This window comes from Sminthopsis crassicaudata, chromosome 3, assembly GCF_048593235.1.
Source record: "Sminthopsis crassicaudata isolate SCR6 chromosome 3, ASM4859323v1, whole genome shotgun sequence".
NCBI lineage: Eukaryota > Metazoa > Chordata > Mammalia > Dasyuromorphia > Dasyuridae > Sminthopsis > Sminthopsis crassicaudata.
In genome coordinates, this window is record NC_133619.1 from 627,409,924 (window position 1) to 627,481,645 (window position 71,722).

Here is a 71,722-nt window from a genome sequence, read left to right on the forward strand (position 1 = left end):
CAAAACTCATCAATTGCTACACTTCCCAACCTCATCATTTTGTGTCAGACTTCAGTCTTATCTTATCGCTAGTACATTCAGATGATGATCATATGATGTGATCTTGAAGTCCTTTAATCTCTTGTTTTTTATCTTTTATTTATTTATTCATTCATTCATCTGTATATTTATGTATTTATGTATTTGTTTGTTTGTTTATCTATCTATTATTATAGCATTTTATCTACAAGATATCTGCATTGACAATTGCAAAACCTTTTATTCCAACATTTCCCCTCCTTTCCCTCTCCCCTCCCCCACATGACAGGTTGACCAATACATGTACAATATATTAAAGTATTATTCAAATATAATGTATCTATCCATGTCCAAACAATTGTTTCCTTCTATATCTTTTTTGACCTATGTTTAATTTGCTCTCTCTCTCTCTCTCTCTCTCTCTCTCTCTCTCTCTCTCTCTCTCTTTTTGTTCATTTGTTCATTCATACTTTCAACAAATATTTAAAGTGTCTACTTTGACTGGAATGAATGCAGATTAATACAGTATACTTAGCATAAAAAAAACTTTATTTCTGGGCATCAGTTTCTATTGGTTTGAGGAAGTATTAGAAACAGCCTCAACTATTGTATGACCCAGATCAGGTGTCCTGAAGAAAAATAGGAGTTACAAAGGAGTAAAAATATAGAGAAGCGTGTTTTTCAGGGAAAAAGAAAATCCTTAACAAATCAGTTGGAGGAGTTGATCAAAGAAAAATCATTTACAAAGATTTTATTTTTTTTTTAAATAAAGAAGACAAGATGCACTCAACAGTAACTAATAAATAGGAGAATTATTGCAGCAGTTGAGAAGAATGATCCTTATAGAGCCATCTAAGGATATATTGTTTGTTTGTGTCTCTTCCAGAAGATAGTACTGTGGAACCTATGCATTATAGCACAGAAGATGTAGATAAGCCAGAAGTATTCTAACTCTGGAAGATGCAAAAATGGTTCCTGAGTTATTAGGGAAATCATTGCATATCCTGTGAGTCCCTTCCAGAGGAGAGAACAGAAAAAAAGACAATGAATTACAATCAAAACAGAACCCCAGAAGGTTGATCACTAATTTAGAAGTAGTGCCAGATACTGAAGTTCCCAGACACTAAGATGGGCTCGAATAATGAGTCACATTAATGGAATATCCTTAAAATATACTCCATCAACTTTTCCAGAAGTTATAGGGCCTCCTTATAGCCTGTTGGATCAACAATTAACTCCTCTTTTTCAATCTCTTCAAAATCTTAATTCTTCTGCCTACTTTTGTAGGCTATACTACACTTCACTCCCAAGCATTTTATGTTCCAGACAAACTGGCCCGCTTTTACATAGAATTATTTTTCTTGTACAGAACTTTTTGATCTCTCACCTCCGTGCCTTTGCATAGGGTGTGCTCTCTACCTGGAATTCATTATCTCTTCTCCTTCAACTCTAGAATCCATAGCTTCCTTCAAGCCATATCTCAGATTCTACAGAAGATTTATCCTGATATTTTCCAGTTCTGTTCTCTACATTAAATTACTTTGTCTATTTCCCCCCTTCACATATCTGGCTACATGTACCACAGAAAATAAAATAAAGAATAAATTCCCTGAGAACAGGGGACTTTACATTAAAAATTGTGTATCTCCAGCATTTAGCATGACTTTCCAATTAATAAGCACTCACTAAATGTATGTGTATTGATTCCATGATTGAATGAGAAAAATCTCCAGGCAAAGATTATATGTAACATAACTCATTTTCAGGAGAGATAGTGGTATGGTCAATAGCATCATTAATCGCTAGCAAGACAATCCAAATCTCAAAATGGTAACCATCAAAACAATCTGGTACAGGATACAAAATAAAGCAGTGGACAAGTGAAATAAATAGAATAGGCACACAATAAATCGTATTAAATGGACGTAGCAATATGTTTGGTAAAACCAAAAAATTTAAGCGATTACATACAAGGGAAAGAACTTCTTTGTAATATGTATATAGATATACACACACAAATAATTAAAATTGAGAGGGTAACGTCAGTTAGAGAATAGTTGAACATATATAATCATGATGTAATACTATTGAAATATATAAAATTACATAAAGCATGCTTTCAGAAATATCTGGGAAGACTTAAATTTACTGATGCAAAGTGAAGCAAGCAGAACCAGAGCAAAATACACAATAACAGCAATATTGCATGATGATCATGAGGGACTTAGCTTGTTTCAGCATTAAAATGATTCAAGATACTTCTGTAGTATTTATGATGAAAAATGCTATACACCCCCAGAGAAAGAACTGATTGTGTCTGAGTCCATTTCTTTTTTTTTTTTTAATTTTATAATTATAATTTTTGATAGTACATATGCATGGGCGATTGGATTCAGAAGGTAAAGGTAACCTGGGTAGAAAGACAATAGTGCAAACAGTTTACACTCAATTCCCAGTGTTCCTTCTCTGGGTGTATCTGATTCTGTCCATCATTGGATATCATGATTTTCTATCTCTGTATGCTTCCCCATGAATAGGGGATCATTGTTTCCTCTTGGAAGGCATAGTCTTCATGTCAGCCGGTTGTGGCAACTGAGAAATAATGTCTAGGAAAACAAGCTGCACGACATAAGTGCTGTCAGGCTTTCTGCCTTCAGAACCTGCTGTTTGCAAGCAATATCAGGGTTGGCCCACATGCATCAAGGCACAAGGCTATCTCCGAAAGAGCACGGAGAGTTCCAAAGACCCAGTTTTTGTCTCTCTTGGCTGAAGTCACCAGACTGCAGTGGTTCCTCTCCCCCAAGAAAACAAAAGCAAGCTACCCAGTCTAAAATTGACTAAATTCTAAATTTTCTAAATTTAAACTCTAATTTCTAAATTTTGACTCAGTAGAAACCTGGGTTTAGATCGTGCTTCCTAATATTTATTAGTTCTATTGGCAAATCAATTTGCCTCTCTGATCTCAGTTTCCTCATGTGTAAGAAAGAAGTTGAACTAAAAGATTTTCCTATTCCCTTCTGGTGCTAAACTGATGGTTCTAATTTATATGTATGTATGTATCATGTTTATAACTGAAGGACAGGTAGGTGGTGCAGTGTATAGATTAGTGGACCTGGAGTCAGCAAGATTTATTTTCCTGAATTCAGATATTCCCTAGCTGTGTGATTCTGGACACATCCCTTCAACCTGTCTGCCTCAGTTTCCTAACATGTAAAATTGCTGGAGAAGGAAAGGCCAAACTATGTGGGTAATTTTTCCAAAAACACCCCAGATGCGGTAACAAAGAGTCAGACATTACAGACTGCACAAGAAGAATACATGTGCCGCTATAGGTACACATTGTTATCTTCCTTTAGAATAATTCCTACTTGTAAGATTGCTGTTCCTAGCACCTAGCACAGTATCTCCAACATAGTAAGTGTTTAATTAATGCACATTGATTGATCAAATCTGTGGAATCTTTTTCCAGCTTTAAATGGAATATTCTAGTGTTTCTAAACCACATTGGACCCTTCAAAGATAATAAGTAACTTTGGAGAGCTATGGCTGGGAGGTTTGGAACAACCTTTCTATTCATTGTCTCCTTTCAACCTCCCAACAACATAGACCTTACAGTTATTAACATTGTCATTTTATAGACAAGAAGCAGTCTTAAAGAGATTGAGGCCCTTGTTCATGGTCGTGTAGACAGGTAGTAGCAGAAGCAGTTTTTTTTAAGTCTTTATTTCATGCCCTGTGCTCAAACACCTGTGGCTGTGCAAATATGGATATCATTGAAAGCACTGGCTCGATGTCAGTGAGAATTATGAGGATGGAGCTCATGGAAACCCACAGAGGGTAGGTACTCTTCTTTCATGGGAAAACTGGCCGCCTGTAACCAAAACTAGCCCCCTCCTCATTTTTTCCTCCCTGCTTTTGGCAGCCTTAGGCTTTCTTGCCAGCCCCTCAACTTTCATCAGCCTCAGTTTCTCTCCCTATTTTCCATGTATCATATCAAATTTACTCATTTAATTAATAGTAACTTTTCTGAGTCTGGGATAAGAGTAAAATATTTTGATTGCCCATTTCACTCAGACTGCATATCATAAATGTAAATATATCACATTTTCATTCTATTTATTTTGGTTTTGTTTGTGTTTGTTTTTTTTTTCTTTTTTGTTTGTTTTTTTGTTTATTTATTTATTTATCTATTTATTCACTTATTTCTTTATTCATTCATTCATTCATTCGTTTGTTTGTTTATTTATTTCCTTGATTTACAGCCCCAGTGGCAGCCACTGGGCAAGCATCGGCAGAGAACATGATTGTGTGCGCGCAGAGACCCTCCCCACTGTCCGGCTTGTCAGATGTCCACCATGTCCAGCAAGTTGGAGAGGTGCCGCTCCCAGACGAGCTCCTCCTGTCGAGTGCGCTCAATCAGGCTTTCTAAGTGTCTCAGCTTGTGGGTCAGAGAGCCGCCCCATGGCCGGGGGCCGGCCCTCCGCCCCTCGGCGGCCTTCTGGTCCCGGGGGCTGCTGGGCGCTGACCCTCGGAGGACGGGCCCCGCAGAGCCTGAGGCGTCGATAGGAGAGCTTGAGGAAGGTAGACGGGGAGGGGGCTGGAGTCCGGGCCCTGCTCGGCGTCTCCCGACAGCCAGTGACGCAGCTGCTGTTCGAACCTCCTGCTCTCCTCCTTCTCCAGCTGCAGGCTGGCGGCCAGGCGCCCCGGGAGCAGCTCCTCGGCCGAGGCGGGGCGGGCCAGCTCCTGGGCGTCGGGCACGCGGCCGGTTTGGCCGCTGTCGGGGGCCCTGGTCCCGCCGTAGGGAACGTGGAGCCACGACGGGGAGAGGCTCTTGGCGGAGCGCCAAGGCTTTAGGCCCAAAGGTCGGCGGGCGGGCCGCTGCACCACCTCCTTGTGGGTCTGCAGCCGGGCGTGTGCCCAGGCCCCGGGGACCTGGTAGCTTTGTAAGTGGCTCTTGAAAAAGTAGACGCAGATGTGCCCATCTTGGCTCAGAGCCTCTGGCGTGACGGGCAGACTGGGAGGCTTCCAGTCCCGCAGCTTGTGATTAATGCACAGAGCGATGATGTCATCCCACGGAATCTCCTCCCCACGGGGCCCCGTGTCGCCCAAGGCCCCCAGGTCTTGGTTCGTCCACTTGGCGTACGTCCGACTCAGGAGGTTGTCCAGCTGAGACTGCAGGATGGGCTGCGTCTGGCCACAGCTCGGGATCTGCGAGACGTAGCGGGAGATGGCGTTGCACGCCAGAGGCCAAGGAGCGCCCGGGGCGGGGAGGTCCACGGGGGGCAGCTGCAAGGAGAGAACGACCTTCTTCAGCCAGGCCAGGTGGCCGGGCGCGTTCCAGCGCAGGGGAGGAAGCAGCTTGTTGCCGCCCGGCTCGGCGAACTCCGTGATGGGCCAGGACAGCTGGCAGAGCTGCTCGGAGGAGGCCACGTCCGCCAGGAAGTGCAGCACGCCGTTGAAGAGCTCGATGATGGCGCCGGGCTCCTGCCAGGCCAGGCCGGCCACACGCCGCTCCTTGCGGTCCTGGAAGAAGCGCTCGCTGAACTCGCGCCTGACGCCGTCCTCGATGTACTGGGGCAGGGTCTGGCAGCAGAGCTCCGGGGAGCTGGGGCAGCGAGACACCAGCCACTGGACGGCCTGCGACACCCTGTTGGTGCCTTGGACATCGTTGACGGCAGCTGGGATCTCCAAGACCGTGTAATCCGAGAGAAGCTGCGAGGAAAGCAAGTCCCGAAGCCTCAGACCCTCCTCCACGTCCCTCACGCTGGCCCCCTCGCGGCCGGGCACCAGAACCACCAGGGGCACCGGGGGCTGCAAGGGCTTGGCCTGCAGCAGCTGTTGGAGCCGCAGCAGGGCCGAGAGCCAGGACGCGTCCTCCTCGGCCGCCACCACACTCTTGCCGCGGGGGGGCAGCACGAAGAGAAGGCCGCTGGTGCCCAGAAGGGCCTTCTGCGTCTCCGTGGCATCCAGGGCCCAGTCGCTCAACAGGCCGTGGGCCACCTTAATGCACACGTTGACCCGGACCGCTCGAGCCCCTTTGGGGCTCCAGGCCTTCAGCAGGGTCAGCGTCTGGATCCCCTGGGAAGCGTGACGGGCCCCCTTTTGGAAATCTTCCCCACCCATGAACTTGACCTTCAGCCAAGTCTCTAGCATCCTGCTGGGATAGCCAGAGGCGGGCTCTTCACTGTCGGCCTCTTCACCGTCCGGCAGCGCCAACACCAGCTTCCAGAACACCTGTTCCCGCTGCCCAGGGTAATGCTCGGCGACGAGGGCCGGCAGGTCCAGAGGGCTCCACACCGCTTCACTGAGCAATTGCTGGTAGAAAGAGTGAACCTTCATTGGATGGATCGTCTTGTTTCTCGTCCACTGTAACCTGGTGCAGGAGAGCCCCAGTTTTCCCGGGTGCCCCAGATCCGGGACTCCTTTGGCCAGGCGCTCTTTAGCAAGGGGACACTGGGCACGGGGGCCCAAGGCCTGCAATCCGTTGCTGAGGTCCACACGGCAGGGGGCCGCGGGGAATGGTCTCCTCTGTCTCTGGAGTTTTTTCCGCGCTGCCAGGGCTTTCCTCCACCTCTGCCAGTATTGACAGAGGCCCTGAAGTTCCTGCAGGGTCTCTCGGGCACTCTGGAAAATCTCCTCTGGCAAGAAGAGATCCATGAGGCGATCGCAGACGTCTTCAGAGCAGCGGGCCACACAGGCCCTCCTCTCGGTCTCCAGGGCGCTCTCCAGCTCCTGGGCCCGTCTTTGTTCTTCAGCTCTCTTCTGTTCTTCTTGAATTCTTGCTCTTTCTTCCTTCAGTTCCTCAGCGGCGGTCTGCCTCAGCATGTCCCCGGTGGTGGTGGCCAGGAGCTCCTCCGTGAGCACTTGGGAAAGCCTCCAGGCCGCAGCGGCGTAGGCAGCTCCGGCCTGGCCGACTTCTTCATAGTAGCCTCTGAGGACGTCCCGGGCAAGGTCTTCCACGACCCCCACGAGGTCCGAGTCGGTGTAGCTCGGCCGAGGCCGGGGAGCAGGCAGCTCGGGCCGCCCCACGGGCTGGAAGCCAGATGACGAGGCAGCCCCTGGCAGGACAGGGCCGGGAGCCCCGAGGGCTGGCGGCAGCCCGGCGCTCTGGGTCAGCAGCGGCTGAGGCAGGGGCGGGCAGGGCTGCGGCGGAACACACAGCGCCAGCGCTTCGGTCCCAGGGCTGCCTTCTTCCAGCTTGCCGCCTCCCCCCCTCTCCACAGCGGGTTTCTGTCCACGCGGAGCAGACTCGGGGGCCGCGCTCTCGCCCACGTATTCGTTGTGGGTGTTGAAGCTACACGCCGGGATGTGACGAGGGACGGGGGGTAACGGCCCCCCATTCACCACTTCTCCAACGGAGACGGTGAGCTTCTCGGTGATCAAAGGGCACTTCTTTGCCTTGGCTGAGCCCCCGGCTTCCAAGAAGGCGGACCGCTTCAGCTCCACGCAGCCATCAGACACCGCGAGGCCACAGGAAGTCAAGAAGTCGCTGGCTTCCTGGGCATCTCGAAACAGTAACATGGGCACCAGGTGATCCACCGGAAAGCGTGTGGATCTCCGAGCGCTCCCCGTGTAGGCCACGAGGAGAGCCCGCAATGCCTCTTTCCGGATCTGATGGAAGTAGCAGTGCAGGAGGCAGGCGTTGAGGTAGGAGGCAGAGCGCACCAGCTTGAAGAACCGGACAAAGTTGTTGCTGTTCACAACCGCCAAAGCCTGCACTGCAAATTTCACCTCGGGGGAGTTTCGCACCTCGGGCCGGAACTGCTGCACCTCTCTCAGAATGTCGCCCTGGTGGAGATGGAGCAGAACTTGGTAGCCTCGGAATTCCGCTTCCCGCGCACAGAGGACGCCCTCATCGGCCAAGTCCTGGTACATCTCCTTAAGGCTCTGCAGGCACTTGGTCATGTTCTCCTGGTTAATCTTGGCGTCGAAGGAGCCCACGGGCTCCTCACACATCGAGTGCGCACAGTGGATGTGGAAGCGGGTGCACTTCTCCATCAGCGACACGGTGAGCGGGTCACCGAGGTGCTGCTGGGTGATGTCCTTCCTGATGGCGCGGGTCCTGTTCCACACAAAGTCGTACCAGTCGCGCGAGCTCCCTTCCCTCCGGTCCAGGACCTGAGTGACCAGGTAGTCCATGGTCATGCCCAGCACCCCGGAAGGACGCAGCTCCTGAGGCAGAGGCTCCTCCTGGTCAGCGGAGGAGCGGCTGTATTCCTTGATTGCCGCCGCGTGGTCCACCTGATCTGTGCCAGGGATCACTTCGAAAGAGCTCAGCTGCTTCCTGCTCTCTCTCATGTAGCGCTCTTTCTCAGGACACATGTCCCGGCACGTGCCCCAAAAGCCTTTGGCTTGGTCCAGAGCCGTTCTCTTCCCGCGAGCTTGCCTCAGGATCTTATCCCTCCGGTCCAGGAGGCGGTACTTGTCCTCCGACGTCTCGGCCACCGCGCCCATCAAGGTGCTCAGGCTGCTCACTGACAGTCCCGGCAGGTCTGAGCTCGGGATCTCAGGCCCACAATCCAAGGGCTCCCCCTCAGACTGCAGAGACTCGGGCTGCCTCGATTTCTTCACTGGACAACTCTTCCCGAGAAGGCTGCTGCTCTGGCCAGTTGCAGGTCTCCAGAGGGCTTTGGGCAGCGGGGAGCGCTGGAAACCAGAGTCTTCCCAGCTCTGACTCGCTATTTTCTCCTTTGGGAAAAAGGTCTTCTTCCTGGGACTTCTGTTGTTCTCGCGCCAAAAGAGGAGGACTCTGTGCAAGCCTTTCCCTTTCCCTTTCTTCCGAGCCCGGGCTCCAGAGGCGTGGTCCCAGAAGGGCACAGAGCCGAGCTTGCCTCGGCGCCGGGGATGGATGCGCCGCACCTTCCTCAATCGGCCAAAGTGCTCCTGCAGGATGGCTCTGTCCTTGAGGTAGTTGGGGATCTTCTTGCACTGAATGGCGGGGAGCTCGCTGGGGGACAGGCTGCTCGAGCTCTCCACGCTCTCCTTCTTCCCTCCGCGGCGGGAAGGGGTAGCCCTGCAGGCGGACACTTCCTGGCTCCTTTTGCCACCCATCTCCTCTTCCTTCAGCCGGGGGGCGAACAACGTGGACCAGGTGGCTCCCGCTCCAGCGCTTTGCTCCGTCTCACTGGATTCTACACTGCCCACTTCCTTTTTCATTCCTGTGCTTCTCAGGTGGCCGCCTCCTTTGTTACTCCTCAGCGTGTCCTGCAGCGTCCCCCCGAACGAGCCGCCAGCCCGTGGGCGAGCCAGGCGAGGAGGGCGCTTCTTTCGAGGATGATCTCCCTGGGACAAGAGCTGCATGTCCTCCACACAGTCGTAATCTCGTCTCCTGGGTGAGCCGTCGTGCTCTTTCTTCCTTTTCGGCCCCTTCACGTGGCCAGAGAGCGACCCTCCGTGGCCAGCAGCATCTCCCCTTCCTAGCTTGCCCTCTGCTTTGCTCCTAGGAAAGGGCTCCCCTCCAGAGCCCGAGGAGGCGAAGCTCGTGAAGCCGCTCCCTGAACTCCCAAATGCTGGTTTAGGGCCCCTCTTTTCCTCCTCCACATTCTGACTTGGAGAGGCAAAAGTGGAGGAGGGAGGCTTGCTAGATGCGTTGGAGAAAGGAAGACTCGGGCTGCTGCCTGAGCTGCTTGAGCCCTGGGAAAACGTGAAGGAACCCAGCGCCTCAGGCCCCCCACTAACTGGGAGGGAGAAGGGGAAAGAGGCCGGACTGATGTCGCTCTCCATCTTCTCCGGCTCCGATTGGGCCCCAAAGATTGGTCTGAAGACTGAGCCTTCAGGAGCCTTAAAGCTGAACTCGGATGCCCCCAAACTACAGCCGGATGCCTTCCGGCTACGGTGTCCAAAGCCCGGGGTGCTGGGGAAAGTTCCGTTGTTGGTGGGCATCTTGAAACTAAATCCCGATGCACTGGGGGTTGCAGAAGGCGCCTCGAAAACAGGAGCCTGGGGGGCTCCGGAGGTGCCCGGGAATCCGAGCTTAGAACCTGAGGAAGATTGGGTCCCCCAAGAAGTCTGGGCCAATCCCGTGCTCTGCCCCGAGCCCACGGCGCTCGGGCTGGTGCCTGAGCTGCTTGAGCCCTGGGATAACGTGAAGCAGCCCAGCGCCTCAGGCCCCCCACTAACTGGGAGGGAGAAAGTGAAAGAGGCCGGACTGATGTCCCTCTCCATCTTCTCCGGCTCCGATTGGGCCCCAAAGATTGGTCTGAAGGTTGTGCTTTCAGGAGCCTTAAAGCTGAACTCGGATGCCCCCAAACTACAGCCGGATGCCTTCCGGCTACGGTGTCCAAAGCCCGGGGTGCTGGGGAAAGTTCCGTTGTTGGTGGGCATCTTGAAACTAAATCCCGATGCACGGGGGGTTCCAGAAGGCGCTGCGAAGACAGGAGCCTGGAGGGCTCCGGAGTTGGCCGGGAATCTCAGCGTAGATCCTGAGGAAGACTGGGTCCCCCAAGAAGTCTGGGCCAATCCCGTGCTCTGCCCCGAGCCCACGGCGCTCGGGCTGGTGCCTGAGCTGCTTGAGCCCTGGGAAAACGTGAAGGAGCCCAGCGTCTCAGGCCCCCCTCTAACTGGGAGGGAGAAAGTGAAAGAGGCCGCACTGATGCGGCTCTGCGTCTTCTCCGGCTCCGATTGGGCCCCAAAGATTGGTCTGAAGACTGAGCTTTCAGGAGCCTTAAAGCTGAAGTCGGATGCCCCCAAACTACAACCCGATGCCTCCCGGCTACGGTGCCCAAAGCCCGGTTTGCTGGGGAAAGCTCCGAGGTTGGTGGGCATCTTGAAACTAAATCCAGACGCACTGGGGGTTCCAGAAGGCGCCGTGCATTCAGGAGCCTGGGGGGCTCGGCAGGTGGCCGGGAATCCGACCGTGGATCCTGAGGAACACTGGGTCCCCCAAGAAGTCTTGGCCAATCCCGTACTCTGCCCCGAGCCCACGGCGCTCTGGCCAAAAAGCCAGGACTGACCGAATCGAAATGGTGGCTGAACCTGGAACGTTCCCAGGGAGCCACTGGTAGAAGAGGAGAGCAAAGAAATCACTTCCTCCTCTAAGTTTGTCTTCATCGCGGCCATCCCAGCAGCTCCTGGAAGCACGCACAGAAGGACAGGCAGACAAAGGTAGACGCCGAAAGGAATCAGACTTACCTGGCTTTCCCGGAAGTCAATCCTACCTGTGAATCTCCACAAGCCGGCTTTTCCTTTAGTCCTTGTGAATCTGCTCTTCTCCAAGTGTCCCCAGTCAGCACCAAAGTGGAATCTCAGATGCTCTTCTTCCTGAATGCTGGCTCCTTAAATCCTCCCAGAGAAGGGGCTTGTGGGAGGGAACTCCTTCTAGACCAATGAGCAAGCCCTTTGAAAGGTGTTAACTCCTTTCAGCATCCTGAAAGTGTCAAGTGCTTTTAAAGGTGCGAACGAAAGGTCTGAATTCTGCCCTACAGAATTGTTAGGTACCTACTTAGCACCCAGGAAGGAACCTAGCTAGCATTCCCCCCTTTCTTTTGATTTAGCACATAGGGTGGTCATGACCTTGAAACAGGTAGACATTGCCCAAAAAGTTATCAAACTGTTCATACCCTTTGATCCAGCAGTGCTACTACTACTGGGCTTATATCCCAAGGAACTACTAAAGAAGGGAAAGGGACCTGTATGGGCCAAAGGGTTTGTGGCAGCCCTTTTTGTAGTGGATTGAAAGTGGAAAATGAATGGATGCCCATCAATTGGAGAATGCTTGGGTAAATGATGGTATATGAATGTTATGGAATGTTATTGTTCTGTAAGAAGTGACCAGCAGGATGAATAAAGAGAGGCTTGGAGAGACTTACATCACCTGATGCTGAGTGACTTGAGCAGAACTAGGAGATCATTATACACTTCAACAATAATACTGTATGAGGATGTATTGTGATGGAAGTGGATATCTTCAACATAGAGAAGATCTAATCCAGTTCCAGTAGATCAATGATGAACACAATCAGCTACACCCTGAGAAGGAACACTGGGAATTGAGTATAAACTCCTTGCATTTTTTGTTTTTCTCCCCAGGTTATTTTTGCCTTCCGTATCCAATTCTTCCTTTGCAACAACAACGACAACAACAACAAGATTCGGTTCTGAACATATATATTGTATCTAGGATATACGATAACATACTGAATATGTATGGGAATGCCTGCCATCCAGGGGAAGGAGTGGAGGGAAAGAGGGGAAAATTCGGAACAGAAGAGTGTACAAAGGGTAATATTGTAAAAAATTACCTATGCATATGTATTGTCAAAAACATTATAATTGTAAAATTAATCAAAAAAATAATCAAAAAAAAAAAGAAAGAAATATATGTACCATATATATGTACCAAAAAGTTTGTGGCAGCCCTTTTTCTAGTGGATAGAAACTGGAAAATGAATGAATGCCCATCAATTGGAGAGTGGTTGGGTAAATTATGGTATATGAACCTTAAGGAATATTATTGTTCTGTAAGAAATGACCAGCAGGATGAATACAGAGAGGCTTGGAGAGACTTACATCAACTGATGCTGAGTGAAACGAGCAGAACCAGGAGATCATTAGACACTTCAACAACAATACTATGTGAGGATGTATTTTGATGGAAGTGGCTATCTTCAACAAAGAGAAGATCTAACTCAGATCCAATTGATCAATGAGGGAGAGATTCAGCTACATTCAGGGAAGGAACACATGCAAATAGTTGTAAACTGTTTGCTTTTTTTTGTTTTTCTTCTCAGGTGATTTGTACCTTCTGAATCTAATTCTTCCTTTGCAACAACAACAACAACAACAACAACAACAACTACAACAAAATTCGGTACTGCACACATATATTGTATCTTGGATATACTAGAACATATTTAATATGTATGGGAATGCCTGCCATCTATGTGACGGGGTGGAGGGAAGGAGGGGAAAACTCAGAACAGAAGGGAGTAAAGGGATAATGTTGAAAAAATTACTTATGCATATCTACTTTCAAAAAAATGTTATAAGTATAAAATTAATTTAAAAAATTAAAAAAAAAGAAACAGGAATACATAAATCCATTACTATGGGAGATATTACACATAATTACATAAATTACACAAATACATAGCATCATAACACATGCTGGAAGTGATGTAACCAATAACATGATGAAATAGTCATAAATTGAGAATTTATACATGTCCATAAGTCTTAGAAATAGTCCAAAGGGAATCCATTCTCCATTAGTTCATGTGCCAATAATCCAATAATTCCTACAAGTTTTGAAACCCTACAATAGACTCATTAACAATTTTTTATCTCAAGGAATCAATGCTCTCTGCTGGTTTTCAAGTACTTTAACAGTTTTATCTTGTATTAAGGAATCTAATGATTCCTGCTGGTTTTAAAGTTCTTTAATAGTCTCTTTATCAGCCATGCTCTTTCAGTGTCAGATGTTTCTTAGATCTTCTCTTTCTTTTAAGTTTTTGCTCATTTTCTTTCTATCTCCAGGCGCTTGTTGCCATCCATCTGTTTCCTTCTCCACCTGTTTCCTCATGTCTGTTAAAATATAAGCAAACCCTCTCTCCCAGGTAGTTAACCTACCTAATTTCCCCTTCTTTTGACCACTTTCTAAATCTCTTCTCATCATCTGGCAATCACATTGGAGCTGTTGGCATTGGACACAGCCCCATTGGTTTAAAAGGCATGTATTCTCCCCAGGTGAATTTCTCTCCATTTCTGATATCTGATTGCTTTTTGGCTGACTGATCAGGTAATCCCTTTCTTCCGTATGATAACTTTTCATCTGATAGATTACAGCAGAGTCCAAGACTATTTGGGTGTAACTTCAGTTGCCATCTTGCCCCATGTATCTTTTCATTGTGTTCTTGGAGCTGGGCCTCACCTCTCATTTCTCTGGGTCAGTGTACATTCTGAGGCCCAGTGGAAGCCCTTGTGACAATTTGGACATGGGGTTTTAGGTCTTCTTTCACCCTGTCTTCTCACTCTATCTTCTTATCTACACTGAGCTCTTAGATGTCCAACTTTTCCACATTGAAAACATCAACGAGTTTCCCTAAAAATCCTTTGCCAGGAAGGACCCTGTCTTTCCATGTTCTTCATAGTCTGAGCATAATGAGAATTGCTGCCCACTGTAGCACAGCTTCTTATGATCTCCTCTAAAGAAGCATCTTTGTCTAGTCCCCATAGAATTCTTTTGCAAATCTCATTGGCATTTTCCATAGCCAAATGTCTAGTCATTATTTCTGTAGCTGCATTTTCTCCAATACTTCTTTTGAGAGCAGTTAGCAGACATCCCACAAAATCCGCAAAAGGTTTATTGGGACCTTGCTCTATTTTAGTGAAAGCCTCCCTTCGATCTTTCTGTCTGGGGAGAGAACCCCAAGCTTTTATTGCAGCCTTAGAAATTTGCTCATACACTCTTATGGGATAATCAATCTGTTCTGAATTTTCTCCATACTGACCTTCACCTGCTAGTTGGTCAAAAGTCAATTGTGTGTTAACTCCTATTTCCCTATTGCCTCTGACTTGAATCCTACATAATTCATGAAATTCTCAAAGCCACAACAAGTTTTGTCCAGGTTCTGAACATGTCCCTGCTATGGATTTCCAATCACTTGGGGTTAGGATTTCATAAGACAAATGAACTATTAACATCTTAACATAAGATGATGTGGCTCCATAAAGGGTGTAACCTTTTTTTTTCAAATCCTTCATTTTATCCAAATTAAAAGGAGTGTCACTTCTCTTTTTTTGATCTGAAGAGTCAATCTCTTCAATTCCAGGCTATGCATCTATAAAATCTCTTACATCCTGTTCTTCTTCTTAGCCTTAATCAATGCTTTTTCTAATCTTGTCAGGCTGCTTAACAGGCAATTCTGCTTGTGTTTCTGCCTCTTCCCCTCCTCCTCCTTCTTCCAACACTGAAGGGTTAATTGAGGGAGGAGATGGGAAATGCTCCTGTTGCTCAAAATTGTATTTAACTCCATTGTTATCTGATTCATCCTTCTCACCTTGTTTAGTTGACCCCTCCCCCTTTTGCTCCTTCTTCTTTTTCCTTTTTCTATAACTTATATAATTTCCTAAAACCAGTTGAATTCTGTTGTATGTTTGAAGTGTGTCTTTCTTTTTATTCATTTAATAATTATAATTTTTTTGACATATGAATAGGTAATTTATAACATTATTCATTGCACTTTTCCGAATTTTATCCTCCTTCCCTCCACCACCTTCCCTAGTTGGCAGGCATGCCCATACATATTAACTATGTTATAATGTATCCTAGATACCATATATGTATGCAGAATCGATTTTTGTTGTTGTTGTTGTTGTTGTTATTGTTGCAATGGAAGAAATGGATTCAGAAAGTAAAAATAAACTGGGAAGAAAAACAAAAAGTGCAAATGGTTTTCACTCATTTACCAGTGATCCTTCTCTTAGTGTAGCTGATTGTGTCAATCTTTGATCAATTGGATGTGAGTTAGATCTTTTCTTGGTGAAGATGTCCACTTCCATCAGAATACATCCTCTTCACACAGTATTGTTCTTGAAGTGTATAATGATCTCCTGGTTCTGATCATTTCACTCAGCATCAGTTGATGTAAGTCTCTCTAAGACTCTCTGTATTCATCCTGCTGATAATTTCTTTTTTTTCTTGTTTCTTTCTTTCTTTTTTTTTTTTAATAGGTGTTGAATTTAGTTTTTATTTTTTTTACTCTTTTAAAATTAATTTTATAATTATAATTTTTGACAGTATATAAGGATGAGTAATTATTTTTTATAGCATTATCATTTGTATTCATTTTTCCAAATTTTCTCCTCCCTTCCTCTACTTCCTCCCCTAGATGACAGGCAGCCCCATACAATATCACATGTGTTAGAGTATGACCTAGATACAATATATGTGTATAAAACCAATTTTCTTGTTGTACATTAAGAATTGGATTCCGAAGGTATAAGTAACCTGGTTAGAAAGGCAGTAGTGCTAACAGTTTACATTCAATTCCCAGTGATCTTTCTCTGGGTGTTGTTGTTTCTGCTTGTCATTGATCAATTGGAAGTGAGTTGGATCTTCTGTATGTTGAAGATATCCACTTCCATCAGAATATATCTTCATACAGTATTGTTGTTGAAGTGTATAGTGATCTTCTGGTTCTGCTCATTTCACTCAGCATCAGTTGATGTAAGTCTCTCCAAACCTCTTTGTATTCATCCTGCTGGTCATTTCGTACAGAACAATAATATTCCAAAACATTCATATGCCATCATTGACCCATCCATTCTACAATTCATTTTCTAGTTTGTAGGCACTACAAAAACGGCTGCCATAAATGTTTTGGCACATACTGGTCCCTTTCCCTTCTTTAGTATTTTCTTTGCGATATAAGTCCTGTAGTAGCACTGTGGGATCAAAGGGCATGCACAGTTTGATAACATTTTCGGCATAATTCCAGATTGCTCTCCAGAATGGTTGGATTCTTTCACAACTCCACAAACAATGCATCAGTGTCCCTGTTTTAGCACATCGCCTCCAACATTCATCATTATTTGTTCCTGTCATCTTAGCCAATCTGACAGGTGTGTAGTGGTATCTTAGAGTTGTCTTCATTTACATTTCTTAGATCGAATCCAGTTCCAAATGATCACTGATGGACAGAATCAGCTGCACCCAGAGCAGGGACACTGGGAAATGAGTGTAAATTGTTTACATTTTTTGTTTTTCTTCCCAGGTTTTTTTTGCCTTCCAAATCCAATTATTCCTTTACAACAAGAACAACAACAAAAAAATCCAGTTCTCCACATATATATTGTATCTAGGATATATTATAACATACTTAATATGTATTGTAATGCCTGTCTTCTAGGGGAGGGAGTGGAGGGAAAGAGGGGAAATTTTGGAACAGAAGAGTGTACAAAGGGTAATGTTGTAAAAAATTACCTATGCATATGTATTGTCAAAAATATTATAATTATAAAATTAATTTAAAAAAATTTTAAAAATTGCATTTCTCTGATCAATAGTGATTTGGAACACTCTTTCATATGAGTGGAAATAGTTTCAATTTCATCATCTGAAAATTGTCTGGTCATATCCTTTGACCACTTTTCAATTGGAGAATGGCTTGGTTTCTTTTAAATTAGAGTCAATTCTCTGTATATTTTGGAGATGACTCCCTTATCAGAACCTATAATTGTAAAAAAAAAAAAATGTTTTCCCAATTTGTTACTTCCCTTCTAATCTTGTTTGCATTAGTTTTGTTTGTACAAAAGCTTTTTAATTTGATGTAATCAAAATTTTCTATTTTGTGATCAATAATGATCTCTAGTTCTCCTTTGGTCACAAATTCCTTCCTCCTCCTTCCTTCCTCAGACACAAGTCTGAGAGGTAAGCTATCCTATGCTCCTCTAATTTATTTATGATCTTGTTCTTTATGCCTAAATCATGGACCCATGTTGATCTCATCTTAGTATGTGGTGTTAAATGTGGGTCCATGCCTAGTTTCTGCCTTACTAATTTCCAGTTTTCCCAGCAGTTTCTGTCAAAAAAAGATTTCTATTCCCCAAATTTTGGATCTTTGGGTTTATCAAACATTAGATTAATATTTTTATTCACTATCATGTCCTGTGAACCTAACCTATTCCACTGATCATCTAGTCTGTTTCTTAGCCAATACCAAATGATTTTAGTGACTGATGCTTTTTAATATAGTTTTAGAACACGTCCAGTTAGGTCACCTTTGTTTGATTATTTTTTTTAATTAATTCCCTTGAAATTTGTGACCTTTTGTTTTTGCATATGCACTTTGTTGTTGTTGTTGTTGTTGTTGTTGTTGTTATTGTTGTTTTACCTAGGTCTTTAAAATAGTTTTTTTGGAGTCTGTTATAGCGCTAAATAAATAGATTAGTTTAGGGAGTATTGTCACCTTTATTATATTTGCTCGGCCCATCCAAGAGCACTTAATATTTTTCCAGTTGTTTAAATCTGACTTTATTTTCGTGGCAAGTGTTTTGTAATTTTGCTCATATAATTCTTGACTTTCCTTTTGGAGATAGATTCCTAAAGATTTTATACTAGCAAATGTTATTTTGAATGGGAATTCTCTTTGTTGCTCTTGCTGTTGGATTGTGTTGTTAATGTATAAAAATGCCGAGGATTTATGTGGATTTATTTTGTATCCTGCAACTTTGCTAACGTTACAAATTATTTCTAATAGCTTTTTAGCAGAACCTTGGGGTTTTCTAAGTATACCATCATATCATCTGCAAAGAGTGATAGTTTGGCTTCCTCACTACCTACTCTACTTCCTTTAATCTCTTTCTGGGGTCTTATTGCCCAGCCTAGCATTTCTAATGCAATATTGAATAGTAAAGTGATAGTGGACACACTTGTTTCAGCCCTGATCTTAATGGGAATGGTTGCAGTGTTTCCCCAATACATATGATTATTGATGATTTTAAATAGATGCTACTGATTATTTTAAGGAAAAGTCCATTTATTCCAATATTCTCAAGTGTTTTCCATAGAAATGGATGTTGGATTTCATCAAATGCCTTTTCTGCATCTATTGAGATGATCATATGATTTTTGTTAATTTGGTTATTAATATGGCCTATTATACTGAACATTTTCCTGATATTGGACCAGCCCTGCATTCCTGGTATAAATCCTACTTGATCATGATGTATTATCCTGGGGAGAGTCTTTTTGCTAATAGCTCATTTAAGATTTTAGCATCAATATTCATTAGGTAGAATGGTCTATAGTTTTCTTTCTCCATTTTCAACCTGCCTGGTTTGGGTATCAGTACCATGTCTGTGTCATAACAGGAATTTGGCAGGACTCCTTCATTCCCTATTTTTTCAAATAGTTTATATAACCTTGGAGCTAATTGTTCTTTGAATGTTTGGTAGAATTCACCTGTAAATCCATCTGGCCCAGGGGATTTTTTCTTAGGGAGTTGATGAATAGCTTGTTGTATTTCTTTTTCTGAAATGGGACTATTTAAGCAATTTACTTCATCCTCTGTTGATCTTGGAAGCCTATATATTTTGGAAGTAGTCATCCAGTTCCCTTAGGTTATCGAATTTTTTGGCATAAAGTTGGGCAAAGTATCTCCTGATTATTGTTCTAATTTCCTCTTTATTAGTGGTGAATTCTCCCTTTTCATTTTTAAGACTAACCCTTTGATCTTCCTCTTTCCTTTTTTAATCAGATTTACTAAGGGCTTGTCTATTTTGTTGTTTTTTTCATACAATCAACTCTTAGTTTTATTGATTTGTGCTATCACTATTGGCATTATCCTGCTACTGGGTTCTGCCTAGTAGTGTTTTCTCATTCCTCCCCATGCCTCATGGTGTCTTTTCCCTTAGGATACTAAACTCCTCCATGGAATATTCCCACTTCATGGTGTATTCTCATTCTTCTGATTAACTGGGAACTCCACTAGGGAACTTGTATTTTCCCTTGTTGATTTTTAAAACCCCTTTCTTTGTGAGCAGTATGCTCTCCAGATACTATTTCATATTTGCCAGTTTTAGTATCTATTTAACTTCTTCATATTGTTCATAATCTCTTCCAATAAACACAATTATCATTTGACAAGGAGAAAACTCTTGTGGATTCATCGTACATGCCTTGCACCTTGTATTTTAAACGAGGAACTGGCACTGAACCCCAACATTTGGTGCCAAAACTCATCAATTGCTACACTTCCCAACCTCATCATTTTGTGTCAGACTTCAGTCTTATCTTATCGCTAGTACATTCAGATGATGATCATATGATGTGATCTTGAAGTCCTTTAATCTCTTGTTTTTTATCTTTTATTTATTTATTCATTCATTCATCTGTATATTTATGTATTTATGTATTTGTTTGTTTGTTTATCTATCTATTATTATAGCATTTTATCTACAAGATATCTGCATTGACAATTGCAAAACCTTTTATTCCAACATTTCCCCTCCTTTCCCTCTCCCCTCCCCCACATGACAGGTTGACCAATACATGTACAATATATTAAAGTATTATTCAAATATAATGTATCTATCCATGTCCAAACAATTGTTTCCTTCTATATCTTTTTTGACCTATGTTTAATTTGCTCTCTCTCTCTCTCTCTCTCTCTCTCTCTCTCTCTCTCTCTCTCTCTCTCTTTTTGTTCATTTGTTCATTCATACTTTCAACAAATATTTAAAGTGTCTACTTTGACTGGAATGAATGCAGATTAATACAGTATACTTAGCATAAAAAAAACTTTATTTCTGGGCATCAGTTTCTATTGGTTTGAGGAAGTATTAGAAACAGCCTCAACTATTGTATGACCCAGATCAGGTGTCCTGAAGAAAAATAGGAGTTACAAAGGAGTAAAAATATAGAGAAGCGTGTTTTTCAGGGAAAAAGAAAATCCTTAACAAATCAGTTGGAGGAGTTGATCAAAGAAAAATCATTTACAAAGATTTTATTTTTTTTTTAAATAAAGAAGACAAGATGCACTCAACAGTAACTAATAAATAGGAGAATTATTGCAGCAGTTGAGAAGAATGATCCTTATAGAGCCATCTAAGGATATATTGTTTGTTTGTGTCTCTTCCAGAAGATAGTACTGTGGAACCTATGCATTATAGCACAGAAGATGTAGATAAGCCAGAAGTATTCTAACTCTGGAAGATGCAAAAATGGTTCCTGAGTTATTAGGGAAATCATTGCATATCCTGTGAGTCCCTTCCAGAGGAGAGAACAGAAAAAAAGACAATGAATTACAATCAAAACAGAACCCCAGAAGGTTGATCACTAATTTAGAAGTAGTGCCAGATACTGAAGTTCCCAGACACTAAGATGGGCTCGAATAATGAGTCACATTAATGGAATATCCTTAAAATATACTCCATCAACTTTTCCAGAAGTTATAGGGCCTCCTTATAGCCTGTTGGATCAACAATTAACTCCTCTTTTTCAATCTCTTCAAAATCTTAATTCTTCTGCCTACTTTTGTAGGCTATACTACACTTCACTCCCAAGCATTTTATGTTCCAGACAAACTGGCCCGCTTTTACATAGAATTATTTTTCTTGTACAGAACTTTTTGATCTCTCACCTCCGTGCCTTTGCATAGGGTGTGCTCTCTACCTGGAATTCATTATCTCTTCTCCTTCAACTCTAGAATCCATAGCTTCCTTCAAGCCATATCTCAGATTCTACAGAAGATTTATCCTGATATTTTCCAGTTCTGTTCTCCTACATTAAATTACTTTGTCTATTTCCCCCCCTTCACATATCTGGCTACATGTACCACAGAAAATAAAATAACAGAATAAATTCCCTGAGAACAGGGGACTTTACATTAAAAATTGTGTATCTCCAGCATTTAGCATGACTTTCCAATTAATAAGCACTCACTAAATGTATGTGTATTGATTCCATGATTGAATGAGAAAAATCTCCAGGCAAAGATTATATGTAACATAACTCATTTTCAGGAGAGATAGTGGTATGGTCAATAGCATCATTAATCGCTAGCAAGACAATCCAAATCTCAAAATGGTAACCATCAAAACAATCTGGTACAGGATACAAAATAAAGCAGTGGACAAGTGAAATAAATAGAATAGGGCACACAATAAATCGTATTAAATGGACGTAGCAATATGTTTGGTAAAACCAAAAAATTTAAGCGATTACATACAAGGGAAAGAACTTCTTTGTAATATGTATATAGATATACACACACAAATAATTAAAATTGAGAGGGTAACGTCAGTTAGAGAATAGTTGAACATATATAATCATGATGTAATACTATTGAAATATATAAAATTACATAAAGCATGCTTTCAGAAATATCTGGGAAGACTTAAATTTACTGATGCAAAGTGAAGCAAGCAGAACTAGAGCAAAATACACAATAACAGCAATATTGCATGATGATCATGAGGGACTTAGCTTGTTTCAGCATTAAAATGATTCAAGATACTTCTGTAGTATTTATGATGAAAAATGCTATACACCCCCAGAGAAAGAACTGATTGTGTCTGAGTCCATTTCTTTTTTTTTTTTTAATTTTATAATTATAATTTTTGATAGTACATATGCATGGGCGATTGGATTCAGAAGGTAAAGGTAACCTGGGTAGAAAGACAATAGTGCAAACAGTTTACACTCAATTCCCAGTGTTCCTTCTCTGGGTGTATCTGATTCTGTCCATCATTGGATATCATGATTTTCTATCTCTGTATGCTTCCCCATGAATAGGGGATCATTGTTTCCTCTTGGAAGGCATAGTCTTCATGTCAGCCGGTTGTGGCAACTGAGAAATAATGTCTAGGAAAACAAGCTGCACGACATAAGTGCTGTCAGGCTTTCTGCCTTCAGAACCTGCTGTTTGCAAGCAATATCAGGGTTGGCCCACATGCATCAAGGCACAAGGCTATCTCCGAAAGAGCACGGAGAGTTCCAAAGACCCAGTTTTTGTCTCTCTTGGCTGAAGTCACCAGACTGCAGTGGTTCCTCTCCCCCCAAGAAAACAAAAGCAAGCTACCCAGTCTAAAATTGACTAAATTCTAAATTTTCTAAATTTAAACTCTAATTTCTAAATTTTGACTCAGTAGAAACCTGGGTTTAGATCGTGCTTCCTAATATTTATTAGTTCTATTGGCAAATCAATTTGCCTCTCTGATCTCAGTTTCCTCATGTGTAAGAAAGAAGTTGAACTAAAAGATTTTCCTATTCCCCTTCTGGTGCTAAACTGATGGTTCTAATTTATATGTATGTATGTATCATGTTTATAACTGAAGGACAGGTAGGTGGTGCAGTGTATAGATTAGTGGACCTGGAGTCAGCAAGATTTATTTTCCTGAATTCAGATATTCCCTAGCTGTGTGATTCTGGACACATCCCTTCAACCTGTCTGCCTCAGTTTCCTAACATGTAAAATTGCTGGAGAAGGAAAGGCCAAACTATGTGGGTAATTTTTCCAAAAACACCCCAGATGCGGTAACAAAGAGTCAGACATTACAGACTGCACAAGAAGAATACATGTGCCCGCTATAGGTACACATTGTTATCTTCCTTTAGAATAATTCCTACTTGTAAGATTGCTGTTGCTAGCACCTAGCACAGTATCTCCAACATAGTAAGTGTTTAATTAATGCACATTGATTGATCAAATCTGTGGAATCTTTTTCCCAGCTTTAAATGGAATATTCTAGTGTTTCTAAACCACATTGGACCCTTCAAAGATAATAAGTAACTTTGGAGAGCTATGGCTGGGAGGTTTGGAACAACCTTTCTATTCATTGTCTCCTTTCAACCTCCCAACAACATAGACCTTACAGTTATTAACATTGTCATTTTATAGACAAGAAAGCAGTCTTAAAGAGATTGAGGCCCTTGTTCATGGTCGTGTAGACAGGTAGTAGCAGAAGCAGTTTTTTTTAAGTCTTTATTTCATGCTCTGTGCTCAAACACCTGTGCTGTGCAAATATGGATATCATTGAAAGCACTGGCTCGATGTCAGTGAGAATTATGAGGATGGAGCTCATGGAAACCCACAGAGGGTAGGGTACTCTTCTTTCATGGGAAAACTGGCCGCCTGTAACCAAAACTAGCCCCCTCCTCATTTTTTCCTCCCTGCTTTTGGCAGCCTTAGGCTTTCTTGCCAGCCCTCAACTTTCATCAGCCTCAGTTTCTCTCCCTATTTTCCATGTATCATATCAAATTTACTCATTTAATTAATAGTAACGTTTCTGAGTCTGGGATAAGAGTAAAATATTTTGATTGCCCATTTCACTCAGACTGCATATCATAAATGTAAATATATCACATTTTCATTCTGTGTTTATTTTGGTTTTGTTGTGTTTGTTTTTTTTTTTTTCTTTTTTGTTTGTTTTTTTGTTTATTTATTTATTTATCTATTTACCCACTTATTTCTTTATTCATTCATTCATTCATTCGTTTGTTTGTTTATTTATTTTCCTTGATTTACAGCCCCAGTGGCAGCCACTGGGCAAGCATCGGCAGAGAACATGATTGTGTGCGCGCAGAGACCCTCCCCACTGTCCGGCTTGTCAGATGTCCACCATGTCCAGCAAGTTGGAGAGGTGCCGCTCCCAGACGAGCTCCTCCTGTCGAGTGCGCTCAATCAGGCTTTCTAAGTGTCTCAGCTTGTGGGTCAGAGAGCCGCCCATGGCCGGGGCCGGCCTCCGCCCCTCGGCGGCCTTCTGGTCCCGGGGGCTGTTGGGCGCTGACCCTCGGAGGACGGGCCGCAGAGCCTGAGGCGTCGATAGGAGAGCTTGAGGAAGGTAGACGGGGAGGGGGCTGGAGTCCGGGCCCTGCTCGGCGTCTCCCGACAGCCAGTGACGCAGCTGCTGTTCGAACCTCCTGCTCTCCTCCTTCTCCAGCTGCAGGCTGGCGGCCAGGCGCCCCGGGAGCAGCTCCTCGGCCGAGGCGGGGGCGGGCCAGCTCCTGGGCGTCGGGCACGCGGCCGGTTTGGCCGCTGTCGGGGGCCCTGGTCCCGCCGTAGGGAACGTGGAGCCACGACGGGGAGAGGCTCTTGGCGGAGCGCCAAGGCTTTAGGCCCAAAGGTCGGCGGGCGGGCCGCTGCACCACCTCCTTGTGGGTCTGCAGCCGGGCGTGTGCCCAGGCCCCGGGGACCTGGTAGCTTTGTAAGTGGCTCTTGAAAAAGTAGACGCAGATGTGCCCATCTTGGCTCAGAGCCTCTGGCGTGACGGGCAGACTGGGAGGCTTCCAGTCCCGCAGCTTGTGATTAATGCACAGAGCGATGATGTCATCCCACGGAATCTCCTCCCCACGGGGCCCCGTGTCGCCCAAGGCCCCCAGGTCTTGGTTCGTCCACTTGGCGTACGTCCGACTCAGGAGGTTGTCCAGCTGAGACTGCAGGATGGGCTGCGTCTGGCCACAGCTCGGGATCTGCGAGACGTAGCGGGAGATGGCGTTGCACGCCAGAGGCCAAGGAGCGCCCGGGGCGGGGAGGTCCACGGGGGGCAGCTGCAAGGAGAGAACGACCTTCTTCAGCCAGGCCAGGTGGCCGGGCGCGTTCCAGCGCAGGGGAGGAAGCAGCTTGTTGCCGCCCGGCTCGGCGAACTCCGTGATGGGCCAGGACAGCTGGCAGAGCTGCTCGGAGGAGGCCACGTCCGCCAGGAAGTGCAGCACGCCGTTGAAGAGCTCGATGATGGCGCCGGGCTCCTGCCAGGCCAGGCCGGCCACACGCCGCTCCTTGCGGTCCTGGAAGAAGCGCTCGCTGAACTCGCGCCTGACGCCGTCCTCGATGTACTGGGGCAGGGTCTGGCAGCAGAGCTCCGGGGAGCTGGGGCAGCGAGACACCAGCCACTGGACGGCCTGCGACACCCTGTTGGTGCCTTGGACATCGTTGACGGCAGCTGGGATCTCCAAGACCGTGTAATCCGAGAGAAGCTGCGAGGAAAGCAAGTCCCGAAGCCTCAGACCCTCCTCCACGTCCCTCACGCTGGCCCCCTCGCGGCCGGGCACCAGAACCACCAGGGGCACCGGGGGCTGCAAGGGCTTGGCCTGCAGCAGCTGTTGGAGCCGCAGCAGGGCCGAGAGCCAGGACGCGTCCTCCTCGGCCGCCACCACACTCTTGCCGCGGGGGGGCAGCACGAAGAGAAGGCCGCTGGTGCCCAGAAGGGCCTTCTGCGTCTCCGTGGCATCCAGGGCCCAGTCGCTCAACAGGCCGTGGGCCACCTTAATGCACACGTTGACCCGGACCGCTCGAGCCCCTTTGGGGCTCCAGGCCTTCAGCAGGGTCAGCGTCTGGATCCCCTGGGAAGCGTGACGGGCCCCCTTTTGGAAATCTTCCCCACCCATGAACTTGACCTTCAGCCAAGTCTCTAGCATCCTGCTGGGATAGCCAGAGGCGGGCTCTTCACTGTCGGCCTCTTCACCGTCCGGCAGCGCCAACACCAGCTTCCAGAACACCTGTTCCCGCTGCCCAGGGTAATGCTCGGCGACGAGGGCCGGCAGGTCCAGAGGGCTCCACACCGCTTCACTGAGCAATTGCTGGTAGAAAGAGTGAACCTTCATTGGATGGATCGTCTTGTTTCTCGTCCACTGTAACCTGGTGCAGGAGAGCCCCAGTTTTCCCGGGTGCCCCAGATCCGGGACTCCTTTGGCCAGGCGCTCTTTAGCAAGGGGACACTGGGCACGGGGGCCCAAGGCCTGCAATCCGTTGCTGAGGTCCACACGGCAGGGGGCCGCGGGGAATGGTCTCCTCTGTCTCTGGAGTTTTTTCCGCGCTGCCAGGGCTTTCCTCCACCTCTGCCAGTATTGACAGAGGCCCTGAAGTTCCTGCAGGGTCTCTCGGGCACTCTGGAAAATCTCCTCTGGCAAGAAGAGATCCATGAGGCGATCGCAGACGTCTTCAGAGCAGCGGGCCACACAGGCCCTCCTCTCGGTCTCCAGGGCGCTCTCCAGCTCCTGGGCCCGTCTTTGTTCTTCAGCTCTCTTCTGTTCTTCTTGAATTCTTGCTCTTTCTTCCTTCAGTTCCTCAGCGGCGGTCTGCCTCAGCATGTCCCCGGTGGTGGTGGCCAGGAGCTCCTCCGTGAGCACTTGGGAAAGCCTCCAGGCCGCAGCGGCGTAGGCAGCTCCGGCCTGGCCGACTTCTTCATAGTAGCCTCTGAGGACGTCCCGGGCAAGGTCTTCCACGACCCCCACGAGGTCCGAGTCGGTGTAGCTCGGCCGAGGCCGGGGAGCAGGCAGCTCGGGCCGCCCCACGGGCTGGAAGCCAGATGACGAGGCAGCCCCTGGCAGGACAGGGCCGGGAGCCCCGAGGGCTGGCGGCAGCCCGGCGCTCTGGGTCAGCAGCGGCTGAGGCAGGGGCGGGCAGGGCTGCGGCGGAACACACAGCGCCAGCGCTTCGGTCCCAGGGCTGCCTTCTTCCAGCTTGCCGCCTCCCCCCCTCTCCACAGCGGGTTTCTGTCCACGCGGAGCAGACTCGGGGGCCGCGCTCTCGCCCACGTATTCGTTGTGGGTGTTGAAGCTACACGCCGGGATGTGACGAGGGACGGGGGGTAACGGCCCCCCATTCACCACTTCTCCAACGGAGACGGTGAGCTTCTCGGTGATCAAAGGGCACTTCTTTGCCTTGGCTGAGCCCCCGGCTTCCAAGAAGGCGGACCGCTTCAGCTCCACGCAGCCATCAGACACCGCGAGGCCACAGGAAGTCAAGAAGTCGCTGGCTTCCTGGGCATCTCGAAACAGTAACATGGGCACCAGGTGATCCACCGGAAAGCGTGTGGATCTCCGAGCGCTCCCCGTGTAGGCCACGAGGAGAGCCCGCAATGCCTCTTTCCGGATCTGATGGAAGTAGCAGTGCAGGAGGCAGGCGTTGAGGTAGGAGGCAGAGCGCACCAGCTTGAAGAACCGGACAAAGTTGTTGCTGTTCACAACCGCCAAAGCCTGCACTGCAAATTTCACCTCGGGGGAGTTTCGCACCTCGGGCCGGAACTGCTGCACCTCTCTCAGAATGTCGCCCTGGTGGAGATGGAGCAGAACTTGGTAGCCTCGGAATTCCGCTTCCCGCGCACAGAGGACGCCCTCATCGGCCAAGTCCTGGTACATCTCCTTAAGGCTCTGCAGGCACTTGGTCATGTTCTCCTGGTTAATCTTGGCGTCGAAGGAGCCCACGGGCTCCTCACACATCGAGTGCGCACAGTGGATGTGGAAGCGGGTGCACTTCTCCATCAGCGACACGGTGAGCGGGTCACCGAGGTGCTGCTGGGTGATGTCCTTCCTGATGGCGCGGGTCCTGTTCCACACAAAGTCGTACCAGTCGCGCGAGCTCCCTTCCCTCCGGTCCAGGACCTGAGTGACCAGGTAGTCCATGGTCATGCCCAGCACCCCGGAAGGACGCAGCTCCTGAGGCAGAGGCTCCTCCTGGTCAGCGGAGGAGCGGCTGTATTCCTTGATTGCCGCCGCGTGGTCCACCTGATCTGTGCCAGGGATCACTTCGAAAGAGCTCAGCTGCTTCCTGCTCTCTCTCATGTAGCGCTCTTTCTCAGGACACATGTCCCGGCACGTGCCCCAAAAGCCTTTGGCTTGGTCCAGAGCCGTTCTCTTCCCGCGAGCTTGCCTCAGGATCTTATCCCTCCGGTCCAGGAGGCGGTACTTGTCCTCCGACGTCTCGGCCACCGCGCCCATCAAGGTGCTCAGGCTGCTCACTGACAGTCCCGGCAGGTCTGAGCTCGGGATCTCAGGCCCACAATCCAAGGGCTCCCCCTCAGACTGCAGAGACTCGGGCTGCCTCGATTTCTTCACTGGACAACTCTTCCCGAGAAGGCTGCTGCTCTGGCCAGTTGCAGGTCTCCAGAGGGCTTTGGGCAGCGGGGAGCGCTGGAAACCAGAGTCTTCCCAGCTCTGACTCGCTATTTTCTCCTTTGGGAAAAAGGTCTTCTTCCTGGGACTTCTGTTGTTCTCGCGCCAAAAGAGGAGGACTCTGTGCAAGCCTTTCCCTTTCCCTTTCTTCCGAGCCCGGGCTCCAGAGGCGTGGTCCCAGAAGGGCACAGAGCCGAGCTTGCCTCGGCGCCGGGGATGGATGCGCCGCACCTTCCTCAATCGGCCAAAGTGCTCCTGCAGGATGGCTCTGTCCTTGAGGTAGTTGGGGATCTTCTTGCACTGAATGGCGGGGAGCTCGCTGGGGGACAGGCTGCTCGAGCTCTCCACGCTCTCCTTCTTCCCTCCGCGGCGGGAAGGGGTAGCCCTGCAGGCGGACACTTCCTGGCTCCTTTTGCCACCCATCTCCTCTTCCTTCAGCCGGGGGGCGAACAACGTGGACCAGGTGGCTCCCGCTCCAGCGCTTTGCTCCGTCTCACTGGATTCTACACTGCCCACTTCCTTTTTCATTCCTGTGCTTCCCAGGTGGCCGCCTCCTTTGTTACTCCTCAGCGTGTCCTGCAGCGTCCCCCCGAACGAGCCGCCAGCCCGTGGGCGAGCCAGGCGAGGAGGGCGCTTCTTTCGAGGATGATCTCCCTGGGACAAGAGCTGCATGTCCTCCACACAGTCGTAATCTCGTCTCCTGGGTGAGCCGTCGTGCTCTTTCTTCCTTTTCGGCCCCTTCACGTGGCCAGAGAGCGACCCTCCGTGGCCAGCAGCATCTCCCCTTCCTAGCTTGCCCTCTGCTTTGCTCCTAGGAAAGGGCTCCCCTCCAGAGCCCGAGGAGGCGAAGCTCGTGAAGCCGCTCCCTGAACTCCCAAATGCTGGTTTAGGGCCCCTCTTTTCCTCCTCCACATTCTGACTTGGAGAGGCAAAAGTGGAGGAGGGAGGCTTGCTAGATGCGTTGGAGAAAGGAAGACTCGGGCTGCTGCCTGAGCTGCTTGAGCCCTGGGAAAACGTGAAGGAACCCAGCGCCTCAGGCCCCCCACTAACTGGGAGGGAGAAGGGGAAAGAGGCCGGACTGATGTCCCTCTCCATCTTCTCCGGCTCCGATTGGGCCCCAAAGATTGGTCTGAAGACTGAGCCTTCAGGAGCCTTAAAGCTGAACTCGGATGCCCCCAAACTACAGCCGGATGCCTTCCGGCTACGGTGTCCAAAGCCCGGGGTGCTGGGGAAAGTTCCGTTGTTGGTGGGCATCTTGAAACTAAATCCCGATGCACTGGGGGTTGCAGAAGGCGCCTCGAAAACAGGAGCCTGGGGGCCTCCGGAGGTGCTCGGGAATCCGAGCTTAGAACCTGAGGAAGACTGGGTCCCCCAAGAAGTCTGGGCCAATCCCGTGCTCTGCCCCGAGCCCACGGCGCTCGGGCTGGTGCCTGAGCTGCTTGAGCCCTGGGATAACGTGAAGCAGCCCAGCGCCTCAGGCCCCCCACTAACTGGGAGGGAGAAAGTGAAAGAGGCCGGACTGATGTCCCTCTCCATCTTCTCCGGCTCCGATTGGGCCCCAAAGATTGGTCTGAAGGTTGTGCTTTCAGGAGCCTTAAAGCTGAACTCGGATGCCCCCAAACTACAGCCGGATGCCTCCCGGCTACGGTGCCCAAAGCCCGGTTTGCTGGGGAAAGCTCCGAGGTTGGTGGGCATCTTGAAACTAAATCCAGACGCACTGGGGGTTCCAGAAGGCGCCGTGCATTCAGGAGCCTGGGGGGCTCGGCAGGTGGCCGGGAATCCGACCGTGGATCCTGAGGAACACTGGGTCCCCCAAGAAGTCTGGGCCAATCCCGTGCTCTGCCCCGAGCCCACGGCGCTCGGGCTGGTGCCTGAGCTGCTTGAGCCCTGGGATAACGTGAAGCAGCCCAGCGCCTCAGGCCCCCCACTAACTGGGAGGGAGAAAGTGAAAGAGGCCGGACTGATGTCCCTCTCCATCTTCTCCGGCTCCGATTGGGCCCCAAAGATTGGTCTGAAGGTTGTGCTTTCAGGAGCCTTAAAGCTGAACTCGGATGCCCCCAAACTACAGCCGGATGCCTTCCGGCTACGGTGTCCAAAGCCCGGGGTGCTGGGGAAAGTTCCGTTGTTGGTGGGCATCTTGAAACTAAATCCCGATGCACGGGGGGTTCCAGAAGGCGCTGCGAAGACAGGAGCCTGGAGGGCTCCGGAGTTGGCCGGGAATCTCAGCATAGATCCTGAGGAAGACTGGGTCCCCCAAGAAGTCTGGGCCAATCCCGTGCTCTGCCCCGAGCCCACGGCGCTCGGGCTGGTGCCTGAGCTGCTTGAGCCCTGGGAAAACGTGAAGGAGCCCAGCGTCTCAGGCCCCCCTCTAACTGGGAGGGAGAAAGTGAAAGAGGCCGCACTGATGCGGCTCTGCGTCTTCTCCGGCTCCGATTGGGCCCCAAAGATTGGTCTGAAGACTGAGCTTTCAGGAGCCTTAAAGCTGAAGTCGGATGCCCCCAAACTACAACCCGATGCCTCCCGGCTACGGTGCCCAAAGCCCGGTTTGCTGGGGAAAGCTCCGAGGTTGGTGGGCATCTTGAAACTAAATCCAGACGCACTGGGGGTTCCAGAAGGCGCCGTGCATTCAGGAGCCTGGGGGGCTCGGCAGGTGGCCGGGAATCCGACCGTGGATCCTGAGGAACACTGGGTCCCCCAAGAAGTCTTGGCCAATCCCGTACTCTGCCCCGAGCCCACGGCGCTCTGGCCAAAAAGCCAGGACTGACCGAATCGAAATGGTGGCTGAACCTGGAACGTTCCCAGGGAGCCACTGGTAGAAGAGGAGAGCAAAGAAATCACTTCCTCCTCTAAGTTTGTCTTCATCGCGGCCATCCCAGCAGCTCCTGGAAGCACGCACAGAAGGACAGGCAGACAAAGGTAGACGCCGAAAGGAATCAGACTTACCTGGCTTTCCCGGAAGTCAATCCTACCTGTGAATCTCCACAAGCCGGCTTTTCCTTTAGTCCTTGTGAATCTGCTCTTCTCCAAGTGTCCCCAGTCAGCACCAAAGTGGAATCTCAGATGCTCTTCTTCCTGAATGCTGGCTCCTTAAATCCTCCCAGAGAAGGGGCTTGTGGGAGGGAACTCCTTCTAGACCAATGAGCAAGCCCTTTGAAAGGTGTTAACTCCTTTCAGCATCCTGAAAGTGTCAAGTGCTTTTAAAGGTGCGAACGAAAGGTCTGAATTCTGCCCTACAGAATTGTTAGGTACCTACTTAGCACCCAGGAAGGAACCTAGCTAGCATTCCCCCCTTTCTTTTGATTTAGCACATAGGGTGGTCATGACCTTGAAACAGGTAGACATTGCCCAAAAAGTTATCAAACTGTTCATACCCTTTGATCCAGCAGTGCTACTACTACTGGGCTTATATCCCAAGGAACTACTAAAGAAGGGAAAGGGACCTGTATGGGCCAAAGGGTTTGTGGCAGCCCTTTTTGTAGTGGATTGAAAGTGGAAAATGAATGGATGCCCATCAATTGGAGAATGCTTGGGTAAATGATGGTATATGAATGTTATGGAATGTTATTGTTCTGTAAGAAGTGACCAGCAGGATGAATAAAGAGAGGCTTGGAGAGACTTACATCACCTGATGCTGAGTGACTTGAGCAGAACTAGGAGATCATTATACACTTCAACAATAATACTGTATGAGGATGTATTGTGATGGAAGTGGATATCTTCAACATAGAGAAGATCTAATCCAGTTCCAGTAGATCAATGATGAACACAATCAGCTACACCCTGAGAAGGAACACTGGGAATTGAGTATAAACTCCTTGCATTTTTTGTTTTTCTCCCCAGGTTATTTTTGCCTTCCGTATCCAATTCTTCCTTTGCAACAACAACGACAACAACAACAAGATTCGGTTCTGAACATATATATTGTATCTAGGATATACGATAACATACTGAATATGTATGGGAATGCCTGCCATCCAGGGGAAGGAGTGGAGGGAAAGAGGGGAAAATTCGGAACAGAAGAGTGTACAAAGGGTAATATTGTAAAAAATTACCTATGCATATGTATTGTCAAAAACATTATAATTGTAAAATTAATCAAAAAAATAATCAAAAAAAAAGAAAGAAATATATGTACCATATATATGTACCAAAAAGTTTGTGGCAGCCCTTTTTCTAGTGGATAGAAACTGGAAAATGAATGAATGCCCATCAATTGGAGAGTGGTTGGGTAAATTATGGTATATGAACCTTAAGGAATATTATTGTTCTGTAAGAAATGACCAGCAGGATGAATACAGAGAGGCTTGGAGAGACTTACATCAACTGATGCTGAGTGAAACGAGCAGAACCAGGAGATCATTAGACACTTCAACAACAATACTATGTGAGGATGTATTTTGATGGAAGTGGCTATCTTCAACAAAGAGAAGATCTAACTCAGATCCAATTGATCAATGAGGGAGAGATTCAGCTACATTCAGGGAAGGAACACATGCAAATAGTTGTAAACTGTTTGCTTTTTTTTGTTTTTCTTCTCAGGTGATTTGTACCTTCTGAATCTAATTCTTCCTTTGCAACAACAACAACAACAACAACAACTACTACAACAAAATTCGGTACTGCACACATATATTGTATCTTGGATATACTAGAACATATTTAATATGTATGGGAATGCCTGCCATCTATGTGACGGGGTGGAGGGAAGGAGGGGAAAACTCAGAACAGAAGGGAGTAAAGGGATAATGTTGAAAAAATTACTTATGCATATCTACTTTCAAAAAAATGTTATAAGTATAAAATTAATTTAAAAAATTAAAAAAAAAGAAACAGGAATACATAAATCCATTACTATGGGAGATATTACACATAATTACATAAATTACACAAATACATAGCATCATAACACATGCTGGAAGTGATGTAACCAATAACATGATGAAATAGTCATAAATTGAGAATTTATACATGTCCATAAGTCTTAGAAATAGTCCAAAGGGAATCCATTCTCCATTAGTTCATGTGCCAATAATCCAATAATTCCTACAAGTTTTGAAACCCTACAATAGACTCATTAACAATTTTTTATCTCAAGGAATCAATGCTCTCTGCTGGTTTTCAAGTACTTTAACAGTTTTATCTTGTATTAAGGAATCTAATGATTCCTGCTGGTTTTAAAGTTCTTTAATAGTCTCTTTATCAGCCATGCTCTTTCAGTGTCAGATGTTTCTTAGATCTTCTCTTTCTTTTAAGTTTTTGCTCATTTTCTTTCTATCTCCAGGCGCTTGTTGCCATCCATCTGTTTCCTTCTCCACCTGTTTCCTCATGTCTGTTAAAATATAAGCAAACCCTCTCTCCCAGGTAGTTAACCTACCTAATTTCCCCTTCTTTTGACCACTTTCTAAATCTCTTCTCATCATCTGGCAATCACATTGGAGCTGTTGGCATTGGACACAGCCCCATTGGTTTAAAAGGCATGTATTCTCCCCAGGTGAATTTCTCTCCATTTCTGATATCTGATTGCTTTTTGGCTGACTGATCAGGTAATCCCTTTCTTCCGTATGATAACTTTTCATCTGATAGATTACAGCAGAGTCCAAGACTATTTGGGTGTAACTTCAGTTGCCATCTTGCCCCATGTATCTTTTCATTGTGTTCTTGGAGCTGGGCCTCACCTCTCATTTCTCTGGGTCAGTGTACATTCTGAGGCCCAGTGGAAGCCCTTGTGACAATTTGGACATGGGGTTTTAGGTCTTCTTTCACCCTGTCTTCTCACTCTATCTTCTTATCTACACTGAGCTCTTAGATGTCCAACTTTTCCACATTGAAAACATCAACGAGTTTCCCTAAAAATCCTTTGCCAGGAAGGACCCTGTCTTTCCATGTTCTTCATAGTCTGAGCATAATGAGAATTGCTGCCCACTGTAGCACAGCTTCTTATGATCTCCTCTAAAGAAGCATCTTTGTCTAGTCCCCATAGAATTCTTTTGCAAATCTCATTGGCATTTTCCATAGCCAAATGTCTAGTCATTATTTCTGTAGCTGCATTTTCTCCAATACTTCTTTTGAGAGCAGTTAGCAGACATCCCACAAAATCCGCAAAAGGTTTATTGGGACCTTGCTCTATTTTAGTGAAAGCCTCCCTTCGATCTTTCTGTCTGGGGAGAGAACCCCAAGCTTTTATTGCAGCCTTAGAAATTTGCTCATACACTCTTATGGGATAATCAATCTGTTCTGAATTTTCTCCATACTGACCTTCACCTGCTAGTTGGTCAAAAGTCAATTGTGTGTTAACTCCTATTTCCCTATTGCCTCTGACTTGAATCCTACATAATTCATGAAATTCTCAAAGCCACAACAAGTTTTGTCCAGGTTCTGAACATGTCCCTGCTATGGATTTCCAATCACTTGGGGTTAGGATTTCATAAGACAAATGAACTATTAACATCTTAACATAAGATGATGTGGCTCCATAAAGGGTGTAACCTTTTTTTTTCAAATCCTTCATTTTATCCAAATTAAAAGGAGTGTCACTTCTCTTTTTTTGATCTGAAGAGTCAATCTCTTCAATTCCAGGCTATGCATCTATAAAATCTCTTACATCCTGTTCTTCTTCTTAGCCTTAATCAATGCTTTTTCTAATCTTGTCAGGCTGCTTAACAGGCAATTCTGCTTGTGTTTCTGCCTCTTCCCCTCCTCCTCCTTCTTCCAACACTGAAGGGTTAATTGAGGGAGGAGATGGGAAATGCTCCTGTTGCTCAAAATTGTATTTAACTCCATTGTTATCTGATTCATCCTTCTCACCTTGTTTAGTTGACCCCTCCCCCTTTTGCTCCTTCTTCTTTTTCCTTTTTCTATAACTTATATAATTTCCTAAAACCAGTTGAATTCTGTTGTATGTTTGAAGTGTGTCTTTCTTTTTATTCATTTAATAATTATAATTTTTTTGACATATGAATAGGTAATTTATAACATTATTCATTGCACTTTTCCGAATTTTATCCTCCTTCCCTCCACCACCTTCCCTAGTTGGCAGGCATGCCCATACATATTAACTATGTTATAATGTATCCTAGATACCATATATGTATGCAGAATCGATTTTTGTTGTTGTTGTTGTTGTTGTTATTGTTGCAATGGAAGAAATGGATTCAGAAAGTAAAAATAAACTGGGAAGAAAAACAAAAAGTGCAAATGGTTTTCACTCATTTACCAGTGATCCTTCTCTTAGTGTAGCTGATTGTGTCAATCTTTGATCAATTGGATGTGAGTTAGATCTTTTCTTGGTGAAGATGTCCACTTCCATCAGAATACATCCTCTTCACACAGTATTGTTCTTGAAGTGTATAATGATCTCCTGGTTCTGATCATTTCACTCAGCATCAGTTGATGTAAGTCTCTCCAAGACTCTCTGTATTCATCCTGCTGATAATTTCTTTTTTTTCTTGTTTCTTTCTTTCTTTTTTTTTTAATAGGTGTTGAATTTAGTTTTTATTTTTTTTACTCTTTTAAAATTAATTTTATAATTATAATTTTTGACAGTATATAAGGATGAGTAATTATTTTTTATAGCATTATCATTTGTATTCATTTTTCCAAATTTTCTCCTCCCTTCCTCTACTTCCTCCCCTAGATGACAGGCAGCCCCATACAATATCACATGTGTTAGAGTATGACCTAGATACAATATATGTGTATAAAACCAATTTTCTTGTTGTACATTAAGAATTGGATTCCGAAGGTATAAGTAACCTGGTTAGAAAGGCAGTAGTGCTAACAGTTTACATTCAATTCCCAGTGATCTTTCTCTGGGTGTTGTTGTTTCTGCTTGTCATTGATCAATTGGAAGTGAGTTGGATCTTCTGTATGTTGAAGATATCCACTTCCATCAGAATATATCTTCATACAGTATTGTTGTTGAAGTGTATAGTGATCTTCTGGTTCTGCTCATTTCACTCAGCATCAGTTGATGTAAGTCTCTCCAAACCTCTTTGTATTCATCCTGCTGGTCATTTCGTACAGAACAATAATATTCCAAAACATTCATATGCCATCATTGACCCATCCATTCTACAATTCATTTTCTAGTTTGTAGGCACTACAAAAACGGCTGCCATAAATGTTTTGGCACATACTGGTCCCTTTCCCTTCTTTAGTATTTTCTTTGCGATATAAGTCCTGTAGTAGCACTGTGGGATCAAAGGGCATGCACAGTTTGATAACATTTTCGGCATAATTCCAGATTGCTCTCCAGAATGGTTGGATTCTTTCACAACTCCACAAACAATGCATCAGTGTCCCTGTTTTAGCACATCGCCTCCAACATTCATCATTATTTGTTCCTGTCATCTTAGCCAATCTGACAGGTGTGTAGTGGTATCTTAGAGTTGTCTTCATTTACATTTCTTAGATCGAATCCAGTTCCAAATGATCACTGATGGACAGAATCAGCTGCACCCAGAGCAGGGACACTGGGAAATGAGTGTAAATTGTTTACATTTTTTGTTTTTCTTCCCAGGTTTTTTTTGCCTTCCAAATCCAATTATTCCTTTACAACAAGAACAACAACAAAAAAATCCAGTTCTCCACATATATATTGTATCTAGGATATATTATAACATACTTAATATGTATTGTAATGCCTGTCTTCTAGGGGAGGGAGTGGAGGGAAAGAGGGGAAATTTTGGAACAGAAGAGTGTACAAAGGGTAATGTTGTAAAAAATTACCTATGCATATGTATTGTCAAAAATATTATAATTATAAAATTAATTTAAAAAAATTTTAAAAATTGCATTTCTCTGATCAATAGTGATTTGGAACACTCTTTCATATGAGTGGAAATAGTTTCAATTTCATCATCTGAAAATTGTCTGGTCATATCCTTTGACCACTTTTCAATTGGAGAATGGCTTGGTTTCTTTTAAATTAGAGTCAATTCTCTGTATATTTTGGAGATGACTCCCTTATCAGAACCTATAATTGTAAAAAAAAAAAAATGTTTTCCCAATTTGTTACTTCCCTTCTAATCTTGTTTGCATTAGTTTTGTTTGTACAAAAGCTTTTTAATTTGATGTAATCAAAATTTTCTATTTTGTGATCAATAATGATCTCTAGTTCTCCTTTGGTCACAAATTCCTTCCTCCTCCTTCCTTCCTCAGACACAAGTCTGAGAGGTAAGCTATCCTATGCTCCTCTAATTTATTTATGATCTTGTTCTTTATGCCTAAATCATGGACCCATGTTGATCTCATCTTAGTATGTGGTGTTAAATGTGGGTCCATGCCTAGTTTCTGCCTTACTAATTTCCAGTTTTCCCAGCAGTTTCTGTCAAAAAAAGATTTCTATTCCCCAAATTTTGGATCTTTGGGTTTATCAAACATTAGATTAATATTTTTATTCACTATCATGTCCTGTGAACCTAACCTATTCCACTGATCATCTAGTCTGTTTCTTAGCCAATACCAAATGATTTTAGTGACTGATGCTTTTTAATATAGTTTTAGAACACGTCCAGTTAGGCCACCTTTGTTTGATTATTTTTTTTAATTAATTCCCTTGAAATTCGTGACCTTTTGTTTTTGCATATGCACTTTGTTGTTGTTGTTGTTGTTGTTGTTGTTGTTATTGTTGTTTTACCTAGGTCTTTAAAATAGTTTTTTTGGAGTCTGTTATAGCGCTAAATAAATAGATTAGTTTAGGGAGTATTGTCACCTTTATTATATTTGCTCGGCCCATCCAAGAGCACTTAATATTTTTCCAGTTGTTTAAATCTGACTTTATTTTCGTGGCAAGTGTTTTGTAATTTTGCTCATATAATTCTTGACTTTCCTTTTGGAGATAGATTCCTAAAGATTTTATACTAGCAAATGTTATTTTGAATGGGAATTCTCTTTGTTGCTCTTGCTGTTGGATTGTGTTGTTAATGTATAAAAATGCCGAGGATTTATGTGGATTTATTTTGTATCCTGCAACTTTGCTAACGTTACAAATTATTTCTAATAGCTTTTTAGCAGAACCTTGGGGTTTTCTAAGTATACCATCATATCATCTGCAAAGAGTGATAGTTTGGCTTCCTCACTACCTACTCTACTTCCTTTAATCTCTTTCTGGGGTCTTATTGCCCAGCCTAGCATTTCTAATGCAATATTGAATAGTAAAGTGATAGTGGACACACTTGTTTCAGCCCTGATCTTAATGGGAATGGTTGCAGTGTTTCCCCAATACATATGATTATTGATGATTTTAAATAGATGCTACTGATTATTTTAAGGAAAAGTCCATTTATTCCAATATTCTCAAGTGTTTTCCATAGAAATGGATGTTGGATTTCATCAAATGCCTTTTCTGCATCTATTGAGATGATCATATGATTTTTGTTAATTTGGTTATTAATATGGCCTATTATACTGAACATTTTCCTGATATTGGACCAGCCCTGCATTCCTGGTATAAATCCTACTTGATCATGATGTATTATCCTGGGGAGAGTCTTTTTGCTAATAGCTCATTTAAGATTTTAGCATCAATATTCATTAGGTAGAATGGTCTATAGTTTTCTTTCTCCATTTTCAACCTGCCTGGTTTGGGTATCAGTACCATGTCTGTGTCATAACAGGAATTTGGCAGGACTCCTTCATTCCCTATTTTTTCAAATAGTTTATATAACCTTGGAGCTAATTGTTCTTTGAATGTTTGGTAGAATTCACCTGTAAATCCATCTGGCCCAGGGGATTTTTTCTTAGGGAGTTGATGAATAGCTTGTTGTATTTCTTTTTCTGAAATGGGACTATTTAAGCAATTTACTTCATCCTCTGTTGATCTTGGAAGCCTATATATTTTGGAAGTAGTCATCCAGTTCCCTTAGGTTATCGAATTTTTTGGCATAAAGTTGGGCAAAGTATCTCCTGATTATTGTTCTAATTTCCTCTTTATTAGTGGTGAATTCTCCCTTTTCATTTTTAAGACTAACCCTTTGATCTTCCTCTTTCCTTTTTTAATCAGATTTACTAAGGGCTTGTCTATTTTGTTGTTTTTTTCATACAATCAACTCTTAGTTTTATTGATTTGTGCTATCACTATTGGCATTATCCTGCTACTGGGTTCTGCCTAGTAGTGTTTTCTCATTCCTCCCCATGCCTCATGGTGTCTTTTCCCTTAAGATACTAAACTCCTCCATGGAATATTCCCACTTCATGGTGTATTCTCATTCTTCTGATTAACTGGGAACTCCACTAGGGAACTTGTATTTTCCCTTGTTGATTTTTAAAACCCCTTTCTTTGTGAGCAGTATGCTCTCCAGATACTATTTCATATTTGCCAGTTTTAGTATCTATTTAACTTCTTCATATTGTTCATAATCTCTTCCAATAAACACAATTATCATTTGACAAGGAGAAAACTCTTGTGGATTCATCGTACATGCCTTGCACCTTGTATTTTAAACGAGGAATTGGCACTGAACCCCAACATTTGGTGCCAAAACTCATCAATTGCTACACTTCCCAACCTCATCATTTTGTGTCAGACTTCAGTCTTATCTTATCGCTAGTACATTCAGATGATGATCATATGATGTGATCTTGAAGTCCTTTAATCTCTTGTTTTTTATCTTTTATTTATTTATTCATTCATTCATCTGTATATTTATGTATTTATGTATTTGTTTGTTTGTTTATCTATCTATTATTATAGCATTTTATCTACAAGATATCTGCATTGACAATTGCAAAACCTTTTATTCCAACATTTCCCCTCCTTTCCCTCTCCCCTCCCCCACATGACAGGTTGACCAATACATGTACAATATATTAAAGTATTATTCAAATATAATGTATCTATCCATGTCCAAACAATTGTTTCCTTCTATATCTTTTTTGACCTATGTTTAATTTGCTCTCTCTCTCTCTCTCTCTCTCTCTCTCTCTCTCTCTCTCTCTCTCTCTCTCTTTTTGTTCATTTGTTCATTCATACTTTCAACAAATATTTAAAGTGTCTACTTTGACTGGAATGAATGCAGATTAATACAGTATACTTAGCATAAAAAAAACTTTATTTCTGGGCATCAGTTTCTATTGGTTTGAGGAAGTATTAGAAACAGCCTCAACTATTGTATGACCCAGATCAGGTGTCCTGAAGAAAAATAGGAGTTACAAAGGAGTAAAAATATAGAGAAGCGTGTTTTTCAGGGAAAAAGAAAATCCTTAACAAATCAGTTGGAGGAGTTGATCAAAGAAAAATCATTTACAAAGATTTTATTTTTTTTTTAAATAAAGAAGACAAGATGCACTCAACAGTAACTAATAAATAGGAGAATTATTGCAGCAGTTGAGAAGAATGATCCTTATAGAGCCATCTAAGGATATATTGTTTGTTTGTGTCTCTTCCAGAAGATAGTACTGTGGAACCTATGCATTATAGCACAGAAGATGTAGATAAGCCAGAAGTATTCTAACTCTGGAAGATGCAAAAATGGTTCCTGAGTTATTAGGGAAATCATTGCATATCCTGTGAGTCCCTTCCAGAGGAGAGAACAGAAAAAAAGACAATGAATTACAATCAAAACAGAACCCCAGAAGGTTGATCACTAATTTAGAAGTAGTGCCAGATACTGAAGTTCCCAGACACTAAGATGGGCTCGAATAATGAGTCACATTAATGGAATATCCTTAAAATATACTCCATCAACTTTTCCAGAAGTTATAGGGTCTCCTTATAGCTTGTTGGATCAACAATTAACTCCTCTTTTTCAATCTCTTCAAAATCTTAATTCTTCTGCCTACTTTTGTAGGCTATACTACACTTCACTCCCAAGCATTTTATGTTCCAGACAAACTGGCCCGCTTTTACATAGAATTATTTTTCTTGTACAGAACTTTATGATCTCTCACCTCCATGCCTTTGCATAGGGTGTGCTCTCTACCTGGAATTCATTATCTCTTCTCCTTCAACTCTAGAATCCATAGCTTCCTTCAAGCCATATCTCAGATTCTACAGAAGATTTATCCTGATATTTTCCAGTTCTGTTCTCTACATTAAATTACTTTGTCTATTTCCCCCCTTCACATATCTGGCTACATGTACCACAGAAAATAAAATAAAGAATAAATTCCCTGAGAACAGGGGACTTTACATTAAAAATTGTGTATCTCCAGCATTTAGCATGACTTTCCAATTAATAAGCACTCACTAAATGTATGTGTATTGATTCCATGATTGAATGAGAAAAATCTCCAGGCAAAGATTATATGTAACATAACTCATTTTCAGGAGAGATAGTGGTATGGTCAATAGCATCATTAATCGCTAGCAAGACAATCCAAATCTCAAAATGGTAACCATCAAAACAATCTGGTACAGGATACAAAATAAAGCAGTGGACAAGTGAAATAAATAGAATAGGCACACAATAAATCGTATTAAATGGACGTAGCAATATGTTTGGTAAAACCAAAAAATTTAAGCGATTACATACAAGGGAAAGAACTTCTTTGTAATATGTATATAGATATACACACACAAATAATTAAAATTGAGAGGGTAACGTCAGTTAGAGAATAGTTGAACATATATAATCATGATGTAATACTATTGAAATATATAAAATTACATAAAGCATGCTTTCAGAAATATCTGGGAAGACTTAAATTTACTGATGCAAAGTGAAGCAAGCAGAACCAGAGCAAAATACACAATAACAGCAATATTGCATGATGATCATGAGGGACTTAGCTTGTTTCAGCATTAAAATGATTCAAGATACTTCTGTAGTATTTATGATGAAAAATGCTATACACCCCCAGAGAAAGAACTGATTGTGTCTGAGTCCATTTCTTTTTTTTTTTAATTTTATAATTATAATTTTTGATAGTACATATGCATGGGCGATTGGATTCAGAAGGTAAAGGTAACCTGGGTAGAAAGACAATAGTGCAAACAGTTTACACTCAATTCCCAGTGTTCCTTCTCTGGGTGTATCTGATTCTGTCCATCATTGGATATCATGATTTTCTATCTCTGTATGCTTCCCCATGAATAGGGGATCATTGTTTCCTCTTGGAAGGCATAGTCTTCATGTCAGCCGGTTGTGGCAACTGAGAAATAATGTCTAGGAAAACAAGCTGCACGACATAAGTGCTGTCAGGCTTTCTGCCTTCAGAACCTGCTGTTTGCAAGCAATATCAGGGTTGGCCCACATGCATCAAGGCACAAGGCTATCTCCGAAAGAGCACGGAGAGTTCCAAAGACCCAGTTTTTGTCTCTCTTGGCTGAAGTCACCAGACTGCAGTGGTTCCTCTCCCCCAAGAAAACAAAAGCAAGCTACCCAGTCTAAAATTGACTAAATTCTAAATTTTCTAAATTTAAACTCTAATTTCTAAATTTTGACTCAGTAGAAACCTGGGTTTAGATCGTGCTTCCTAATATTTATTAGTTCTATTGGCAAATCAATTTGCCTCTCTGATCTCAGTTTCCTCATGTGTAAGAAAGAAGTTGAACTAAAAGATTTTCCTATTCCCTTCTGGTGCTAAACTGATGGTTCTAATTTATATGTATGTATGTATCATGTTTATAACTGAAGGACAGGTAGGTGGTGCAGTGTATAGATTAGTGGACCTGGAGTCAGCAAGATTTATTTTCCTGAATTCAGATATTCCCTAGCTGTGTGATTCTGGACACATCCCTTCAACCTGTCTGCCTCAGTTTCCTAACATGTAAAATTGCTGGAGAAGGAAAGGCCAAACTATGTGGGTAATTTTTCCAAAAACACCCCAGATGCGGTAACAAAGAGTCAGACATTACAGACTGCACAAGAAGAATACATGTGCCGCTATAGGTACACATTGTTATCTTCCTTTAGAATAATTCCTACTTGTAAGATTGCTGTTGCTAGCACCTAGCACAGTATCTCCAACATAGTAAGTGTTTAATTAATGCACATTGATTGATCAAATCTGTGGAATCTTTTTCCAGCTTTAAATGGAATATTCTAGTGTTTCTAAACCACATTGGACCCTTCAAAGATAATAAGTAACTTTGGAGAGCTATGGCTGGGAGGTTTGGAACAACCTTTCTATTCATTGTCTCCTTTCAACCTCCCAACAACATAGACCTTACAGTTATTAACATTGTCATTTTATAGACAAGAAAGCAGTCTTAAAGAGATTGAGGCCCTTGTTCATGGTCGTGTAGACAGGTAGTAGCAGAAGCAGTTTTTTTTAAGTCTTTATTTCATGCCCTGTGCTCAAACACCTGTGCTGTGCAAATATGGATATCATTGAAAGCACTGGCTCGATGTCAGTGAGAATTATGAGGATGGAGCTCATGGAAACCCACAGAGGGTAGGTACTCTTCTTTCATGGGAAAACTGGCCGCCTGTAACCAAAACTAGCCCCCTCCTCATTTTTTCCTCCCTGCTTTTGGCAGCCTTAGGCTTTCTTGCCAGCCCTCAACTTTCATCAGCCTCAGTTTCTCTCCCTATTATTCCATGTATCATATCAAATTTACTCATTTAATTAATAGTAACTTTTCTGAGTCTGGGATAAGAGTAAAATATTTTGATTGCCCCATTTCACTCAGACTGCATATCATAAATGTAAATATATCACATTTTCATTCTATTTATTTTGGTTTTGTTTGTGTTTGTTTTTTTTTTCTTTTTTGTTTGTTTTTTTGTTTATTTATTTATTTATCTATTTATTCACTTATTTTCTTTATTCATTCATTCATTCATTCGTTTGTTTGTTTATTTATTTCCTTGATTTACAGCCCCAGTGGCAGCCACTGGGCAAGCATCGGCAGAGAACATGATTGTGTACGCGCAGAGACCCTCCCCACTGTCCGGCTTGTCAGATGTCCACCATGTCCAGCAAGTTGGAGAGGTGCCGCTCCCAGACGAGCTCCTCCTGTCGAGTGCGCTCAATCAGGCTTTCTAAGTGTCTCAGCTTGTGGGTCAGAGAGCCGCCCATGGCCGGGGGCCGGCCTCCGCCCCTCGGCGGCCTTCTGGTCCCGGGGGCTGCTGGGCGCTGACCCTCGGAGGACGGGCCGCAGAGCCTGAGGCGTCGATAGGAGAGCTTGAGGAAGGTAGACGGGGAGGGGGCTGGAGTCCGGGCCCTGCTCGGCGTCTCCCGACAGCCAGTGACGCAGCTGCTGTTCGAACCTCCTGCTCTCCTCCTTTCTCTCAGCTGCAGGCTGGCGGCCAGGCGCCCCGGGAGCAGCTCCTCGGCCGAGGCGGGGCGGGCCAGCTCCTGGGCGTCGGGCACAGCGGCCGGTTTGGCCGCTGTCGGGGGCCCTGGTCCCGCCGTAGGGGAACGTGGAGCCACGACGGGGAGAGGCTCTTGGCGGAGCGCCAAGGCTTTAGGCCCAAAGGTCGGCGGGCGGGCCGCTGCACCACCTCCTTGTGGGTCTGCAGCCGGGCGTGTGCCCAGGCCCCGGGGACCTGGTAGCTTTGTAAGTGGCTCTTGAAAAAGTAGACGCAGATGTGCCCATCTTGGCTCAGAGCCTCTGGCGTGACGGGCAGACTGGGAGGCTTCCAGTCCCGCAGCTTGTGATTAATGCACAGAGCGATGATGTCATCCCACGGAATCTCCTCCCCACGGGGCCCCGTGTCGCCCAAGGCCCCCAGGTCTTGGTTCGTCCACTTGGCGTACGTCCGACTCAGGAGGTTGTCCAGCTGAGACTGCAGGATGGGCTGCGTCTGGCCACAGCTCGGGATCTGCGAGACGTAGCGGGAGATGGCGTTGCACGCCAGAGGCCAAGGAGCGCCCGGGGCGGGGAGGTCCACGGGGGGCAGCTGCAAGGAGAGAACGACCTTCTTCAGCCAGGCCAGGTGGCCGGGCGCGTTCCAGCGCAGGGGAGGAAGCAGCTTGTTGCCGCCCGGCTCGGCGAACTCCGTGATGGGCCAGGACAGCTGGCAGAGCTGCTCGGAGGAGGCCACGTCCGCCAGGAAGTGCAGCACGCCGTTGAAGAGCTCGATGATGGCGCCGGGCTCCTGCCAGGCCAGGCCGGCCACACGCCGCTCCTTGCGGTCCTGGAAGAAGCGCTCGCTGAACTCGCGCCTGACGCCGTCCTCGATGTACTGGGGCAGGGTCTGGCAGCAGAGCTCCGGGGAGCTGGGGCAGCGAGACACCAGCCACTGGACGGCCTGCGACACCCTGTTGGTGCCTTGGACATCGTTGACGGCAGCTGGGATCTCCAAGACCGTGTAATCCGAGAGAAGCTGCGAGGAAAGCAAGTCCCGAAGCCTCAGACCCTCCTCCACGTCCCTCACGCTGGCCCCCTCGCGGCCGGGCACCAGAACCACCAGGGGCACCGGGGGCTGCAAGGGCTTGGCCTGCAGCAGCTGTTGGAGCCGCAGCAGGGCCGAGAGCCAGGACGCGTCCTCCTCGGCCGCCACCACACTCTTGCCGCGGGGGGGCAGCACGAAGAGAAGGCCGCTGGTGCCCAGAAGGGCCTTCTGCGTCTCCGTGGCATCCAGGGCCCAGTCGCTCAACAGGCCGTGGGCCACCTTAATGCACACGTTGACCCGGACCGCTCGAGCCCCTTTGGGGCTCCAGGCCTTCAGCAGGGTCAGCGTCTGGATCCCCTGGGAAGCGTGACGGGCCCCCTTTTGGAAATCTTCCCCACCCATGAACTTGACCTTCAGCCAAGTCTCTAGCATCCTGCTGGGATAGCCAGAGGCGGGCTCTTCACTGTCGGCCTCTTCACCGTCCGGCAGCGCCAACACCAGCTTCCAGAACACCTGTTCCCGCTGCCCAGGGTAATGCTCGGCGACGAGGGCCGGCAGGTCCAGAGGGCTCCACACCGCTTCACTGAGCAATTGCTGGTAGAAAGAGTGAACCTTCATTGGATGGATCGTCTTGTTTCTCGTCCACTGTAACCTGGTGCAGGAGAGCCCCAGTTTTCCCGGGTGCCCCAGATCCGGGACTCCTTTGGCCAGGCGCTCTTTAGCAAGGGGACACTGGGCACGGGGGCCCAAGGCCTGCAATCCGTTGCTGAGGTCCACACGGCAGGGGGCCGCGGGGAATGGTCTCCTCTGTCTCTGGAGTTTTTTCCGCGCTGCCAGGGCTTTCCTCCACCTCTGCCAGTATTGACAGAGGCCCTGAAGTTCCTGCAGGGTCTCTCGGGCACTCTGGAAAATCTCCTCTGGCAAGAAGAGATCCATGAGGCGATCGCAGACGTCTTCAGAGCAGCGGGCCACACAGGCCCTCCTCTCGGTCTCCAGGGCGCTCTCCAGCTCCTGGGCCCGTCTTTGTTCTTCAGCTCTCTTCTGTTCTTCTTGAATTCTTGCTCTTTCTTCCTTCAGTTCCTCAGCGGCGGTCTGCCTCAGCATGTCCCCGGTGGTGGTGGCCAGGAGCTCCTCCGTGAGCACTTGGGAAAGCCTCCAGGCCGCAGCGGCGTAGGCAGCTCCGGCCTGGCCGACTTCTTCATAGTAGCCTCTGAGGACGTCCCGGGCAAGGTCTTCCACGACCCCCACGAGGTCCGAGTCGGTGTAGCTCGGCCGAGGCCGGGGAGCAGGCAGCTCGGGCCGCCCCACGGGCTGGAAGCCAGATGACGAGGCAGCCCCTGGCAGGACAGGGCCGGGAGCCCCGAGGGCTGGCGGCAGCCCGGCGCTCTGGGTCAGCAGCGGCTGAGGCAGGGGCGGGCAGGGCTGCGGCGGAACACACAGCGCCAGCGCTTCGGTCCCAGGGCTGCCTTCTTCCAGCTTGCCGCCTCCCCCCCTCTCCACAGCGGGTTTCTGTCCACGCGGAGCAGACTCGGGGGCCGCGCTCTCGCCCACGTATTCGTTGTGGGTGTTGAAGCTACACGCCGGGATGTGACGAGGGACGGGGGGTAACGGCCCCCCATTCACCACTTCTCCAACGGAGACGGTGAGCTTCTCGGTGATCAAAGGGCACTTCTTTGCCTTGGCTGAGCCCCCGGCTTCCAAGAAGGCGGACCGCTTCAGCTCCACGCAGCCATCAGACACCGCGAGGCCACAGGAAGTCAAGAAGTCGCTGACTTCCTGGGCATCTCGAAACAGTAACATGGGCACCAGGTGATCCACCGGAAAGCGTGTGGATCTCCGAGCGCTCCCCGTGTAGGCCACGAGGAGAGCCCGCAATGCCTCTTTCCGGATCTGATGGAAGTAGCAGTGCAGGAGGCAGGCGTTGAGGTAGGAGGCAGAGCGCACCAGCTTGAAGAACCGGACAAAGTTGTTGCTGTTCACAACCGCCAAAGCCTGCACCGCAAATTTCACCTCGGGGGAGTTTCGCACCTCGGGCCGGAACTGCTGCACCTCTCTCAGAATGTCGCCCTGGTGGAGATGGAGCAGAACTTGGTAGCCTCGGAATTCCGCTTCCCGCGCACAGAGGACGCCCTCGTCGGCCAGGTCCTGGTACATCTCCTTAAGGCTCTGCAGGCACTTGGTCATGTTCTCCTGGTTAATCTTGGCGTCGAAGGAGCCCACGGGCTCCTCACACATCGAGTGCGCACAGTGGATGTGGAAGCGGGTGCACTTCTCCATCAGCGACACGGTGAGCGGGTCACCGAGGTGCTGCTGGGTGATGTCCTTCCTGATGGCGCGGGTCCTGTTCCACACAAAGTCGTACCAGTCGCGCGAGCTCCCTTCCCTCCGGTCCAGGACCTGAGTGACCAGGTAGTCCATGGTCATGCCCAGCACCCCGGAAGGACGCAGCTCCTGAGGCAGAGGCTCCTCCTGGTCAGCGGAGGAGCGGCTGTATTCCTTGATTGCCGCCGCGTGGTCCACCTGATCTGTGCCAGGGATCACTTCGAAAGAGCTCAGCTGCTTCCTGCTCTCTCTCATGTAGCGCTCTTTCTCAGGACACATGTCCCGGCACGTGCCCCAAAAGCCTTTGGCTTGGTCCAGAGCCGTTCTCTTCCCGCGAGCTTGCCTCAGGATCTTATCCCTCCGGTCCAGGAGGCGGTACTTGTCCTCCGACGTCTCGGCCACCGCGCCCATCAAGGTGCTCAGGCTGCTCACTGACAGTCCCGGCAGGTCTGAGCTCGGGATCTCAGGCCCACAATCCAAGGGCTCCCCCTCAGACTGCAGAGACTCGGGCTGCCTCGATTTCTTCACTGGACAACTCTTCCCGAGAAGGCTGCTGCTCTGGCCAGTTGCAGGTCTCCAGAGGGCTTTGGGCAGCGGGGAGCGCTGGAAACCAGAGTCTTCCCAGCTCTGACTCGCTATTTTCTCCTTTGGGAAAAAGGTCTTCTTCCTGGGACTTCTGTTGTTCTCGCGCCAAAAGAGGAGGACTCTGTGCAAGCCTTTCCCTTTCCCTTTCTTCCGAGCCCGGGCTCCAGAGGCGTGGTCCCAGAAGGGCACAGAGCTGAGCTTGCCTCGGCGCCGGGGATGGATGCGCCGCACCTTCCTCAATCGGCCAAAGTGCTCCTGCAGGATGGCTCTGTCCTTGAGGTAGTTGGGGATCTTCTTGCACTGAATGGCGGGGAGCTCGCTGGGGGACAGGCTGCTCGAGCTCTCCACGCTCTCCTTCTTCCCTCCGCGGCGGGAAGGGGTAGCCCTGCAGGCGGACACTTCCTGGCTCCTTTTGCCACCCATCTCCTCTTCCTTCAGCCGGGGGGCGAACAACGTGGACCAGGTGGCTCCCGCTCCAGCGCTTTGCTCCGTCTCACTGGATTCTACACTGCCCACTTCCTTTTTCATTCCTGTGCTTCCCAGGTGGCCGCCTCCTTTGTTACTCCTCAGCGTGTCCTGCAGCGTCCCCCCGAACGAGCCGCCAGCCCGTGGGCGAGCCAGGCGAGGAGGGCGCTTCTTTCGAGGATGATCTCCCTGGGACAAGAGCTGCATGTCCTCCACACAGTCGTAATCTCGTCTCCTGGGTGAGCCGTCGTGCTCTTTCTTCCTTTTCGGCCCCTTCACGTGGCCAGAGAGCGACCCTCCGTGGCCAGCAGCATCTCCCCTTCCTAGCTTGCCCTCTGCTTTGCTCCTAGGAAAGGGCTCCCCTCCAGAGCCCGAGGAGGCGAAGCTCGTGAAGCCGCTCCCTGAACTCCCAAATGCTGGTTTAGGGCCCCTCTTTTCCTCCTCCACATTCTGACTTGGAGAGGCAAAAGTGGAGGAGGGAGGCTTGCTAGATGCGTTGGAGAAAGGAAGACTCGGGCTGCTGCCTGAGCTGCTTGAGCCCTGGGAAAACGTGAAGGAACCCAGCGCCTCAGGCCCCCCACTAACTGGGAGGGAGAAGGGGAAAGAGGCCGGACTGATGTCGCTCTCCATCTTCTCCGGCTCCGATTGGGCCCCAAAGATTGGTCTGAAGACTGAGCCTTCAGGAGCCTTAAAGCTGAACTCGGATGCCCCCAAACTACAGCCGGATGCCTTCCGGCTACGGTGTCCAAAGCCCGGGGTGCTGGGGAAAGTTCCGTTGTTGGTGGGCATCTTGAAACTAAATCCCGATGCACTGGGGGTTGCAGAAGGCGCCTCGAAAACAGGAGCCTGGGGGCCTCCGGAGGTGCTCGGGAATCCGAGCTTAGAACCTGAGGAAGACTGGGTCCCCCAAGAAGTCTGGGCCAATCCCGTGCTCTGCCCCGAGCCCACGGCGCTCGGGCTGGTGCCTGAGCTGCTTGAGCCCTGGGATAACGTGAAGCAGCCCAGCGCCTCAGGCCCCCCACTAACTGGGAGGGAGAAAGTGAAAGAGGCCGGACTGATGTCCCTCTCCATCTTCTCCGGCTCCGATTGGGCCCCAAAGATTGGTCTGAAGGTTGTGCTTTCAGGAGCCTTAAAGCTGAACTCGGATGCCCCCAAACTACAGCCGGATGCCTTCCGGCTACGGTGTCCAAAGCCCGGGGTGCTGGGGAAAGTTCCGTTGTTGGTGGGCATCTTGAAACTAAATCCCGATGCACTGGGGGTTGCAGAAGGCGCCTCGAAAACAGGAGCCTGGGGGGCTCCGGAGGTGCCCGGGAATCCGAGCTTAGAACCTGAGGAAGATTGGGTCCCCCAAGAAGTCTGGGCCAATCCCGTGCTCTGCCCCGAGCCCACGGCGCTCGGGCTGGTGCCTGAGCTGCTTGAGCCCTGGGATAACGTGAAGCAGCCCAGCGCCTCAGGCCCCCCACTAACTGGGAGGGAGAAAGTGAAAGAGGCCGGACTGATGTCCCTCTCCATCTTCTCCGGCTCCGATTGGGCCCCAAAGATTGGTCTGAAGGTTGTGCTTTCAGGAGCCTTAAAGCTGAACTCGGATGCCCCCAAACTACAGCCGGATGCCTTCCGGCTACGGTGTCCAAAGCCCGGGGTGCTGGGGAAAGTTCCGTTGTTGGTGGGCATCTTGAAACTAAATCCCGATGCACTGGGGGTTGCAGAAGGCGCCTCGAAAACAGGAGCCTGGGGGCCTCCGGAGGTGCTCGGGAATCCGAGCTTAGAACCTGAGGAAGATTGGGTCCCCCAAGAAGTCTGGGCCAATCCCGTGCTCTGCCCCGAGCCCACGGCGCTCGGGCTGGTGCCTGAGCTGCTTGAGCCCTGGGATAACGTGAAGCAGCCCAGCGCCTCAGGCCCCCCACTAACTGGGAGGGAGAAAGTGAAAGAGGCCGGACTGATGTCCCTCTCCATCTTCTCCGGCTCCGATTGGGCCCCAAAGATTGGTCTGAAGGTTGTGCTTTCAGGAGCCTTAAAGCTGAACTCGGATGCCCCCAAACTACAGCCGGATGCCTTCCGGCTACGGTGTCCAAAGCCCGGGGTGCTGGGGAAAGTTCCGTTGTTGGTGGGCATCTTGAAACTAAATCCCGATGCACGGGGGGTTCCAGAAGGCGCTGCGAAGACAGGAGCCTGGAGGGCTCCGGAGTTGGCCGGGAATCTCAGCGTAGATCCTGAGGAAGACTGGGTCCCCCAAGAAGTCTGGGCCAATCCCGTGCTCTGCCCCGAGCCCACGGCGCTCGGGCTGGTGCCTGAGCTGCTTGAGCCCTGGGAAAACGTGAAGGAGCCCAGCGTCTCAGGCCCCCCTCTAACTGGGAGGGAGAAAGTGAAAGAGGCCGCACTGATGCGGCTCTGCGTCTTCTCCGGCTCCGATTGGGCCCCAAAGATTGGTCTGAAGACTGAGCTTTCAGGAGCCTTAAAGCTGAAGTCGGATGCCCCCAAACTACAACCCGATGCCTCCCGGCTACGGTGCCCAAAGCCCGGTTTGCTGGGGAAAGCTCCGAGGTTGGTGGGCATCTTGAAACTAAATCCAGACGCACTGGGGGTTCCAGAAGGCGCCGTGCATTCAGGAGCCTGGGGGGCTCGGCAGGTGGCCGGGAATCCGACCGTGGATCCTGAGGAACACTGGGTCCCCCAAGAAGTCTTGGCCAATCCCGTACTCTGCCCCGAGCCCACGGCGCTCTGGCCAAAAAGCCAGGACTGACCGAATCGAAATGGTGGCTGAACCTGGAACGTTCCCAGGGAGCCACTGGTAGAAGAGGAGAGCAAAGAAATCACTTCCTCCTCTAAGTTTGTCTTCATCGCGGCCATCCCAGCAGCTCCTGGAAGCACGCACAGAAGGACAGGCAGACAAAGGTAGACGCCGAAAGGAATCAGACTTACCTGGCTTTCCCGGAAGTCAATCCTACCTGTGAATCTCCACAAGCCGGCTTTTCCTTTAGTCCTTGTGAATCTGCTCTTCTCCAAGTGTCCCCAGTCAGCACCAAAGTGGAATCTCAGATGCTCTTCTTCCTGAATGCTGGCTCCTTAAATCCTCCCAGAGAAGGGGCTTGTGGGAGGGAACTCCTTCTAGACCAATGAGCAAGCCCTTTGAAAGGTGTTAACTCCTTTCAGCATCCTGAAAGTGTCAAGTGCTTTTAAAGGTGCGAACGAAAGGTCTGAATTCTGCCCTACAGAATTGTTAGGTACCTACTTAGCACCCAGGAAGGAACCTAGCTAGCATTCCCCCCTTTCTTTTGATTTAGCACATAGGGTGGTCATGACCTTGAAACAGGTAGACATTGCCCAAAAAGTTATCAAACTGTTCATACCCTTTGATCCAGCAGTGCTACTACTACTGGGCTTATATCCCAAGGAACTACTAAAGAAGGGAAAGGGACCTGTATGGGCCAAAGGGTTTGTGGCAGCCCTTTTTGTAGTGGATTGAAAGTGGAAAATGAATGGATGCCCATCAATTGGAGAATGCTTGGGTAAATGATGGTATATGAATGTTATGGAATGTTATTGTTCTGTAAGAAGTGACCAGCAGGATGAATAAAGAGAGGCTTGGAGAGACTTACATCACCTGATGCTGAGTGACTTGAGCAGAACTAGGAGATCATTATACACTTCAACAATAATACTGTATGAGGATGTATTGTGATGGAAGTGGATATCTTCAACATAGAGAAGATCTAATCCAGTTCCAGTAGATCAATGATGAACACAATCAGCTACACCCTGAGAAGGAACACTGGGAATTGAGTATAAACTCCTTGCATTTTTTGTTTTTCTCCCCAGGTTATTTTTGCCTTCCGTATCCAATTCTTCCTTTGCAACAACAACGACAACAACAACAAGATTCGGTTCTGAACATATATATTGTATCTAGGATATACGATAACATACTGAATATGTATGGGAATGCCTGCCATCCAGGGGAAGGAGTGGAGGGAAAGAGGGGAAAATTCGGAACAGAAGAGTGTACAAAGGGTAATATTGTAAAAAATTACCTATGCATATGTATTGTCAAAAACATTATAATTGTAAAATTAATCAAAAAAAAAGAAAGAAATATATGTACCATATATATGTACCAAAAAGTTTGTGGCAGCCCTTTTTCTAGTGGATAGAAACTGGAAAATGAATGAATGCCCATCAATTGGAGAGTGGTTGGGTAAATTATGGTATATGAACCTTAAGGAATATTATTGTTCTGTAAGAAATGACCAGCAGGATGAATACAGAGAGGCTTGGAGAGACTTACATCAACTGATGCTGAGTGAAACGAGCAGAACCAGGAGATCATTAGACACTTCAACAACAATACTATGTGAGGATGTATTTTGATGGAAGTGGCTATCTTCAACAAAGAGAAGATCTAACTCAGATCCAATTGATCAATGAGGGAGAGATTCAGCTACATTCAGGGAAGGAACACATGCAAATAGTTGTAAACTGTTTGCTTTTTTTTGTTTTTCTTCTCAGGTGATTTGTACCTTCTGAATCTAATTCTTCCTTTGCAACAACAACAACAACAACAACAACTACTACAACAAAATTCGGTACTGCACACATATATTGTATCTTGGATATACTAGAACATATTTAATATGTATGGGAATGCCTGCCATCTATGTGACGGGGTGGAGGGAAGGAGGGGAAAACTCAGAACAGAAGGGAGTAAAGGGATAATGTTGAAAAAATTACTTATGCATATCTACTTTCAAAAAAATGTTATAAGTATAAAATTAATTTAAAAAATTAAAAAAAAAGAAACAGGAATACATAAATCCATTACTATGGGAGATATTACACATAATTACATAAATTACACAAATACATAGCATCATAACACATGCTGGAAGTGATGTAACCAATAACATGATGAAATAGTCATAAATTGAGAATTTATACATGTCCATAAGTCTTAGAAATAGTCCAAAGGGAATCCATTCTCCATTAGTTCATGTGCCAATAATCCAATAATTCCTACAAGTTTTGAAACCCTACAATAGACTCATTAACAATTTTTTATCTCAAGGAATCAATGCTCTCTGCTGGTTTTCAAGTACTTTAACAGTTTTATCTTGTATTAAGGAATCTAATGATTCCTGCTGGTTTTAAAGTTCTTTAATAGTCTCTTTATCAGCCATGCTCTTTCAGTGTCAGATGTTTCTTAGATCTTCTCTTTCTTTTAAGTTTTTGCTCATTTTCTTTCTATCTCCAGGCGCTTGTTGCCATCCATCTGTTTCCTTCTCCACCTGTTTCCTCATGTCTGTTAAAATATAAGCAAACCCTCTCTCCCAGGTAGTTAACCTACCTAATTTCCCCTTCTTTTGACCACTTTCTAAATCTCTTCTCATCATCTGGCAATCACATTGGAGCTGTTGGCATTGGACACAGCCCCATTGGTTTAAAAGGCATGTATTCTCCCCAGGTGAATTTCTCTCCATTTCTGATATCTGATTGCTTTTTGGCTGACTGATCAGGTAATCCCTTTCTTCCTTATGATAACTTTTCATCTGATAGATTACAGCAGAGTCCAAGACTATTTGGGTGTAACTTCAGTTGCCATCTTGCCCCATGTATCTTTTCATTGTGTTCTTGGAGCTGGGCCTCACCTCTCATTTCTCTGGGTCAGTGTACATTCTGAGGCCCAGTGGAAGCCCTTGTGACAATTTGGACATGGGGTTTTAGGTCTTCTTTCACCCTGTCTTCTCACTCTATCTTCTTATCTACACTGAGCTCTTAGATGTCCAACTTTTCCACATTGAAAACATCAACGAGTTTCCCTAAAAATCCTTTGCCAGGAAGGACCCTGTCTTTCCATGTTCTTCATAGTCTGAGCATAATGAGAATTGCTGCCCACTGTAGCACAGCTTCTTATGATCTCCTCTAAAGAAGCATCTTTGTCTAGTCCCCATAGAATTCTTTTGCAAATCTCATTGGCATTTTCCATAGCCAAATGTCTAGTCATTATTTCTGTAGCTGCATTTTCTCCAATACTTCTTTTGAGAGCAGTTAGCAGACATCCCACAAAATCCGCAAAAGGTTTATTGGGACCTTGCTCTATTTTAGTGAAAGCCTCCCTTCGATCTTTCTGTCTGGGGAGAGAACCCCAAGCTTTTATTGCAGCCTTAGAAATTTGCTCATACACTCTTATGGGATAATCAATCTGTTCTGAATTTTCTCCATACTGACCTTCACCTGCTAGTTGGTCAAAAGTCAATTGTGTGTTAACTCCTATTTCCCTATTGCCTCTGACTTGAATCCTACATAATTCATGAAATTCTCAAAGCCACAACAAGTTTTGTCCAGGTTCTGAACATGTCCCTGCTATGGATTTCCAATCACTTGGGGTTAGGATTTCATAAGACAAATGAACTATTAACATCTTAACATAAGATGATGTGGCTCCATAAAGGGTGTAACCTTTTTTTTTCAAATCCTTCATTTTATCCAAATTAAAAGGAGTGTCACTTCTCTTTTTTTGATCTGAAGAGTCAATCTCTTCAATTCCAGGCTATGCATCTATAAAATCTCTTACATCCTGTTCTTCTTCTTAGCCTTAATCAATGCTTTTTCTAATCTTGTCAGGCTGCTTAACAGGCAATTCTGCTTGTGTTTCTGCCTCTTCCCCTCCTCCTCCTTCTTCCAACACTGAAGGGTTAATTGAGGGAGGAGATGGGAAATGCTCCTGTTGCTCAAAATTGTATTTAACTCCATTGTTATCTGATTCATCCTTCTCACCTTGTTTAGTTGACCCCTCCCCCTTTTGCTCCTTCTTCTTTTTCCTTTTTCTATAACTTACATAATTTCCTAAAACCAGTTGAATTCTGTTGTATGTTTGAAGTGTGTCTTTCTTTTTATTCATTTAATAATTATAATTTTTTTGACATATGAATAGGTAATTTATAACATTATTCATTGCACTTTTCCGAATTTTATCCTCCTTCCCTCCACCACCTTCCCTAGTTGGCAGGCATGCCCATACATATTAACTATGTTATAATGTATCCTAGATACCATATATGTATGCAGAATCGATTTTTGTTGTTGTTGTTGTTATTGTTGCAATGGAAGAAATGGATTCAGAAAGTAAAAATAAACTGGGAAGAAAAACAAAAAGTGCAAATGGTTTTCACTCATTTACCAGTGATCCTTCTCTTAGTGTAGCTGATTGTGTCAATCTTTGATCAATTGGATGTGAGTTAGATCTTTTCTTGGTGAAGATGTCCACTTCCATCAGAATACATCCTCTTCACACAGTATTGTTCTTGAAGTGTATAATGATCTCCTGGTTCTGATCATTTCACTCAGCATCAGTTGATGTAAGTCTCTCCAAGACTCTCTGTATTCATCCTGCTGATAATTTCTTTTTTTTCTTGTTTCTTTCTTTCTTTTTTTTTTTTAATAGGTGTTGAATTTAGTTTTTATTTTTTTTACTCTTTTAAAATTAATTTTATAATTATAATTTTTGACAGTATATAAGGATGAGTAATTATTTTTTATAGCATTATCATTTGTATTCATTTTTCCAAATTTTCTCCTCCCTTCCTCTACTTCCTCCCCTAGATGACAGGCAGCCCCATACAATATCACATGTGTTAGAGTATGACCTAGATACAATATATGTGTATAAAACCAATTTTCTTGTTGTACATTAAGAATTGGATTCCGAAGGTATAAGTAACCTGGTTAGAAAGGCAGTAGTGCTAACAGTTTACATTCAATTCCCAGTGATCTTTCTCTGGGTGTTGTTGTTTCTGCTTGTCATTGATCAATTGGAAGTGAGTTGGATCTTCTGTATGTTGAAGATATCCACTTCCATCAGAATATATCTTCATACAGTATTGTTGTTGAAGTGTATAGTGATCTTCTGGTTCTGCTCATTTCACTCAGCATCAGTTGATGTAAGTCTCTCCAAACCTCTTTGTATTCATCCTGCTGGTCATTTCGTACAGAACAATAATATTCCAAAACATTCATATGCCATCATTGACCCATCCATTCTACAATTCATTTTCTAGTTTGTAGGCACTACAAAAACGGCTGCCATAAATGTTTTGGCACATACTGGTCCCTTTCCCTTCTTTAGTATTTTCTTTGCGATATAAGTCCTGTAGTAGCACTGAGGGATCAAAGGGCATGCACAGTTTGATAACATTTTCGGCATAATTCCAGATTGCTCTCCAGAATGGTTGGATTCTTTCACAACTCCACAAACAATGCATCAGTGTCCCTGTTTTAGCACATCGCCTCCAACATTCATCATTATTTGTTCCTGTCATCTTAGCCAATCTGACAGGTGTGTAGTGGTATCTTAGAGTTGTCTTCATTTACATTTCTTAGATCGAATCCAGTTCCAAATGATCAATGATGGACAGAATCAGCTGCACCCAGAGCAGGGACACTGGGAAATGAGTGTAAATTGTTTACATTTTTTGTTTTTCTTCCCACGTTTTTTTTGCCTTCCAAATCCAATTATTCCTTTACAACAAGAACAACAACAAAAAAATCCAGTTCTCCACATATATATTGTATCTAGGATATATTATAACATACTTAATATGTATTGTAATGCCTGTCTTCTAGGGGAGGGAGTGGAGGGAAAGAGGGGAAATTTTGGAACAGAAGAGTGTACAAAGGGTAATGTTGTAAAAAATTACCTATGCATATGTATTGTCAAAAATATTATAATTATAAAATTAATTTTAAAAAATTTTAAAAATTGCATTTCTCTGATCAATAGTGATTTGGAACACTCTTTCATATGAGTGGAAATAGTTTCAATTTCATCATCTGAAAATTGTCTGGTCATATCCTTTGACCACTTTTCAATTGGAGAATGGCTTGATTTCTTTTAAATTAGAGTCAATTCTCTGTATATTTTGGAGATGACTCCCTTATCAGAACCTATAATTGTAAAAAAAAAAAAAATGTTTTCCCAATTTGTTACTTCCCTTCTAATCTTGTTTGCATTAGTTTTGTTTGTACAAAAGCTTTTTAATTTGATGTAATCAAAATTTTCTATTTTGTGATCAATAATGATCTCTAGTTCTCCTTTGGTCACAAATTCCTTCCTCCTCCTTCCTTCCTCAGACACAAGTCTGAGAGGTAAGCTATCCTATGCTCCTCTAATTTATTTATGATCTTGTTCTTTATGCCTAAATCATGGACCCATTTTGATCTCATCTTAGTATGTGGTGTTAAATGTGGGTCCATGCCTAGTTTCTGCCTTACTAATTTCCAGTTTTCCCAGCAGTTTCTGTCAAAAAAAGATTTCTATTCCCCAAATTTTGGATCTTTGGGTTTATCAAACATTAGATTAATATTTTTATTCACTATCATGTCCTGTGAACCTAACCTATTCCACTGATCATCTAGTCTGTTTCTTAGCCAATACCAAATGATTTTAGTGACTGATGCTTTTTAATATAGTTTTAGAACACGTCCAGTTAGGCCACCTTTGTTTGATTATTTTTTTTAATTAATTCCCTTGAAATTCGTGACCTTTTGTTTTTGCATATGCACTTTGTTGTTGTTGTTGTTGTTGTTGTTGTTGTTATTGTTGTTTTACCTAGGTCTTTAAAATAGTTTTTTTGGAGTCTGTTATAGCGCTAAATAAATAGATTAGTTTAGGGAGTATTGTCACCTTTATTATATTTGCTCGGCCCATCCAAGAGCACTTAATATTTTTCCAGTTGTTTAAATCTGACTTTATTTTCGTGGCAAGTGTTTTGTAATTTTGCTCATATAATTCTTGACTTTCCTTTTGGAGATAGATTCCTAAAGATTTTATACTAGCAAATGTTATTTTGAATGGGAATTCTCTTTGTTGCTCTTGCTGTTGGATTGTGTTGTTAATGTATAAAAATGCCGAGGATTTATGTGGATTTATTTTGTATCCTGCAACTTTGCTAACGTTACAAATTATTTCTAATAGCTTTTTAGCAGAACCTTGGGGTTTTCTAAGTATACCATCATATCATCTGCAAAGAGTGATAGTTTGGCTTCCTCACTACCTACTCTACTTCCTTTAATCTCTTTCTGGGGTCTTATTGCCCAGCCTAGCATTTCTAATGCAATATTGAATAGTAAAGTGATAGTGGACACACTTGTTTCAGCCCTGATCTTAATGGGAATGGTTGCAGTGTTTCCCCAATACATATGATTATTGATGATTTTAAATAGATGCTACTGATTATTTTAAGGAAAAGTCCATTTATTCCAATATTCTCAAGTGTTTTCCATAGAAATGGATGTTGGATTTCATCAAATGCCTTTTCTGCATCTATTGAGATGATCATATGATTTTTGTTAATTTGGTTATTAATATGGCCTATTATACTGAACATTTTCCTGATATTGGACCAGCCCTGCATTCCTGGTATAAATCCTACTTGATCATGATGTATTATCCTGGGGAGAGTCTTTTTGCTAATAGCTCATTTAAGATTTTAGCATCAATATTCATTAGGTAGAATGGTCTATAGTTTTCTTTCTCCATTTTCAACCTGCCTGGTTTGGGTATCAGTACCATGTCTGTGTCATAACAGGAATTTGGCAGGACTCCTTCATTCCCTATTTTTTCAAATAGTTTATATAACCTTGGAGCTAATTGTTCTTTGAATGTTTGGTAGAATTCACCTGTAAATCCATCTGGCCCAGGGGATTTTTTCTTAGGGAGTTGATGAATAGCTTGTTGTATTTCTTTTTCTGAAATGGGACTATTTAAGCAATTTACTTCATCCTCTGTTGATCTTGGAAGCCTATATATTTTGGAAGTAGTCATCCAGTTCCCTTAGGTTATCGAATTTTTTGGCATAAAGTTGGGCAAAGTATCTCCTGATTATTGTTCTAATTTCCTCTTTATTAGTGGTGAATTCTCCCTTTTCATTTTTAAGACTAACCCTTTGATCTTCCTCTTTCCTTTTTTAATCAGATTTACTAAGGGCTTGTCTATTTTGTTGTTTTTTTCATACAATCAACTCTTAGTTTTATTGATTTGTGCTATCACTATTGGCATTATCCTGCTACTGGGTTCTGCCTAGTAGTGTTTTCTCATTCCTCCCCATGCCTCATGGTGTCTTTTCCCTTAGGATACTAAACTCCTCCATGGAATATTCCCACTTCATGGTGTATTCTCATTCTTCTGATTAACTGGGAACTCCACTAGGGAACTTGTATTTTCCCTTGTTGATTTTTAAAACCCCTTTCTTTGTGAGCAGTATGCTCTCCAGATACTATTTCATATTTGCCAGTTTTAGTATCTATTTAACTTCTTCATATTGTTCATAATCTCTTCCAATAAACACAATTATCATTTGACAAGGAGAAAACTCTTGTGGATTCATCATACATGCCTTGCACCTTGTATTTTAAACGAGGAACTGGCACTGAACCCCAACATTTGGTGCCAAAACTCATCAATTGCTACACTTCCCAACCTCATCATTTTGTGTCAGACTTCAGTCTTATCTTATCGCTAGTACATTCAGATGATGATCATATGATGTGATCTTGAAGTCCTTTAATCTCTTGTTTTTTATCTTTTATTTATTTATTCATTCATTCATCTGTATATTTATGTATTTATGTATTTGTTTGTTTGTTTATCTATCTATTATTATAGCATTTTATCTACAAGATATCTGCATTGACAATTGCAAAACCTTTTATTCCAACATTTCCCCTCCTTTCCCTCTCCCCTCCCCCACATGACAGGTTGACCAATACATGTACAATATATTAAAGTATTATTCAAATATAATGTATCTATCCATGTCCAAACAATTGTTTCCTTCTATATCTTTTTTGACCTATGTTTAATTTGCTCTCTCTCTCTCTCTCTCTCTCTCTCTCTCTCTCTCTCTCTCTCTCTCTGTTCATTTGTTCATTCATACTTTCAACAAATATTTAAAGTGTCTACTTTGACTGGAATGAATGCAGATTAATACAGTATACTTAGCATAAAAAAAACTTTATTTCTGGGCATCAGTTTCTATTGGTTTGAGGAAGTATTAGAAACAGCCTCAACTATTGTATGACCCAGATCAGGTGTCCTGAAGAAAAATAGGAGTTACAAAGGAGTAAAAATATAGAGAAGCGTGTTTTTCAGGGAAAAAGAAAATCCTTAACAAATCAGTTGGAGGAGTTGATCAAAGAAAAATCATTTACAAAGATTTTATTTTTTTTTTAAATAAAGAAGACAAGATGCACTCAACAGTAACTAATAAATAGGAGAATTATTGCAGCAGTTGAGAAGAATGATCCTTATAGAGCCATCTAAGGATATATTGTTTGTTTGTGTCTCTTCCAGAAGATAGTACTGTGGAACCTATGCATTATAGCACAGAAGATGTAGATAAGCCAGAAGTATTCTAACTCTGGAAGATGCAAAAATGGTTCCTGAGTTATTAGGGAAATCATTGCATATCCTGTGAGTCCCTTCCAGAGGAGAGAACAGAAAAAAAGACAATGAATTACAATCAAAACAGAACCCCAGAAGGTTGATCACTAATTTAGAAGTAGTGCCAGATACTGAAGTTCCCAGACACTAAGATGGGCTCGAATAATGAGTCACATTAATGGAATATCCTTAAAATATACTCCATCAACTTTTCCAGAAGTTATAGGGCCTCCTTATAGCCTGTTGGATCAACAATTAACTCCTCTTTTTCAATCTCTTCAAAATCTTAATTCTTCTGCCTACTTTTGTAGGCTATACTACACTTCACTCCCAAGCATTTTATGTTCCAGACAAACTGGCCCGCTTTTACATAGAATTATTTTTCTTGTACAGAACTTTATGATCTCTCACCTCCGTGCCTTTGCATAGGGTGTGCTCTCTACCTGGAATTCATTATCTCTTCTCCTTCAACTCTAGAATCCATAGCTTCCTTCAAGCCATATCTCAGATTCTACAGAAGATTTATCCTGATATTTTCCAGTTCTGTTCTCTACATTAAATTACTTTGTCTATTTCCCCCCTTCACATATCTGGCTACATGTACCACAGAAAATAAAATAAAGAATAAATTCCCTGAGAACAGGGGACTTTACATTAAAAATTGTGTATCTCCAGCATTTAGCATGACTTTCCAATTAATAAGCACTCACTAAATGTATGTGTATTGATTCCATGATTGAATGAGAAAAATCTCCAGGCAAAGATTATATGTAACATAACTCATTTTCAGGAGAGATAGTGGTATGGTCAATAGCATCATTAATCGCTAGCAAGACAATCCAAATCTCAAAATGGTAACCATCAAAACAATCTGGTACAGGATACAAAATAAAGCAGTGGACAAGTGAAATAAATAGAATAGGCACACAATAAATCGTATTAAATGGACGTAGCAATATGTTTGGTAAAACCAAAAAATTTAAGCGATTACATACAAGGGAAAGAACTTCTTTGTAATATGTATATAGATATACACACACAAATAATTAAAATTGAGAGGGTAACGTCAGTTAGAGAATAGTTGAACATATATAATCATGATGTAATACTATTGAAATATATAAAATTACATAAAGCATGCTTTCAGAAATATCTGGGAAGACTTAAATTTACTGATGCAAAGTGAAGCAAGCAGAACCAGAGCAAAATACACAATAACAGCAATATTGCATGATGATCATGAGGGACTTAGCTTGTTTCAGCATTAAAATGATTCAAGATACTTCTGTAGTATTTATGATGAAAAATGCTATACACCCCCAGAGAAAGAACTGATTGTGTCTGAGTCCATTTCTTTTTTTTTTTTAATTTTATAATTATAATTTTTGATAGTACATATGCATGGGCGATTGGATTCAGAAGGTAAAGGTAACCTGGGTAGAAAGACAATAGTGCAAACAGTTTACACTCAATTCCAGTGTTCCTTCTCTGGGTGTATCTGATTCTGTCCATCATTGGATATCATGATTTTCTATCTCTGTATGCTTCCCCATGAATAGGGGATCATTGTTTCCTCTTGGAAGGCATAGTCTTCATGTCAGCCGGTTGTGGCAACTGAGAAATAATGTCTAGGAAAACAAGCTGCACGACATAAGTGCTGTCAGGCTTTCTGCCTTCAGAACCTGCTGTTTGCAAGCAATATCAGGGTTGGCCCACATGCATCAAGGCACAAGGCTATCTCCGAAAGAGCACGGAGAGTTCCAAAGACCCAGTTTTTGTCTCTCTTGGCTGAAGTCACCAGACTGCAGTGGTTCCTCTCCCCCAAGAAAACAAAAGCAAGCTACCCAGTCTAAAATTGACTAAATTCTAATTTTCTAAATTTAAACTCTAATTTCTAAATTTTGACTCAGTAGAAACCTGGGTTTAGATCGTGCTTCCTAATATTTATTAGTTCTATTGGCAAATCAATTTGCCTCTCTGATCTCAGTTTCCTCATGTGTAAGAAAGAAGTTGAACTAAAAGATTTTCCTATTCCCTTCTGGTGCTAAACTGATAGTTCTAATTTATATGTATGTATGTATCATGTTTATAACTGAAGGACAGGTAGGTGGTGCAGTGTATAGATTAGTGGACCTGGAGTCAGCAAGATTTATTTTCCTGAATTCAGATATTCCCTAGCTGTGTGATTCTGGACACATCCCTTCAACCTGTCTGCCTCAGTTTCCTAACATGTAAAATTGCTGGAGAAGGAAAGGCCAAACTATGTGGGGTAATTTTTCCAAAAACACCCAGATGCGGTAACAAAGAGTCAGACATTACAGACTGCACAAGAAGAATACATGTGCCGCTATAGGTACACATTGTTATCTTCCTTTAGAATAATTCCTACTTGTAAGATTGCTGTTGCTAGCACCTAGCACAGTATCTCCAACATAGTAAGTGTTTAATTAATGCACATTGATTGATCAAATCTGTGGAATCTTTTTCCAGCTTTAAATGGAATATTCTAGTGTTTCTAAACCACATTGGACCCTTCAAAGATAATAAGTAACTTTGGAGAGCTATGGCTGGGAGGTTTGGAACAACCTTTCTATTCATTGTCTCCTTTCAACCTCCCAACAACATAGACCTTACAGTTATTAACATTGTCATTTATAGACAAGAAAGCAGTCTTAAAGAGATTGAGGCCCTTGTTCATGGTCGTGTAGACAGGTAGTAGCAGAAGCAGTTTTTTTTAAGTCTTTATTTCATGCCCTGTGCTCAAACACCTGTGCTGTGCAAATATGGATATCATTGAAAGCACTGGCTCGATGTCAGTGAGAATTATGAGGATGGAGCTCATGGAAACCCACAGAGGGTAGGTACTCTTCTTTCATGGGAAAACTGGCCGCCTGTAACCAAAACTAGCCCCCTCCCTCATTTTTTCCTCCAGCTTTTGGCAGCCTTAGGCTTTCTTGCCAGCCCTCAACTTTCATCAGCCTCAGTTTCTCTCCCTATTTTCCATGTATCATATCAAATTTACTCATTTAATTAATAGTAACGTTTCTGAGTCTGGGATAAGAGTAAAATAGTTTGATGCCCATTTCACTCAGACTGCATATCATAATGTAAATATATCACATTTTCATTCTGTTTATTTTGGTTTTGTTTGTGTTTGTTTTTTTTTTTTTCTTTTTTGTTTGTTTTTTTGTTTATTTATTTATTTATCTATTTACCCACTTATTTCTTTATTCATTCATTCATTCATTCGTTTGTTTGTTTATTTATTTTCTTGATTTACAGCCCCAGTGGCAGCCACTGGGCAAGCATCGGCAGAGAACATGATTGTGTGCGCGCAGAGACCCTCCCCCACTGTCCGGCTTGTCAGATGTCCACCATGTCCAGCAAGTTGGAGAGGTGCCGCTCCCAGACGAGCTCCTCCTGTCGAGTGCGCTCAATCAGGCTTTCTAAGTGTCTCAGCTTGTGGGTCAGAGAGCCGCCCATGGCCGGGGGCCGGCCTCCGCCCCTCGGCGGCCTTCTGGTCCCGGGGGCTGTTGGGCGCTGACCCTCGGAGGACGGGCCGCAGAGCCTGAGGCGTCGATAGGAGAGCTTGAGGAAGGTAGACGGGGAGGGGGCTGGAGTCCGGGCCCTGCTCGGCGTCTCCCGACAGCCAGTGACGCAGCTGCTGTTCGAACCTCCTGCTCTCCTCCTTCTCCAGCTGCAGGCTGGCGGCCAGGCGCCCCGGGAGCAGCTCCTCGGCCGAGGCGGGGCGGGCCAGCTCCTGGGCGTCGGGCACGCGGCCGGTTTGGCCGCTGTCGGGGGCCCTGGTCCCGCCGTAGGGAACGTGGAGCCACGACGGGGAGAGGCTCTTGGCGGAGCGCCAAGGCTTAGGCCAAAGGTCGGCGGGCGGGCCGCTGCACCACCTCCTTGTGGGTCTGCAGCCGGGCGTGTGCCCAGGCCCGGGGACCTGGTAGCTTTGTAAGTGGCTCTTGAAAAAGTAGACGCAGATGTGCCCATCTTGGCTCAGAGCCTCTGGCGTGACGGGCAGACTGGGAGGCTTCCAGTCCCGCAGCTTGTGATTAATGCACAGAGCGATGATGTCATCCCACGGAATCTCCTCCCCACGGGGGCCCCGTGTCGCCCAAGGCCCCCAGGTCTTGGTTCGTCCACTTGGCGTACGTCCGACTCAGGAGGTTGTCCAGCTGAGACTGCAGGATGGGCTGCGTCTGGCCACAGCTCGGGATCTGCGAGACGTAGCGGGAGATGGCGTTGCACGCCAGAGGCCAAGGAGCGCCCGGGGCGGGAGGTCCACGGGGGGCAGCTGCAAGGAGAGAACGACCTTCTTCAGCCAGGCCAGGTGGCCGGGCGCGTTCCAGCGCAGGGGAGGAAGCAGCTTGTTGCCGCCCGGCTCGGCGAACTCCGTGATGGGCCAGGACAGCTGGCAGAGCTGCTCGGAGGAGGCCACGTCCGCCAGGAAGTGCAGCACGCCGTTGAAGAGCTCGATGATGGCGCCGGGCTCCTGCCAGGCCAGGCCGGCCACACGCCGCTCCTTGCGGTCCTGGAAGAAGCGCTCGCTGAACTCGCGCCTGACGCCGTCCTCGATGTACTGGGGCAGGGTCTGGCAGCAGAGCTCCGGGGAGCTGGGGCAGCGAGACACCAGCCACTGGACGGCCTGCGACACCCTGTTGGTGCCTTGGACATCGTTGACGGCAGCTGGGATCTCCAAGACCGTGTAATCCGAGAGAAGCTGCGAGGAAAGCAAGTCCCGAAGCCTCAGACCCTCCTCCACGTCCCTCACGCTGGCCCCCTCGCGGCCGGGCACCAGAACCACCAGGGGCACCGGGGGCTGCAAGGGCTTGGCCTGCAGCAGCTGTTGGAGCCGCAGCAGGGCCGAGAGCCAGGACGCGTCCTCCTCGGCCGCCACCACACTCTTGCCGCGGGGGGGCAGCACGAAGAGAAGGCCGCTGGTGCCCAGAAGGGCCTTCTGCGTCTCCGTGGCATCCAGGGCCCAGTCGCTCAACAGGCCGTGGGCCACCTTAATGCACACGTTGACCCGGACCGCTCGAGCCCCTTTGGGGCTCCAGGCCTTCAGCAGGGTCAGCGTCTGGATCCCCTGGGAAGCGTGACGGGCCCCCTTTTGGAAATCTTCCCCACCCATGAACTTGACCTTCAGCCAAGTCTCTAGCATCCTGCTGGGATAGCCAGAGGCGGGCTCTTCACTGTCAGCCTCTTCACCGTCCGGCAGCGCCAACACCAGCTTCCAGAACACCTGTTCCCGCTGCCCAGGGTAATGCTCGGCGACGAGGGCCGGCAGGTCCAGAGGGCTCCACACCGCTTCACTGAGCAATTGCTGGTAGAAAGAGTGAACCTTCATTGGATGGATCGTCTTGTTTCTCGTCCACTGTAACCTGGTGCAGGAGAGCCCCAGTTTTCCCGGGTGCCCCAGATCCGGGACTCCTTTGGCCAGGCGCTCTTTAGCAAGGGGACACTGGGCACGGGGGCCCAAGGCCTGCAATCCGTTGCTGAGGTCCACACGGCAGGGGGCCGCGGGGAATGGTCTCCTCTGTCTCTGGAGTTTTTTCCGCGCTGCCAGGGCTTTCCTCCACCTCTGCCAGTATTGACAGAGGCCCTGAAGTTCCTGCAGGGTCTCTCGGGCACTCTGGAAAATCTCCTCTGGCAAGAAGAGATCCATGAGGCGATCGCAGACGTCTTCAGAGCAGCGGGCCACACAGGCCCTCCTCTCGGTCTCCAGGGCGCTCTCCAGCTCCTGGGCCCGTCTTTGTTCTTCAGCTCTCTTCTGTTCTTCTTGAATTCTTGCTCTTTCTTCCTTCAGTTCCTCAGCGGCGGTCTGCCTCAGCATGTCCCCGGTGGTGGTGGCCAGGAGCTCCTCCGTGAGCACTTGGGAAAGCCTCCAGGCCGCAGCGGCGTAGGCAGCTCCGGCCTGGCCGACTTCTTCATAGTAGCCTCTGAGGACGTCCCGGGCAAGGTCTTCCACGACCCCCACGAGGTCCGAGTCGGTGTAGCTCGGCCGAGGCCGGGGAGCAGGCAGCTCGGGCCGCCCCACGGGCTGGAAGCCAGATGACGAGGCAGCCCCTGGCAGGACAGGGCCGGGAGCCCCGAGGGCTGGCGGCAGCCCGGCGCTCTGGGTCAGCAGCGGCTGAGGCAGGGGCGGGCAGGGCTGCGGCGGAACACACAGCGCCAGCGCTTCGGTCCCAGGGCTGCCTTCTTCCAGCTTGCCGCCTCCCCCCCTCTCCACAGCGGGTTTCTGTCCACGCGGAGCAGACTCGGGGGCCGCGCTCTCGCCCACGTATTCGTTGTGGGTGTTGAAGCTACACGCCGGGATGTGACGAGGGACGGGGGGTAACGGCCCCCCATTCACCACTTCTCCAACGGAGACGGTGAGCTTCTCGGTGATCAAAGGGCACTTCTTTGCCTTGGCTGAGCCCCCGGCTTCCAAGAAGGCGGACCGCTTCAGCTCCACGCAGCCATCAGACACCGCGAGGCCACAGGAAGTCAAGAAGTCGCTGGCTTCCTGGGCATCTCGAAACAGTAACATGGGCACCAGGTGATCCACCGGAAAGCGTGTGGATCTCCGAGCGCTCCCCGTGTAGGCCACGAGGAGAGCCCGCAATGCCTCTTTCCGGATCTGATGGAAGTAGCAGTGCAGGAGGCAGGCGTTGAGGTAGGAGGCAGAGCGCACCAGCTTGAAGAACCGGACAAAGTTGTTGCTGTTCACAACCGCCAAAGCCTGCACTGCAAATTTCACCTCGGGGGAGTTTCGCACCTCGGGCCGGAACTGCTGCACCTCTCTCAGAATGTCGCCCTGGTGGAGATGGAGCAGAACTTGGTAGCCTCGGAATTCCGCTTCCCGCGCACAGAGGACGCCCTCGTCGGCCAGGTCCTGGTACATCTCCTTAAGGCTCTGCAGGCACTTGGTCATGTTCTCCTGGTTAATCTTGGCGTCGAAGGAGCCCACGGGCTCCTCACACATCGAGTGCGCACAGTGGATGTGGAAGCGGGTGCACTTCTCCATCAGCGACACGGTGAGCGGGTCACCGAGGTGCTGCTGGGTGATGTCCTTCCTGATGGCGCGGGTCCTGTTCCACACAAAGTCGTACCAGTCGCGCGAGCTCCCTTCCCTCCGGTCCAGGACCTGAGTGACCAGGTAGTCCATGGTCATGCCCAGCACCCCGGAAGGACGCAGCTCCTGAGGCAGAGGCTCCTCCTGGTCAGCGGAGGAGCGGCTGTATTCCTTGATTGCCGCCGCGTGGTCCACCTGATCTGTGCCAGGGATCACTTCGAAAGAGCTCAGCTGCTTCCTGCTCTCTCTCATGTAGCGCTCTTTCTCAGGACACATGTCCCGGCACGTGCCCCAAAAGCCTTTGGCTTGGTCCAGAGCCGTTCTCTTCCCGCGAGCTTGCCTCAGGATCTTATCCCTCCGGTCCAGGAGGCGGTACTTGTCCTCCGACGTCTCGGCCACCGCGCCCATCAAGGTGCTCAGGCTGCTCACTGACAGTCCCGGCAGGTCTGAGCTCGGGATCTCAGGCCCACAATCCAAGGGCTCCCCCTCAGACTGCAGAGACTCGGGCTGCCTCGATTTCTTCACTGGACAACTCTTCCCGAGAAGGCTGCTGCTCTGGCCAGTTGCAGGTCTCCAGAGGGCTTTGGGCAGCGGGGAGCGCTGGAAACCAGAGTCTTCCCAGCTCTGACTCGCTATTTTCTCCTTTGGGAAAAAGGTCTTCTTCCTGGGACTTCTGTTGTTCTCGCGCCAAAAGAGGAGGACTCTGTGCAAGCCTTTCCCTTTCCCTTTCTTCCGAGCCCGGGCTCCAGAGGCGTGGTCCCAGAAGGGCACAGAGCCGAGCTTGCCTCGGCGCCGGGGATGGATGCGCCGCACCTTCCTCAATCGGCCAAAGTGCTCCTGCAGGATGGCTCTGTCCTTGAGGTAGTTGGGGATCTTCTTGCACTGAATGGCGGGGAGCTCGCTGGGGGACAGGCTGCTCGAGCTCTCCACGCTCTCCTTCTTCCCTCCGCGGCGGGAAGGGGTAGCCCTGCAGGCGGACACTTCCTGGCTCCTTTTGCCACCCATCTCCTCTTCCTTCAGCCGGGGGGCGAACAACGTGGACCAGGTGGCTCCCGCTCCAGCGCTTTGCTCCGTCTCACTGGATTCTACACTGCCCACTTCCTTTTTCATTCCTGTGCTTCCCAGGTGGCCGCCTCCTTTGTTACTCCTCAGCGTGTCCTGCAGCGTCCCCCCGAACGAGCCGCCAGCCCGTGGGCGAGCCAGGCGAGGAGGGCGCTTCTTTCGAGGATGATCTCCCTGGGACAAGAGCTGCATGTCCTCCACACAGTCGTAATCTCGTCTCCTGGGTGAGCCGTCGTGCTCTTTCTTCCTTTTCGGCCCCTTCACGTGGCCAGAGAGCGACCCTCCGTGGCCAGCAGCATCTCCCCTTCCTAGCTTGCCCTCTGCTTTGCTCCTAGGAAAGGGCTCCCCTCCAGAGCCCGAGGAGGCGAAGCTCGTGAAGCCGCTCCCTGAACTCCCAAATGCTGGTTTAGGGCCCCTCTTTTCCTCCTCCACATTCTGACTTGGAGAGGCAAAAGTGGAGGAGGGAGGCTTGCTAGATGCGTTGGAGAAAGGAAGACTCGGGCTGCTGCCTGAGCTGCTTGAGCCCTGGGAAAACGTGAAGGAACCCAGCGCCTCAGGCCCCCCACTAACTGGGAGGGAGAAGGGGAAAGAGGCCGGACTGATGTCGCTCTCCATCTTCTCCGGCTCCGATTGGGCCCCAAAGATTGGTCTGAAGACTGAGCCTTCAGGAGCCTTAAAGCTGAACTCGGATGCCCCCAAACTACAGCCGGATGCCTTCCGGCTACGGTGTCCAAAGCCCGGGGTGCTGGGGAAAGTTCCGTTGTTGGTGGGCATCTTGAAACTAAATCCCGATGCACTGGGGGTTGCAGAAGGCGCCTCGAAAACAGGAGCCTGGGGGCCTCCGGAGGTGCTCGGGAATCCGAGCTTAGAACCTGAGGAAGACTGGGTCCCCCAAGAAGTCTGGGCCAATCCCGTGCTCTGCCCCGAGCCCACGGCGCTCGGGCTGGTGCCTGAGCTGCTTGAGCCCTGGGATAACGTGAAGCAGCCCAGCGCCTCAGGCCCCCCACTAACTGGGAGGGAGAAAGTGAAAGAGGCCGGACTGATGTCCCTCTCCATCTTCTCCGGCTCCGATTGGGCCCCAAAGATTGGTCTGAAGGTTGTGCTTTCAGGAGCCTTAAAGCTGAACTCGGATGCCCCCAAACTACAGCCGGATGCCTTCCGGCTACGGTGTCCAAAGCCCGGGGTGCTGGGGAAAGTTCCGTTGTTGGTGGGCATCTTGAAACTAAATCCCGATGCACTGGGGGTTGCAGAAGGCGCCTCGAAAACAGGAGCCTGGGGGGCTCCGGAGGTGCCCGGGAATCCGAGCTTAGAACCTGAGGAAGATTGGGTCCCCCAAGAAGTCTGGGCCAATCCCGTGCTCTGCCCCGAGCCCACGGCGCTCGGGTTGGTGCCTGAGCTGCTTGAGCCCTGGGATAACGTGAAGCAGCCCAGCGCCTCAGGCCCCCCACTAACTGGGAGGGAGAAAGTGAAAGAGGCCGGACTGATGTCCCTCTCCATCTTCTCCGGCTCCGATTGGGCCCCAAAGATTGGTCTGAAGGTTGTGCTTTCAGGAGCCTTAAAGCTGAACTCGGATGCCCCCAAACTACAGCCGGATGCCTTCCGGCTACGGTGTCCAAAGCCCGGGGTGCTGGGGAAAGTTCCGTTGTTGGTGGGCATCTTGAAACTAAATCCCGATGCACTGGGGGTTGCAGAAGGCGCCTCGAAAACAGGAGCCTGGGGGCCTCCGGAGGTGCTCGGGAATCCGAGCTTAGAACCTGAGGAAGACTGGGTCCCCCAAGAAGTCTGGGCCAATCCCGTGCTCTGCCCCGAGCCCACTGCGCTCGGGCTGGTGCCTGAGCTGCTTGAGCCCTGGGATAACGTGAAGCAGCCCAGCGCCTCAGGCCCCCCACTAACTGGGAGGGAGAAAGTGAAAGAGGCCGGACTGATGTCCCTCTCCATCTTCTCCGGCTCCGATTGGGCCCCAAAGATTGGTCTGAAGGTTGTGCTTTCAGGAGCCTTAAAGCTGAACTCGGATGCCCCCAAACTACAGCCGGATGCCTTCCGGCTACGGTGTCCAAAGCCCGGGGTGCTGGGGAAAGTTCCGTTGTTGGTGGGCATCTTGAAACTAAATCCCGATGCACGGGAGGTTCCAGAAGGCGCTGCGAAGACAGGAGCCTGGAGGGCTCCGGAGTTGGCCGGGAATCTCAGCGTAGATCCTGAGGAAGACTGGGTCCCCCAAGAAGTCTGGG

At 46.7% G+C, this 71,722-nt stretch overlaps 4 pseudogenes; all 4 read right to left on the reverse strand.

The window, feature by feature from the left end:
• Positions 1-4,360: 4,360 nt before the first annotated feature.
• On the reverse strand, positions 4,361-11,067 carry LOC141562554 (germinal-center associated nuclear protein pseudogene; annotated as a pseudogene).
• Positions 11,068-24,066: 12,999 nt separating this feature from the next.
• Positions 24,067-31,210, reverse strand: LOC141562555 (germinal-center associated nuclear protein pseudogene; annotated as a pseudogene).
• A 12,981-nt stretch (positions 31,211-44,191) lies between these two features.
• LOC141562556 (germinal-center associated nuclear protein pseudogene) lies at positions 44,192-51,780 on the reverse strand (annotated as a pseudogene).
• Positions 51,781-64,735: 12,955 nt separating this feature from the next.
• Positions 64,736-71,722, reverse strand: part of LOC141562557 (germinal-center associated nuclear protein pseudogene) — a 7,582-nt pseudogene continuing 595 nt past the window's right edge.